Source organism: Zea mays, chromosome 1, assembly GCF_902167145.1.
Source record: "Zea mays cultivar B73 chromosome 1, Zm-B73-REFERENCE-NAM-5.0, whole genome shotgun sequence".
Lineage (NCBI taxonomy): Eukaryota > Viridiplantae > Streptophyta > Magnoliopsida > Poales > Poaceae > Zea > Zea mays.
The window spans coordinates 80,082,580-80,143,527 of NC_050096.1; the positions used below are offsets into that span (position 1 = coordinate 80,082,580).

Here is a 60,948-nt window from a genome sequence, read left to right on the forward strand (position 1 = left end):
ACATGATACTTCAATAGTCTTGTTTGGTGGCTACATATATTGATGACCATAAGAACTTCCTATGTTGTAAAACCTGGGGTAAGTCTGAGCCCTAGATTACATGTCAGCATATTGATTCTTTTATAGGTGGTTGCAATAATATCTGATAGTTGATGATGGTATAGATAATCAACTAGCACGGTTAGCTAGGGGTCTATCTTCCTCGATCTAGACATTCCAAGTACTCCAAGGTTTCAAGGGTGCAGCGAGTAGTGGGCACGATGTCCTCGAGTGGGGGTGCCATTGGTGCGAGGGGAGGCGACGTGGCAGTAGGCGATGAATGAGGTGGTCTTCGTGGTTGGCTCGTCTACGACCATTATGGTGGTGGTGGCTATGTTCGATCCATGCAAATGTACATCATAAGCCCTAACATGGCCTGTTATGGAATTTATGGTACTTTTTAGGGGCCATCATGGTTTAGGGTTTAGGGATTTTTGAGTTGCTGTAACTTGTAAGCTTATGCATGCGTAAAAGTGATAAGTGATAGATCGGCCTAGTCAAATTTGTGGCGTGTCTTGCCTTCTCTCTCTCTCTCTATGTCGGGTTATTCGAGGTTGGATGGACCTTTGGTCAGGTGGCGGTAAATCTGAACCCTAGGGGGAAATTTAGGGGGTTTTATTGGGGTAAGTCAAACCCGATAAAATTTATAAATCCTTTAGCAAAATACTGTTAAAGTTAAAAAAACATCATATCATTTAATAAAACTTCCTTAGTGACCCCAACAATGTCCTTGGTTGGACTCGTCACTGCCAAACCCTCTTGGGTCATTGGGTCAAGAGTCCTTACATGAGGTTGTCGCAAATTGCTATGCACTCGTCGATTTTGGGAAACGATTGTTGTCCCGTTCCACCGCCTCATTTGATGGCGCATCATTGGTTGGTGCAACGACTGGTGTAGTGTGAGGAAACATCTAAGGAGTTCTTAGTAATGATATTTGTGCCCTATATGGTGGCCATTATGTAGGCACAATGCATTCATGAGCCTTTCAAATTATCTGTGATCCACTGTAGCCAAGTCATCTGGTTACACTGGTCATAGGGACCACACCATTCTCCTATCACATGGTCAGGGGAGGTTGCGATGTTGACATCGTTTGTCCCCCGTGTTGCTAGGGTTGTGTGGCTCATCCCTATGATCTGGGTGGTTCCACACCTAGTCACTGAAGAGGACGCCAACCTCTTCTTCTCTGGAGGCATGATTGGTAGTAATCGCCATAAAGTTCGGTGATGGTTTTAGGACTGCTGCAGCCAAGTTTATGCACTAGCACCTTATTAGTGGTACCATAGATAAATGACCCAACGATATCAAAACTGCTGACACCGAACAAGTCGTTGCACCACTTAGAAAATAGTCTGATTTATTCTCCTAGGGTATCATCCAGCCATTGCATGCAACTTTTCAAGTCCTAAGGGTACCCAGGGCATCACATGTCCCCTGGATGTTACCAACAAAAATTCTGTCTAGGTTGGGCCACCCCTAGATGCATCCTTTCGAGAGGTACTTGAGACAAGTTCAAGCCAACTTTGCTAGGTGAATGGGAAAGTACTAGATGATTATCATGTTGTCACTTGCTCCTCCCATATGAAAAATGAGGCAATAATCCTTGAGCCAGATGGATGTGTTGGTGATCCCATCATATTTGGCAATGTTGGCTAGGGAAAGAAATGCTAGGGAAACTCTGCAGCCTAGATGGCATGTACAAATGCTCGAGGCCCTAAGCACTTTTTCAGGTTATTGTGGATGTTGTCTTTGCTATGGCTTGTGCCCTAGGTCATTCACTTGGGTGTCACGTGTTGACTGTGACACTCATGTCATGGACCTCTATCCATTGACTGACTCCCCTTGATGAGGAGATGACCTATCTAGAGGCATCATGGGTGTGCTGGGTGGCCACATGTTCGCTCAGCCCTAGAGCTTGAGGTATGTGGCTTTTGCCTGGGGACCCTTCGGTTCTAGGATTGCCCACAACATTACAACCATGACGGCAATGTTCTGGCTGGCCCACGAAAAATATTGCGGCCCATCACTCCTACCAACATCATTATCGTTGTAGGAAGGACTGCAGTGGGCGCCGACGCTATTAGCGTGATGCAAGTGATGTCATTCAGCCTCCTATTGGAGGTCGTTGAGTCAGGCTGCATTATTAGTGCTAGCTCTTCATGCTGCCCCTTTGCTCCGCCTCAGGTGTTGTTTAGCATGGGCTTGTAGGTACTCCACCTCTTGTACAAGAGAGTGCTACTCCTTGGTGAGGTATGCCCTCAACAGAGTTGATGCACCATCCCCCTTAATGACGTAGCATATGTAGAGGGATGGCTCGTTGGAGGTGTCCTTTGGCTCTAACGAGGAACCATCACTAGAAGTGTTCAGGCTGTTGTAGAAAGATGAGGGGTCTAGACTCATTACGTTGATGAGACCAGGCTCGTATGCCTGATGAGCTCTAGGTGGTGCAACATCGATGACCGCCCCACTTCGTGCAATGTCACGTGGGTTTGGGACCAGACTCATTTCGTCAGCCACTAATGGCCCTACTTGGGTTTGTGACCCTTTAGGTATTTGGAATTAGATAACCCCATGTTGTTTTCTTGCAGGCCACACACAGAGTGTCAGACTGTGGCATCAGCCTATGAACATAGGTCTCTTTTGGCCGACCCTCCCATGGCCCGACCATTGGATGAGCCTTTAGGGACACTTGGATCTACTATTGTCTGAGGGGTTGCGATAGTGAGCTTCAAGCTGCCATCCCTTATGGCGACGAAATCCAAGGTCCCAAAGGTGACCTTGGTTTCGAGGGCGAAGGCGCCACATGAAGTGATTAGAGCCATCAAAAGCAAATTGTGGTTCATGATTTCTCCTTACTTGGTGCGACAAATGTCATGGTAGTGCGCCCGCAACAAGTAAATTTGAAGGTTGGAAAGGGGCTTGTGATGTCATTGTCCAATGGCCTTGCTCTTCACGATCTTGAGAGAGAGAGGAGATTTAGACTAGTATGAAGAGAACTCCTATGTCCAAATGGTGCTAAAGTCTTTGTTACTGGTTTTAGTGTTACACGGTGGAGCATTGGGCTAAGTTCTTTTGCCCCTTACAATGGCCCCTCATCGCTTTATATAGTCAAGGGAATGGGTGGCCATCGTTACATGGAGATTTTGATAGGGTATGCCATTCTCTGCCTTCGGATACAATCTTCTTTGGTTCCTCCTTGAAGTTCCTGCCATGGCAAGCGTGCTTGCCATGTCATTCCTAAGCCGACCAAACCATGTGGTAATTGGGCCCTGTAGGTGCTTGGAGCCTTACCATGAGATACGTCTCTAGGGGCCGTACAAGTAGTTTTCCTCGTAGTTCCCTTCTTATACTCATGTCTTGTCCATGTCTTTTGAATTTCTTATATCTAAGGTGAGGGCCGTCGTAGTTCGTGGCTACTTGTTCATGCTTTTGAGGCTAGGTGGTTAGGTAAAGAGTTCTTGGAGTCCTTCGTACAGTACCCGTGCCCACTTGCCATGTAACTTATGTTAGAGGCATGTATTAAAAGGTCAATGAGTCTTAAATGTGTTAGCCTTATATGTTACTTTTGGGCCATAGTGTCTCATCGAAAATATATAGTCTACATTGGCCCTGACTAAGGTTGGGGTCGACTGATCGGGGAGACCTAGATCAGAGCTTGTCTGAGGTGATAGAGGTTGGGACCGACCTGTTGGAGGGTCTAGATCAGAGAATCTCTGGTCGGGACCAACCTCGAGGGTTCACGTTGGGAAAACTCTGGTCAGTTTTGTCAAGGTCGGGTCTAACTTGGTTGAGGTGAGGTGGGGTCTACCCTGCTCGAGGTCATCTCATGCCACATAAAGCTCTTATATCTTAGAGTGGTCTTTTACACTATTTTAAGGTACCTCACGTATGTGTGTGCGTCAACAGTGTTACAGCTATGGCACACCCGATGACCCCGAAGATCTCGACGGCCCTGATGCCATCGGACAACTTTGGAGGCCCTAACACCTCAAACAGCCCTAGAGGATCCTGTGAGCCATAGAGGCCTAGCGTCGGACAGCCCCAATGCCTCCGCATAACTTTGGATGGCCCTAAGCCCCAGAATAGCCTTGGGCACCCCAATGCCCTCGAATATATTTAATACTAGTCGGTTGCCCGTGTCTTACTACGCTTTCTGTATTCACAATATGTATCTTTTGTAGAACACAAACAAATATGTATTCTAGTGGTTAAAAGCTAAGCCTGAGAGAGATAGGATTAGAGTCAAACCCCAAGTTTTCACTTTTTTGTATGTTTCTGGTGGTGCATGTGGGAGGGAGACGCGGGAAGAAATTCACACTTAGGGCTTGTTCGGTTAGCTCTCAATCCATGTGGATTGAGTGAGATTGGGTGGGTTTCAATCCCAAGCAAGTCAAAATTCTTCTAAATTTTTTCCAATCCCATCCAATTCATATATAATGGGAATAACCAAACAAGGCCTTAGGGTCTGTTTGGTTCCCTCTAAATCTATATGGATTGGAGGGGATTGAGTGGGTTTAAATCCATATCAAGTCAAATTCTTCGTACCTTTTTTCAATCCCCTTCCCATCCATAAGGTATAGGAATAACCGAACAAGGCCTTTGGGTATATTCGATTGGATCTTGATTGAGGGGCTTAGTGGGGATTAAATCCTCTCCTATTCAAATTTAAATAGGAGGGGATTTAATCCACTCCAATCCTATTCAATTCACCCCTAACAGAACAAGCTCTTAGAGATGGTTTTGTAACCAGAAAAATGGAGTGGGTCTATGGGGAGGAATCTCCTTGCTATTCAATGATCCTCTATATTTCCTTGTCACCAAATTAACCCTTAGGACTTGTGCGGTTTGAGGTGAATTGAGAGGGATTAGAGGAGATTAAATCCCACCCTAACCGAACAGTTTGGCAACTCCATTTTTCCAAGGAATTTGAAAAATAAAAATTTCTTAGAAAAATGGAGTTGTCAAACTAGCCCTAAATATAATAGAGATATATCTAGTATTAATCTGATTTAATTAAATAAAATGTAAATCATACCTATATTAAATTTAACATATACATATGCATGATCAAAGGGTCAAGTGGTCGTGTCCCTACGCGTTGTCGTTGTTACTATCCAGATGTGCGCATCAATGATGTACGCGTGTGTGGATTAGCTTGCTTGGTTTTGTTTAAGATGCCCCGCAAGTAGAGACGAAATGGAAAGGGAGTTTTCTAGCTGCGGTCGTGCACACCTGGAGACCTGGGGCAGTATAGTTCCGTCGTTCTCCGTGCATGCTAAGCTTTGACGAATTTGACAGTGAATCTTTTGGATTTATATTTCAAAGAAGGAATCGCTTGTGTCCTTGACCCTTGACTTATATGTACTATGCCTGTGTCCCTTAGCTATTAAACTAGGGTTATCCATGGAGCGTCTTGTAATTCGAGACGGCAGATGTGGTTACACTGTATAGGCTAGCTAGCTATGGGGGCGCAATCATCCAATTTATTTTTTCACAACTCCTGATTGAAATATCAATTTCAAAACATCCAATTTTGCATTGCATGATTTTCTTATTTATATTATTACTAGGTAGGTGCCCGTGCGATGCCACGGAACATAAATCTCGATTTGTATATCAGCTATGCTTCCTGTGAAGCAAAGAAGCGAACACAAGCCAGCCTTTTGTATTAGTGCATTATGTTCAGTTCTTACTTGATCATCCCGTGTTCTCGTGTGTGCCATGGCCGAGTGGCAAGCTCAACGCTGGTATTGTTGTCTTGTCTCAAATGAAGTCCGCTTCCACAAGTTAATCGGAAATCTTCATGGGTGATAGCTGTGTCAGATTCTTCCGCGCATAGGGCAAGTAATGCAAGTGATAGCTGTGTCAGTTTACCCCATTTTCTTGGGCATCACTTGTCTCAAATGAAGTCTATTGAAGGTTCACAATTTATGTTTCGTGGCATCGCACGGGCACCTACCTAGTATGATTGAATAAAACATCGTTCTATAGAACTATCCATTTTGAAAATAAAAGTCGGCCTTGTCCTTCTACCAGGGAGAGGACCGTGGTGTGGTAGTTGTTGTAATACTCACAGGCTCTGGATTTTAATATAAGCATGCGCAGGAAAAAGGGTCCATCTCTTTTGGCTGAGCTTTGATGTACGCTGCTGTATCACGTACTCTCAATCTGAACATATCCTCCCTGTGGATTGCAAACGGAAGGCAAATTTGGGAAGAGTATCCATATATCTGTCAGCTGTCCAAGTGAAAGCATATCCTCCGGTAAGAAGCTTACCCATTCTCATTTTCATTTTCATATTCAAATTCCAGACACGGTGTAAAGCGAGCTAGACGGAGGCCAAGCCTTAACCGAGTCCCGGTTCCGTGTAAAGGTCCCTGCCCCTGGTCTCACCATGCAGTGTAGTATGAGTGTTTGGATGGTGACAAGGCTCCCGACACGCAAATGGCTCGCGCTCGCGCATGTGGGAGTGAGGCGGGTGCGGGTTGGAGGCTGGCTAACAAAAGCGAGCTAGACTCGCGTGCCAGGAAGTCAGACGCCTAGGTGTGAATTCCGGCTCCTTGCAATAAGCCAAAGCACTGCAAAACCGGGGATTAATCTCAACAGCATTGCTTGATCAATCTAAGCATGCATGCTCCGACTAAGCAGATAAAGAGCAACGGGCAGACCTTATTTATGTGCAGAGCAGGAAAAAAAACACTACGCGCGACAAGGTTGCTTATTCTATGAAAACCCAAACATCGTTGTTACCTAGCTTTACATTACATACATGCTTCTTTAGGCACACACGAGTACCTCGCTCGTTACCCGTTACATACTACATACAGTACTCTCTGCTCGCTTCAGGTTACTACATGTCGCTCTTACGGGCATGGGGTGTCCTGCTCCTCTGCCTTGGCCATCTTCTTCCCTTTCTTTGCCTCGTAATCCTTCACAGCGGCCTTGATCGCGTCCTCAGCGAGCATGCTGCAGTGGAGCTTCACTGGTGGAAGAGACAGGTGCTTCGCAATCTCGCTGCAAAAAAAGACAATGGAAAGGCGTGTAGATAGACGTATCAGTACAACAACCCCAAGAAATATGGAATGGGACGACCATATCCAGGCCGATTCGAAACTTACGTGTTCTTGATGGCTACTACTTCCTCCACTTGCTTGCCCTTGACCCATTCGGAAGCTGTAACAGCAGAAATGAATAAGGAACCGTGCATCGTTTTTTGTAATTAAGGAAAAAATGGTAGGAGGAAAAGGAATACTGTTATGAAAACATGCCAGTAACAACAAACTAAAGCGCCGTTTATATAGCTTCCCTAGCTGCCTAGGCAAAATCTAAGCAACATTAAGATATTCCCTTACCGTGTTACCTCAGAATTGATATAAAATGTTCTAGACATGTGGCACCAGCAAACTAATCAACCATACGGACAAGTCAACCGTATGAAAAGGTTTGGTTCAAAACGGATCCAAAGTTCTGAACACCTGGCACCCCTGCTGCACCAGTAATGAACTAATCAACTATGTGAACCAAGTTTTTTCACTCAAATTTCTACTGTTATTATTGTTGGCGTCAGACTGTATGAACAATGCGCCTTGCAGGCGCTCACAAGAGAATAACTGTAACAAAGCACTCAGTCGATACCATAATTAACAGAGCCTTGATTAGATTAACAGCTCATGTTTGATCTATTCACAGACCATGTTGTCACATGTGTTAGGTGTGGGTTAAAGTCATACAGAATAAATAATACAATGCCGCAAGGGTTTCATCAAACAATGTCACATAGTAACAAGTATGTCACCATATAAAACGAAGAACATGCAAAAACTCTATTCATGTAACCCACCACAATAGAGCCAGAGATAAATGTTCATGAGTTCGAAGGCATTGTAGTGAATGTATGAATGAGCCTAGAATTCTGATTGAGATACCTTGGTAGTAAAAATTATCTTTCTTCTCGCCACAAGGTAGGACACCGATTGGTTCCCATTCTAACGTGAAAACAACATCCTACACAAATCCATAACAATATTAACATTATATATAAATAAGAAAAATTGTTCACTTGAGCAGGTGAAGACAAGGGCTTACAGAGGGGTTCTGAGGATCTATGTCAAAAGAGTTGATAGCATATGCTTTAGCAAGCAATTCAAGGGGTCTCTCATCTGCTAATAGAAAAAGAAGCCACGATAAGCAAAGATGATAAACACTGAACACCGACAATCCGAATACTACATGTACATCTCACTTGCCTTGCTATTTCTCCCTCTTCAACATCAGCCACTGGTTCATCTGTGAAATCACCATCCTCATCATCCTCATCGTTTTTCACGTACAACCCGAGCTTTTCTAGTGTGTTGCTTCCCATTTGAAACCCAGGACTTGTTTCACCAACCAAGTTGGGTATCTGTTCACCTGTGACACTTCCGAGCATTTCAAGATCTTTCAAAAAATGGCTCCCTTCATTGATGTCAATAGTTTTCTCCATCTGCAAGCCAACATTACTTACACTACAAGTATGGCAATAGCAGAGCATATGATGTTGAATGTGGAGAGCATACAGTAGATATTACCTCTTGCAAAGCTTTGCGAGCTGCTTCTCTCTCAAGTTCTCTTTGTCGCTTAGCTTCAGCAGCAGCCTCATCAGCAGCTGCTGCTTTAGCCCTCTTGCGAACGTCCTCTGCAGCTTTAGCCTCAGCTTGCAACCGAGCTCTCTCTGTAACAGAAATTATGTCACATGACTGTTGTCAGCTAAAAATGATTCTATTGCATCTCACCTTCTCTTTGTACCCTCTCAAGTTCCTCCCTTTCGCGTCGAAGCTTCTCGGGGTCCTTCTGAGTCTAATATTAACAACCAGGTGAGCTTACAGTGAATTACACAAAACGCAGACAACAACACTCTCTAGGAATCATTTTCACAGACACACCTGATCAAGGGCCTTTTCACGAGCCTTAAGGATCGTATCAGCAAAGCGGCTTCTCAGAAGGGCAGCTCAGATTTGCTTGTCAGGGGAGACCTGCTTCTCAGATACATTTCCCCCTAAAATTTTCATTATATCGACCTATAAGGGAACCCATTTTCTCTACCACAGAAGATTGGGTATTCACTGGCCATCATGAAAATTCATGCTTACCCTCACCATCAGCAGAAACAGATATAGGGTTTGTACTTTGCTCTGGTAAATTTAATGTGCTCAGTGAATCTGCAAATTAAATCAAGACTGTGTAAGATATAAGTGGTTATATATTCCTGGGATGTAAAACCAGGAAATGTTATCCAAGGATAAACTGAGTAGCAGCTGCGCTGAAGAAGGGCTCCAGAGCTGCATCGCAAGTATGTAACATAAAAAAAGGGGGCAACAAGAACATCGAAATATAAATGGGAAGAAATGAAAAGAAAAGAGGCTATATATATTTTGCAGAGAGGCTACCAATACAAATATTATATAGAGGGCGTTGCAGTTGATTTTTCATAGCTTGACAGCAGTCACCATTTTTGGCTCAGCAGATGGTAATGCCTCGTCTCTAGCTGCTGCTGACGGGGTGATACTGGGATAGCCGTAGCTTTGCAGGAATCCTCCTTAGAATGTACAGGACAAGAGATGAAGGGAGAATCTCCACAAGCTGCAGAAACGATGGTAAGAACAGTGGAACATTAGAGTTATAGTAAGTATCAATTCGAAGTTGCCATACTGGAGCAGGAGACTTAATTTCGTGCTTTGCAAACTTCATACATACCAGGTAATAGAACAAATTCAGAACTGGATGGTCAAGAACATCGAGGTCAGCTTCCTCGTCAAATGCATTGAAGCACATCTGCAAGAAATGACATTGCAAATTTCGTGAACGAAATGTAAGAGCTAAACCTGCACAACTTCCAGTGGACAGAAACCCTTACCATTATGCATTGTGCCGAGAAACAACAGAAACATATGGTGGCAACTCTGCCGACTTCTCTCAGCTTTTGTTGCCTCCCTTTTGACTCAATAGGAAAATATTTTAGCATGATGAAAAGCTTGAACAAACAAGAAATGTAAGTGCATACTGCATATTTGGATGTAGTGCGGTAGCTAGATCAAACCCTGAACTTAATGCATATCACTAAGTACTAACGTAACACTTTTTAGATTTATACTTCTGCGGTACATGTTTTGCAGACAACCTAGTCAATGCAATTGGCTAACAAAAAGATAAAATAAACAATCCATGCATTGTTGTTCATGACTTTATTAAAGAAGCATTGAGTAGTATTCATGATCTTGCCTTCCTCCATAGATCAGAAAACCCAAGGCAGTGAAAAAAGAAAGACCAGTAATCATGAACTGCCAGATAGTAATAACTTATAAAATTGCTTACCTTAGAAAAACGACCACACCTGAATACCTACCTACCAGTTACAGGAAGGTGCGCTGCTGTTTACCTTTCAACGATAGACCACTGCGTCAGTCTTCTCAACAACTTCACAGCACAAGAGCTGCATACCTACCTACCAGTTACAGGAAGACCAGTAATCATGTGTTGGTAAACCAAACCGCTAATCAGCTGAAAGAATTTTATGCATTTGACGGTTTCTATCAGGGCAAAAAGAACTTACCCCTGATACTGTTTTCAACTGAGGGATGTTTCAAGACGACAACATCCAGCGTGATTTTGACTCCCTGCTTTTGCTTGTCAGGTGGATGATCTGGAAAGAAAGGAACACGAGCATGTTTGGCGGCTCAAGCACCACGCCTACAGAACTAAACACAGCTAATGGTTCTCTTATGAGTACACCTGACTGTTGCTCAGAAACCAAGTGAGGAATAAAGAGCTCATTCAGTTTTTGTAATATGTGACCGATTCTCATGCAGTATCAAGTGATGTAGGTGTTAGTAGACGTTCAAATACTTGGATCTGTTGATTCTAAACTGGAAAAAAAAGACAGGTCGGGCCAAATTAGATAATTTACCTCCACAGAAGATACTTTTTCAGGAAGCAAACGGTCATTACGGTCACCAAGACCTAAGTTTCCATATCGACCCCAACCCCATCCGTAGAGGTCACCGTCTTCAGTTACTGCAGCAGTATGTTCGGCACCGGCAGCAATCATTTTCACGCAAACACTCTACAAACGTAGAACCATTAGCACAGGACATTGAACAAACACTGACAGTTCTGTTCCAGAAGAAACAAGGTGGTATGGGTGACTGGCCAACGTTCACATCATCATTACTGAGGAACATAATGACAGCACATACATGGTATATCTCATGAGTATAGTAGTTTAGCTAATAGAGTGTTGTGAACCAAATCATAGTTATTAAGATGCGAATCAAAAACTTTGACTTGCTACTCATGATTTACAATTTTACATACATGTTTTATGCATAGCATGTTTGCCTAAGTGCAAAATGGTAGTTTTTTAAGCACAGTAAAGAAGTTAAGAAGTAATCACAAAATATTCTAGTTTTGCTCACCAACTAATCCAGCTTGGAATGACAAAGATAGTACCTTGACAGTTATCTTGAAGCCACTGTAATCAGTACAAAACAATTCAAAACGGGATTAATTAATAAGCATTGATCACCAGAAGAAGGGGTGGGGAGAGAGAAATGATGGATGCATTGGTTTAGTCTATGGGCTGAAGCAACCTGTTGCTTATTGCTGGTATACTTTCTGGCACCCTTTGGCCAAATATCAAAGACCTCTCATTCTCCCAATCAAATGCAGGCTCATATGCTGGCAGTGGTGACAGACTACAGTGCTGAGAAAAACACAGATGATAAAGATATTGTTAATGTTCAACACCAAGATGAGAATTGATAATGATTGCAATAACTTGGAGGAAACATTATCACATGAAAGCTTTAAAGAATAAAAACACATGGTATGTTATTTCAAAAGGCTTAAAATGATTTTACCAGTCTTCAAATTTGACTCACGAAGCTAGAAGGTGTTATGAGCCCTATCCCTCCATACCTGTAAGTCACAGTACAGTACAATAGTATGGTACTTCGTTTCCAATAAAAAGATGGAAACCCATAGGAGTCTTTTAAGCACAGTACTACAGTAGGATAAGCTGAAGCTTCTAAAACACCAATGCATCGTTGAAAGTACAGAAATCTGAACTGCCTTCATATTTGCAACATATAACTAAAATATATGTTGGCAAATGTTCCTAACGATACTACGAACCTAAAATGCAATAAAATTAATTAGGATAATAAGTTGAGCATCATTACAAATAAAATCATATCTATCTAATGTGCCTAATAATTTCTTATATTTCTTCTGGAATGTTGTCTTTGGATTCATTGTCCTTGTACTTCAATAATTCTACTAAGAATTTGGTCCTCAGGTCATTCCCATTCTGCACATTCATTATTACATATCATTGAACTCGATTAATAATCAATTATAGAAGAACAATATTGACAAAGTATTAGAACAAATAGGGTACTCACAGTGCAAATGCAGGGTAACCTTATACCATTCCAATCGTGCATAAAGTTGATAACAAGAAAGCCAGATAAATCCCTACAAATAAAAATAATACGTTGTTACATATATGTAGACAAAATTAATAAGTTGTTCGGGTTAAAAAAAATTACCAGTTTAATGTTCTTGGAACCCATGTTGGTACTAAACGACGCCACATATAAATATCGTCTTTCCATGTAGGATTGGCCAATTCCATGGCAGCATTCATATTGTTGGCAATATAATGTATATTATGGATATAATGCATGCTAGGATGATCACCCTTAAACCATGATGGTATAGGCATGGAGTCCATTATATAGATGCTTCTAGTGTCCATGTTAAGTACATATAAGGTGAAGTGACCCATGAAATAAAAGGGCAATAGAATCTGCAAGTTAAAAAAATAGTTCAAGTAAGAGAAAAAACAAGATTACAAAAATGATGAAGAGTATAGCTTACTTGTTTGCAATCTGAAACATCGTACTCCATGTCAGGCCATGTTGGGACTATGCTTCGTCGCCGAAGGTCTTTTAGGAAGAAGTAGTTTTCGGCTGAAGCTGTTCGTATGAGATGACCGAAGGTTCCTCTTCATGAAGCTTCGGAATTTACAAACCGACATAAAAGTAGAATGACCTTTTAGTCCATATATGTTTGAGTCACCGTTGTAATCCCTTATGAAGGGCATAATTGTAAATCCTCACAGGCTACGCCCTGTGCCTATAAATAGGTGAACAGTACCTCTGTACTGTTCACGCAATCTTGTAATCATTGGCACATTACGCTGGGATTATTGCTTTCTGCTAAAACGAAGGTACAAATATACCCAAATATTATGTTTCAATATTTAGGTTCATATAATAAAATATATATAAATATTGTTATTCATTTTCGGTATATCTTCCTATAATGTCTTGCGTTTTGTATTTTACTTCATATTGTTTTTCAAGTCTAACTACGAAGATATGACCTTCGTGATATTTCGTTTATGGCCTTCGTCCGGAGCTCATTAAATCCTTGGGGAAATAATGCTTCCGCGGACGAAGGACATTAATATTTAACATTTCATGTTGCCTTGTTCTTAATTTATAGCATTTGAGAACAAGTCCCCAACATTGGCGCCCACCGTGGGGCTCGAACCCACTTCCACTTTTTTGAGCTGATGGCTTCGTTCAACGATCGAGCTGGAGCTGCTTCGGCTCCGAAGCTGGTGCTCCCGATAACAGGTGGTTCGTGCTCAGAGCCGGCCAACAAAAAGCAAAAGAAAGAGGCGCAGAGAAGGGTACAACATGTTGGAGTGCAGGGACCCTTCATCAAGTCAAGGTGGTCCCACATACCAATCACCTTCTCCCAGGAGGACCTTCAGCTCAAGGATTTTCCTCATAACGATGCTATGGTTATTTCTTGCGTTATCAAAGGGTTTCTGGTCCACAATGTCTTGGTTGATACAGGCAGTGCAGCTGATATCATATTTGCTAAGGCCTTCAGGCAAATGCAAGAGCCAGAAGATAAGATTCATGATGCTACACACCCTCTCTGTGGCTTCGGAGGAAGACAGATTGTAGCACTAGGCAAGATTACCATGCCAGTGACCTTCGGATTCATCAACAACACCAGAACTGAGCAAGTTGTGTTTGACATTGTTGACATGGAATACCCTTACAATGCAATTATTGGTCGTGGCACCCTCAATGCATTCGAAGCAATTCTTCATCCTGCTTACCTCTGCATGAAGATACCTTCGGATCAAGGACCCATTGCTATTCATGGGAGTCAGGAAGCTGCCAGAAGGGCTGAGGGAAACTGGGCTGACTCAAAAGCAATCCATAACATAGATGGAGCTGAAGCTTGTGAACAGTACAAATTTAGAAGGGAGAAAGCAGCTTCAGCAGATCAGCCGAAGCCCATGCTCTTATGTGAGGACATAGCAGAGCAGAGGGTGCTGTTGGGCTCTCAATTATCCGAAGAACAGGAGAAAACCTTGATAAGGTTTTTGTTCAACAACAAAGATGTTTTTGCATGGTCAGCCAATGATCTTTGCGGGGTTAACAGGGATGTTATTGAACACTCGCTCAATGTTGACCCATCCTTCAGACCCAGAAAGCAGAGGCTTCGGAAAATGTCTGATGACAAGGCCGAAGGTGCTCGTAATGAAGTCAAAAGACTCCTCAGTGCAGGAGTTATCAGAGAAGTATAGTACCCAGAATGGCTAGCTAATACTGTTATGGTAAAAAAGGCCAATGGCAAATGGCGAATGTGTATCGATTTTACAGATCTCAACAAGGCCTGTCCGAAGGACGAATTCCCTTTACCAAGGATAGACTCTTTAGTTGATGCAGCAGCTTCGTCAGAGCTTATGAGTCTTCTCGATTGTTATTCAGGCTATCATCAAATTTGGATGAAGAAGGAGGATGAGCCAAAGACCAGTTTCATAACCCCTAGTGGAACGTATTGTTACCTTCGGATGCCTGAGGGGCTCAAGAACGCTGGAGGAAGTTTCAGCAGAATGACTGCGAAGGTTCTCCAGTCTCAGATAGGCAGAAATGTGCTAACTTATGTTGATGACATCATTGTAAAAAGCACAAAACAGGAAAATCACATTGCTGATTTGCAGGAGACATTCGCCAGTTTCAGACAAGCTGGCCTAAAGTTGAATCCAGAAAAATGTGTCTTCGGAGTAAAGAAGGGGAAATTTCTTGGATGCTTGGTTTCAACAAAGGGAATTGAAGCTAATCCAAGTAAAATTGAAGCTATACTTCGAATGGAGCCACCAACTACAAAAAAGGGGGCCCAAAGATTGACAGGGAGGTTGGCATCTCTTAATAGATTTATATCCAGATCAGCAGAAAGAAATTTACCATTCTTCGAAGTGCTGAAATCAGCCGAAGTCTTTCAATGGGGACCAAGCCAACAAAAAGCCTTCGAGGAACTGAAGCAATATCTGATAGATTTAACAACATTAACTCCACCAACGCCAGGGGCTCCTTTGTTGTTATATGTGGCAGCTTCGCACTCAGCGGTAAGTGCAGCGCTTGTTCAGGAGAAGCTTGATGGCCAAGTCAAGAAGCAGGTCCCAGTGTATTTTGTATCTGAAGTTCTTAGTATATCAAAGAAAAACTATACAGAATTGGAGAAGGTGTTATATGATGTTTTGATGGCATCCAGGAAGCTTCAGCATTACTTCCAAGCATACAATATTGTTGTTCCTTCTTCGCAGCCGTTGAAGGATATTATGAGAAATAGAGAAGCTACTGGGCGCATTGGAAAATGGGCCGCAGAGCTCAATGAATTTTGCATTGATTATTTACATAGATCTTTGATCCAGACTCAAGCGTTGGCAGATTTTATCGCTGATTGGACGCCAGGGGCTCAGGATGAAGAAACAAATAAAGATGCCGAAGTATGGACAGTGTTTTGCGATGGGTCTTGGGGAACCTTCGGAGCAGGAGCAGCCGCTGTGTTGGTTTCACCATCCAAAGTTAAAACTTGTTATGCGGCAAGACTCGATTTTAGTTGTACAAACAATATTACTGAGTACGAAGCCCTGCTTTTGGGTCTTCGGAAGTTAAAAGCAATGGGAGTCAGAAGGGCCATTCTTAAAACTGATTCCCAGGTTGTTTCGGGTCATATCGACAAGAGTTGCAAGGCTAAAGATCCGAAACTTGAAAAATATCTAGACACGGTCCGAAGAGTCGAAGCTTCCTTCGAAGGATTTTCTGTCAAAAATATCCCTCGAGGACAAAATGAGCATGCTGATTTGCTAGCTAAGTCAGCAGCACAGGGGCTGTCCTTACCTTCGGATGTGTTCTTCGAAACAATAAAAGCACCTTCAGTGGAACTTCTTGAAAGAGCAGTCCTCAATATATCTCCTGTTTATAGCGAAGATTGGAGAACTGAGATCATCTCTTACCTTCAGGGTAAATTCCTTTCAGATGATGAAACTTATAACAGGAGGATAGAGGCAAGAGCTCGTCCATATGTCATGATAGAAGGGGAGTTGTACAAGCATGGAGTTTGTGCTCCACTACTCAAGTGTTTATCTAGAACCGAAGGCATATAATTGATGAAAGAAATACATGCAGGCCTGTGCGGATCTCACATTGGATCTAGGCCGTTACTTGGAAAAGTTTTCCGTCAAGGGTTTTATTGGCCGAAGGTAGCTTCGGATGCAGCAGAATTAGTTCAAAAGTGCGAAGGTTGTCAGAAATGTGCAAGAGATCAAAAACAACCTTCGTCCTTAACCCAGCTCATACAACCCATCTGGCCATTGCAAAGGTGGGGCCTTGACTTGTTAGGTCCGTTACCACCGGCCCAAGGAAACTTAAGATATGTTGTAGTGGCTGTAGAATATTTTTCTAAATGGATTGAGGCAAAGCCTTTAGCTACAATAACTTCGGCCACCATTCAAAAGTTTTTCTGGCAGAATATTGTTTGTCGTTTCGGGGTACCAAAGGCCATCACTGTAGATAATGGAACACAGTTTGACTCCGAAGCTTTCAGAGATTTCTGTGATCAAATTGGTACGAAGATCCATTTTGCATCAGTCAGGCATCCGGAGTCAAACGGACTCGTTGAAAGAGCCAATGGCATTATAATGACAGGGATAATGAAGTTAATCTTCAATCAGCCTAGGGGAAAGTGGTCAGATCAATTAATCAAAGTGGTATGGAGCCACAACACAACAATATCAAGGTCAACGGGCTTTACTCCATTCAAACTATTGTTTGGTGACGAAGCAATAACTCCAGAGGAAGCCAAAACTGGATCAATAAGAGTAGTAGCTTCGGCAGAGTCAGATTCTGAAGCTGTTTATTCTGTGGAAAAAGATGCTATAGAAGGGATCAGGCTTCAAGCTGTGGAGAACATCAATAAGTATCAAGCCGAAACAATCAAATGGCGTGATAGAAAGGTTCGGCTAAAGAATATTGAGCCAGGACATTTGGTGCTTCGGCGAGTGGCTAAGCCAGATACAGTGGGCAAGTTGCAGTTGAAATGGGAGGGACCTTTTTTGGTAGCATCTTCGTCAAGACCCGGTTCATACAGATTGAAGGATATGGACGGCAACGACATTCCTAGATCTTGGAATGCGGATGAGCTTCGGCGATATTATGTGTAACTTGATGTAATTTTTATGTTTTTTCTTTTTCATGGCACCCTTTTCCTTTCTAGAGGGGGAGAAAGGTTTTTAATGGGGCCATCATATGTAATTTCCTTTTTTAGTTCTATAAGAGCAAAATCCCCCAAGGAATGTAAATGTAAAAGCTGAGAACGCACCATCGAGTGCCGAAAAGTAAAAAAGCGAAGAAGCTCCAAAGTCGTTCCTAAGGGAATGCAGAGCTTACAGCGAAAAGTCAACGCTGATTACGCCGAAAGTAAAAGGCGAAGAAGCTCCAAAGTCGTTCCTAAGGGAATGCAGAGCTTACAGCGAAAAGTCAACGCTGATTCCGCCGAAAGTAAAAGGCGAAGAAGCTCCAAAGTCGTTCCTAAGGGAATGCAGAGCTTACAGCGAAAAGTTAGCACTGATATGTGATTGTTTCTAAGGAAATAATGGCTGTGATTATGGCTTCGGATATGTGTTTGGACATTCATTTGCACATCACATTACATCATAGCATTTGCATTCATAAACATTCATCCAAGCATATGTAGGATAACCATCATCATAGCATAACTGTCTTCTTTACTTCTTCGTGTACGAAAAGAAGAGCTTTGGAAGAAAGAGAAATGTTGTTTTCTATGCTTCGCTGTGTACGAAAAGAAGGGAAGGTGTTTTTTTCGCCTTCGGCTCAAAAAGATAATTTCGTCCACATCAAAGCACCTCTCATACATTAATGGAAGGATAAGAGCATATTACAAGGTATGAACAGAATTCATTAAAGACAAGTTTAGTCACATTTACAAAAGTTATCTCAAAAGTTTCTTGAGTCTGTCTACAGGCTACTCCTATTTAATCTTCAAGGGACCTCAGCTTCGGCGTCATTCTCTTTAAGCATCAGCTTCGGCTTCGTCATTCTACATGAATTAAGTTGTTGTAAGTCAAAATCGAGCTTGAAGGAAGAGGTAGGCACAAGGTATGATTTCTTACTGGTTCAAGATGACTCCGAGCTTCGTCTCCAGCCTTTTCTCGCCCGCCTTTTGTCCATACCATCTTTACAAATCTATTGGAAATGCTTCGGGCGAGATCAGGAATGTCATCTAGAATTGATGGTGATAAAGTGAAATTGGGCCTATTGACAATCTTTCCATGATCGCAGCCAGCTTTTAGGAAAGCTGCAGCAATGCCCCGAGAAGCTACCCAGGCGCAGAAGTCACCATGCCCGGCTATAACTTCGTCAAGCTCATCAATTTCACCCTCAATATGTTCGAAGGTCTTTGGTAAATCTTCAGCTGACGGGGTGAATTTCTCACTGCTAGCTCCGACTGAGTGGAAAATTTTTCTCAGTCGTTGAATACATTTGTTGCTAAATTCCAAGCATTTGTCTTGAAGGCCCGCCAATAGTTTTTTCAAATCTGAATTTTGTTGGACTTCGGCTTCAAGTTTTGCATTAAGTTCTTGCTTTTCTTGTTCAAATTGTTCAGATTGGCAGAGAAGCTTCGTGTTCAGTTCTGTTATTTTAGCTTCGGCTTCCGCCAATAAGCCTTCAGTCGCTTGAAGCTCGAAGTTCTTCTTTTCAATAGTAGCTGATTGCTCTTTTATTTTGCCTTCTAAATTTTCAATTATAACTTCGTGTTTCTTGTCTTCCAGATCTTGCTGCATTTTCAAAGCTTTGCTCAACAGCATACTCTGCACGAAAACAACCTTCGTTAGACATGTCTTCATTATCCAACACAATAAAAGTCAGAGGAAAAGTAGTTCACCTTGAAATTGGAATAAAATAAACTACCAACGATATGTTGTCGTCGGTAGCGGCTAATGTCCGTTTCTAGCTTCGGAAAACCGATACTCTTTGACAGAGTACCGATAACCTTAGCTCCAGTTTGATTCCGGATACAGTCTAATTTTTCATCATCAATACCTCCGAAGAGGAGTGCTCCTGGTTTATATCCGCAAGATTTGGCATACTCTTTAAGCTCTTCTATTTCGGATTTTGACAATTTTTCTCCAACTAAATTTTGAAACATGAAGGCCTCGTCCTCTGAAGCTTCGTCAGCTTCGTCAGCAATTTCCTTTTCTTTCCTAGGCACTGCGGCCATGGCCTCTTCGGCGGCAGTAGTAGCTTCTTCTGTGGCCATGTCTAGCAGCATTTTGTCGATGTGTTCGATTGTGCTTTCCAAGTTCAAATCTTCAATTGAGGTAGCTTCGGCAGCCGCGACCTCCGAAGGTGTGATTTCAATATTTGTTATTTCTTCATCCGCTGGTATCTTCTGAGCTGAAGCTCTCGGTGGTGTCTTGTCAATGACTTCTGTCACTGCGATGATTCTTTGTCTCTTTGTTTTAGTCGTTTTCTTCGTTTTTTCCGGCTCCTTTTCCTTCTGAAAAAACTTTGTCAGTTGAGGCCCCAATGGACTTAGCTTCGCAGGCAGGAATTCAGTCATTACCTTCAAAATTTCTTCCACGTCAGTGGCAGAGTGTGATGCGGGAGTCTCCTCTTCGTCGGATACTTTTTGCTTCGGAGATGTTACTTTCCTCTTCTTCGGAATTTTCTTCTCTTTTGATGGTTCTTTCTCATCTTCATTTAAAGCTTCGGCTATCCTTTTCCTTTTCCGGCCTTCGACACCTTTATTCAAATTTTCGTAGTCAGGGTATTCAAAACTCAAGGCGTCCAGCACTCGATTCAATCTTCGCTTCGGACGGGTGCCGAAGGCCGCAGTCATCAACTGATCTTCTTTTTTGGAGTAATTGCCGAGTATTTCATTGCACATTACTTCAATTGTATCCAGCCACTCTTGGCAAGGTGTTTTAAAGTATTTCTTAAACTTGAAATAGTAAGGTAATCGCACAAGTTCTCCTTCTTTTTTCTCCCCCTCTAGCTTCGGCATTTCCCATTCTTTTAAACTAGGAAAACCCTGAAAGCCAAAAACTCCTGAACCAGGTCTCTTGTACTGATATGCTCTGAAATAATTCTGAATTCATTCAACGCTTGTTGGGTTGGACCTTCTGGTGTCATGTTGCAACGAGGTCGGGTTTCTCCGAAGATTAGTTCAAGTGGACTTTGCACAAGCTTCTCCTTGTCATCATCAACCTTGACATAGAACCACTCCGACTTCCAGCCTGCTGCCCATTTGCTTCGGTAGCTGATTACAGGAAACTTTGTGGTTTTCCGATAAGCAAAATTATAGCAACCAAAATTGTCATGCAATCCATCTTTTCTAGCCTTCGTCTGATAGTGCAGCTCGTGAACTCAGCAAAAGCTGTCCGCAAACGGTTCCACCGCTTGGCTTCGGAGGGCCCAGATATAAACACTAAGCCTAACGATAGCGTTAGGAGTCAACTGATGAAAGTAGATACCAAACCTCTTCAGTACCTCTGCAATAATCCCATGAAGGGGGAATCTTAATCCAGCCTTTAGAAAGCTCTTGAAAATGACTATTTCATCCTTCTCCGGCTTTGGGGTAGTTTCTTCCCCACCGAAGCGTAGTAGCTTCTTCTGACTTTCACTGAAAAAACCCGACTTTACCATCTTGGAGAGATCAGCCTTCGAAACAGTAGACTTTCCGAAGTCCAAGTGGCTGGGCTTACTTGGCATAGCAATACGATAATCATCTTCAGGATCAGTTTCCTCAATGTTTTCTTCTTCTACTTCGGCAGTTGCTTGTTCTGCATCGGCACTGGGGATTTTTTCCGAAGTTACCAGCCCGGATCGCTGCATTACTTTGGAGATGGGAATAGTCTCCGAACCTTCAGCTTCGCCTCCCTCACGCTCAACCCTAGCGGTAGAATGCACTCTGGCCATTTAATTCTGAATTTGTGGGAATTAAATACTTTTTCTTCCGAAGTTTTTTCTTCTGACGAAGCAGGCTTCAAGCTGAAGCTTCGTTCGATTCCGAGAGTCAAGCTTCGGCTATGGTTAAAAATTTTGGCAGCAAAACAGTGCAAATAGCAATGAATGCTGTGGTAACTTCACACCTGCTCGTCTGTTTATATAGTACTGCAGGTAAGAAGGCGAAGCGCCAGGATTTTTACACCAGGCGGACAGCCGCTTGCACTCGCTGCGCGGTGGACCGCAGAGACCAAACAGTAACTTTGCAAGGTGGGACCGCTATGCGCTGGGAAACTGAATCGTTCCTCGATAACGAGCTCAGGGAACGTGTTTTTTGGACCTTCAGCTTCCTGAAGCTTAGGAGACTTTTTTCACGGATCAAGCTCGTTACGAAAAACGATCTAGCACCGCGAAAGGGGCTACTGTTGGGACTATGCTTCGTCGCCGAAGGTCTTGTAGGAAGAAGTAGTTTTCGGCTGAAGCTGTTCGTATGAGATGACCGAAGGTTCCTCTTCATGAAGCTTCGGAATTTACAAACTGACATAAAAGTAGAATGACCTTTTAGTCCATATATGTTTGAGTCACCGTTGTAATCCCTTATGAAGGGCATAATTGTAAATCCTTACAGGCTACGCCCTGTGCCTATAAATAGGTGAACAGTACCTCTGTACTGTTCACGCAATCTTGTAATCATTGGCACATTACGCTGGGATTATTGCTTTCTGCTAAAACGAAGGTACAAATATACCTAAATATTATGTTTCAATATTTAGGTTCATATAATAAAATATATATAAATATTGTTATTCATTTTCGGTATATCTTCCTATAATGTCTTGTGTTTTGTATTTTACTTCATATTGTTTTTCAAGTCTAACTACGAAGATATGACCTTCGTGATATTTCGTTTATGGCCTTCGTCCGGAGCTCATTAAATCCTTGGGGAAATAATGCTTCCGCGGACGAAGGGCATTAATATTTAACATTTCATGTTGCCTTGTTCTTAATTTATAGCATTTGAGAACAAGTCCCCAACAGGCCAACATTCTAATAATTTTGCCAACATGTTGATATCTGGCTTTGCACGAAGGCGAGGGTCTCGACCAAATTTAGTTATGGACTACTTTTTGTTAGTAAAATAATAATATAATGAACACACTTATATGAATAAAGACTAATTACTTGAACTTACACAAAACTGTAGATCCATGTAGTGGTATTTGTCTTCCAACAAGAACAAGGCATCATTGCATGCGATCATCCGAACAGCCATGTTAAAACAATCGGTATCCATCGGCTTATTTACATCCAATATATCTTTAAGTTTTTGAAGACTTAACGAAATTGGATAAGGTTTAGTGCTCTGAATCCAATGTTTCCTATTCAATGAACATTTGTTTTTATAGTTAAAGCAAGAACATATGTGTTGAATATTTACCATGCATATACTATATTAAATGAGAATTAACTTACTTTAAATATTTGTCGTTGTCTATCCCCATGATATATGTGCATAATACAAACATCAGTTCTTGCGTGTTTGTTGATGTTACTTTAGCAGACAGAACATATGGAGATATATATGGTTCAATCTGATGTGATGTATTTGACGATTTAGATAACTCACATGGAGTATCAATTATTTGAACATCACTTGAACTCTCTCCATCTTCATCCACATTGTGGTCAAGATTTTGATGTCTTTTCTTTGTGTTTAATCTCGAGTCCCATAATATTGCAGGTAGCTTAAACCTAAACATTGTTATATCATCCTGCAAGTATATAAATTAGAACAAAAGAAACATTGTTCCTATAAATAAATATACGTCCTCTACCTGAGTTACGTTATCAGATAGGGAGGATCCTGTCCAGTATTCCATATAGTTTATCATCCATAGCCCGCAAGATACCCTAATATGAAATTTAACAGATCAGGTGAGTTTCTATGTATATATGAAAATAAATATAACCAATTTTGTAGAGTTGTGGTCACATGAATTTTACCCATCGGTTTGCATTTGTGTTGTGATCTTCTCTATAACTGGCCATGATGCAACATCAAGGTTCGACCACTTGCCTTGGTAAAGCTCTTTATGTTCTGCTGCAAGTTTAATCTGTCTTTCTATACCTTTTAACTATGTGTATATATAAAACATATCAAGATTTATAGATAACAAATAATGTAATGATGAAATAATCATAATATAAAAGAAATGATTACTCACTGTAGTATAAAGGTCTCGGCGATCCGTTATTTGTTGTCCCATAGAATCAAGTACATGTACCTCATTTTTTTTGCATTCAGAACTGCCAGGTACCAGTGAAAATTTTCTATATTCATTGGAATGAACACCTTCATAGAACATACATTAACATTAATTTGTAAGTATTGTGCACCAATAATTACATATTACATATATTAAAAATGAGATGAGTTTTAGGTCAACCATGTCAGACTGTAAATAGTTGTCCACCCTTTTTTCAATTGTGTCTTCCTTACAATTTAAGAGCACCTTAGGGTCGCCATCACGCTTAAGCAGACTGGAAATGAATGTGTTCTCCAAGAAGACCTTTCCACCTTCTCTATGAAGTAAATGCTCTTCATCCCTAATACAGTGTATATATGCACTGAGGGCCTGTACACCAAAAGAATACAATTAACAGATCAAATATACATGCTAGCTTTAAATATGTATACCATACTGTATAATATGATAATTATAAATATATATACTTTATATTACTGTATATAATATGGACATACAGATGTACTTACTTCGCCAGACACTTGGATGTCACCATGAAAAAGACATTCCATATCATTTCTATTTAACCATGCGCTGTCGATGTCCACCACAACTTGTTTCCCCGGTAATGTTTTAATGTATTCAATAAGCTGAACATCTTCTGGGGTGCACTTATAATCTATACAATGAAAAATATTATACTTAATAAGCAAATGATATATGCGAAAACCAATAAGATGCAATAAGGCAAGAACAAAAAATTACCTTCAGAGACAACTCGAGCTACATTCAATTTCTTTGGTTTCTTATGTTGTGATATTCTAATAAGTGTGTCCAAAGCATCTTGTTTGTTCTGCTCTACCATATCCGCATCAGAACTTATTTGACTTGATTCATTTGGAACATCCAAAGATGTCAGGTGTATCACATCTGTATGAGGAGTGAATGAAACATAAGTCTCTTGACAAAAGCATTTTTAGGAGTACTCATAAGACAATATTTACATTTAGGAGTGTAGATAAGAGAGCCTACCCGGTTGTGTCCCAAGATCGGCTTCAGTTGACACTTTTACATGATTGAAAATACAGTCAATGTCTACTCCCACAACATCGTGTGATTGTTTTGCAGCATTACCAACACTGACCTTACTATCCTCGCTCTCTATATCTATGGCGCACAAGAGAAAAATTAAGTGTCAAAAAAATATTTAATATGCAGACCTTAGTTTTTTGTAATTGATAATAGCACTTACCCAATTCATGTTCATTAGTGTCATTAGTTGACAATTGTGCTGAACAACCACTTCTAGACACAACCTCATACGATGGTTCAGCAGTATTGCCAACATCAGCATTTCCTTCCTCCGCCACTATATCCATTGTGATTTGGTCTGTACCCATCAGATTGAAAGTGTCAAACATAATTTTATTGACAAAAGTATTTTAAGTATATAAAGTACATCGTCAAATAGCACGAAACTAAATAAAACACGAACTTTAGCTTAAGTTCTTCATTCATATAGACGTGACAAGTGAACTTGTATAAACTTACGGAGGAAAGGGACACATGCCTGCCACCATCCTATTTTGATTAAGTATACCCGATGCCATTGATCTTATAGGATGTATATCATGGCATTATTGCAAAGATACAACATTGCTCCTTATAAAAATGCTAAAATAATATGAATAATATATTGTTGTATTATTATGACTGAATTTAGAGGTATCAGAATTTAGCAACAAACAAAGTCACTCTATCAATTTAAAGGTCTCAGAATTTAGCAGCAAACATGTAACTTGGAGTTTAGAAAAAAGATAGCAGCAAACATGTAACTTGGAGTTTAGAAAAAAGAGATAGCAGCAAACAAAGATCTTGTTTGCTTGTGCTAAATGGTAGATCCAAAAAAGATGTTGCTCATCAATATTATTGCATTGAAACAAACAAAATAACAAGAGGGAAAATAGGTTTATACTTTGTTTGATTTGCTGTACCACATAGATAACGATTCCATGTGTTTACTCATAGCACCGCACGAGCATAAACCTATGTATACATAATTATCGTGATATTATAGGTCCCCGTTGCAACGCACGCACAGTAATGGTGTGAAATAGGACATACAAAGACAAATTAACCCTTCGGTCGTAATTGTGATTCTGCCCCTCCTTTGAAAAAGCAGGGATAAAATCACAATTACGACTGAAGGGTAAGTTTGTCTTTGTATGTCCTATTTCACACCGTTACTGTCATCTAACTGAAGCAGGGACTGACTTGTTTTTTCGTTTTCAAAAAAAGAGGCCCGAAATAACAAAGTCGAATTTTGAGGGGCAAAATTACAGTTGCACTTCCATCTAGGGACAGAAAAACAATTGCCTATATTTGCTGATATGAGCCTCTGAGGTTCCTTTAGTCAAACAAATAACTAAAAACCATGTGAAAAATGTCTATAGCAGCCCACATGCAACAGCATCCCATGCTTCACGTGCATTTGGCCATTTCCTAATCACGCAGCCCCATTCTCTCTCAGCCTTTTCTGGCATGCATGTGCTAAGCTCATGTGTCCAAACCCTTATGTAGTCTGGTCTGTTGTCACTATATTCACCCGTTGGCATGTTAATAAACATTTGTGCATCATCTAATTATGGCATATGCATCCTCAGGACAGGTTGCGGTGCTGCCAATAACATAATTAGTAAGTTTTACCTTTTTTCTTCCTCTTACTTCAGAGATCTTCTAAAGATAGGAACTGGAGCATCATCTAATTATGGCATATGCATCCTCAGGACAGGTTGCGGTGCTGCCAATAACATAATTAGTAAGTTTTACCTTTTTTCTTCCTCTTACTTCAGAGATCTTCTAAAGATAGGAACTGGAGCAGCAAACCATGTAGACAGAAGAAAAGCTAAAGGACTACATGTTGAAGTAGTAATAGTTACTGCAGTACTGCACACACTGCATCTGATTTGACTTGTATGGTAAATTGCCCGTCCACGCAGGTTTGAACCACAAAGGTTTCAGCCATACATTTCATTTCCTGAATAGCTGTTTCTTCTAGATCCTAGCGCATGTCTGGGTACCAAATTCAGGCTGAAGGCGACACATTCCCCATGCCAAGACAATCTTTATTATGCCATGACAATGGAAATGATTTGTTCATTTGACTTATAACTTGCTTACTGACAATATTATGACTCATGAGATGCATTCTTTTCCGTGTCCAGTGATATTATAGTTAATCATGATTCAACTAAGCTGACAGTTTATGCCATTGTTGGTTGCAACAATTGTAGGTTCTATACTTTGAAGATTTTGTACCTTGTCAGATATCACAGTCCTCTTTTGATGTGTTGATGAGCACAGACCAGCAAAGCTATGGTTTCAAGTTAAAAAGAGGTTTGCTGGGTGATGAAGGAAATGCTTTTCTTGAGTGGGATAGTATGACATTTGCTCGTATTGGTATTGGCATATTGCTATTCACACTTACCATGAATGATATCCAGTTTCCACACTGTGCACTGCATACTCTTTTGGTCATTCACAGGCCTTTTTTCCAATGAAAGCTTCAATTTATATGTAGAAGGTGGATTTTCTGTCGATCCTTGATTTTCTCTAGCCACTGCTATGCAAGAACAGCAGGGATCTCAACAAGAAAGATACCTTGTGAGGAAGGCACTCAAGTCTGCTCTATCTCACTTGAAAGCAGACCATGCAGGAGATTTTCTTAGTTGCCATGGCCAGAGAGTATGTGCCTTCTACATATATTTTTTTAGTTTTTTTACTACTACCACTCCCTGTCCCAAATTATAGGCTGCTTTGGTTTTTCTAGTTATATATAGCTTTGTTGTGAACTCTGTCACTTTCATTCAAACTGTGAATCCCAGTTCTGTGCATTTTGGGCTGCTCGAGACTTGTATTATAGAGTTGCAGCTTCCTAGGCTCAAACCAATGTTTTCAGATTGGCTGATCGCTCCTGATCGCCAGAGGGGCGATCAGCTGACTAATCACGATTTGTCGGCGACCAGCCCGATTAACCGGGCTCTGATCGGTCAATCGGACATCCTGATCGTCCAGAGCTATAGGAACCGATCAACCTTCATATATATAATAACTACACACCCATGGACATGGCTTCAGGTTCAGGCTTTCAACAAAGCAAACAGCCATACGTGATACGCCAATGGACATGGGCAGCAACAGGCCAACAGCCATACTACAACATGAAGCAAATAATCACTCGAAGGTTTCAGGTTTTCAGCATCTAAGTAAAACTGAAAAAATGCCACATCATTCTTTCTCAGTGCAATGCACAAGCATTTCCACATGGATTCAAATAATGTTTTTTACCCCCTCTGCAGTGATCCAAAATGACAGACCAAAATAAAAATTGGAAAAGAAAAAAGACATAGCTGAGAAAAACAAAGGACAGAGATTCCCTTTCCTGCTCTATTATTAGGAACAGACAAAAAGTTCCCTGGGTTCATAGTACAATATTAGGAAACAGGAAAGCAAAGAAACAACACAAAAAATTACAAGGATTCTAGCCATTGGTTCTTGAGAGGGAGATAGCCATTGGTTCTTGAGAGGGAGATAACTACCCTTCGTTCTATGGACAGCCAAGGAAAATTCTTGCTTGAATTTAACTCTATTTTATGTCTTAGTCGGATCTATTGCATTGAAAGTCCAGTAATTTTGTACTCTCTACTCAAAATTTTGAACTACGAGATATTATTGTACCTTAGTATATTATATATCACGTTCTACGTTTCCTTCAGTTGATTGAAACATGATTATTTTAGTTAATTTTCACGTTGTCATGAATCTCATTTAAAAGTTTTACATCTTATACCAGGTTTTTGAAACATTTGTTGAATCTACACTATTGTACAACCAACATTTGTCCTTGACTACCCAGTTGAGATATCACCATTGGCAAAACCACATCGGAGGTAAACACTCCTATTTCATTTTGCATGGCACCCATATATTATGAGATTCAAATGCTGCAAGATTTTCTATTTCTTAATAAACAATCTATAGGTTTAGTGACATAATAATTAGTACTATTTCAGTTCACAATCTATAAAACTACATCATGTGGTACAGTAGTAGACCATTATGAATATTTTTCCCCTTCAAAACTTTCTTTGTTCCACTGATGGCATGTACTTGAAATAAAAACAAAGGCGGACCAAGGTGGTTGTTTAACTTCGAATAGTCTGTCCGTGATGTAGCATCATAGTACAGCTGTCACGTCCCTGAGGATGTAGCTGTGGGAGCTCGCTGGCCACCGGTTTCCTGCCCGTGGTGGATGGTGGCAAGGTAGATAGCAGGGAGATGAGATAACAGAGAAAGGAGGTGAAAATGGGATTGGCTGTAATTGTTGTTTATTGCTGAACCAGACCTTCCTGATTGATCCCAAATACCCCTCCTTTTGCCTAATTAGCCCCTGTTACGAGCGCCTATAAATGTTTCCGACCGTAACAATAGCTCAAGGTTACACCTGGAAACTGGGGAGAAAAGGAAGATGTAATTCAGTCTGAGTTTTATAATATGTTATTTAGGTGATCATTAAGATAGATGGAAATCACAACTTGCTTGTCAGATCATTTCAAATTCAAATGTGCATTTTCAAATTTGAATGTGTCTATTCAATAACATCTATTCAATGCTCATCTGCTTTCTTTGTTGTATCAACCAAATGACCACTAAACAATAGGAAGCTAAAAAGGAGCCAAAATAGAGAAATAAAAGGCAAAAATACATCTTCACCTAAAAACCAAAATAATTAAATGCATTACAAGTTGTTAATTGCCATTCATTCATCAATGTCAGTTACGACGTAAGGACCTCCTTATAAACGATATTCTTTGTGTATGTTGCGCCATTTATCGCTGAGTTCCTTTCAACCCCCTTCTTCTTCTTCTCATCGTGGACTGGAATGGCAAGTATCTTCACTTTCGATCGAGCGGTGGCCCTTGATAGAGCAACATAAAGTTGACCATGAGAGAACACTGGTTCCGGCAAGTACACACCAACATTAGGAATCGTCTGGCCCTGGGACTTGTTAACTGTCATGGCAAAACTTAGTCTTATCGGAAACTGCTTCCTTTTAAACTGGAAAGGGAACATGTCATCATCAGAGGGGCACAGGGGTATACGAGGCAAGAAAATTCACATTCCAGCATGTTGGCCAAGGACAATTTCAGCATCAATACTGTTTTTTTGGAAACCACGAACCACGAACCTCGTGCCATTTCAAAGTCCATTAGCAGGGTCTATATTCCTAAGCAACATGATTGGGCATCCAACTTTGAGCTTCAGAATGTGCGGGGGTAGTCCATTAGGAGTCAGCGTGTTTAGAAACTCTGATGGGTAATAGTTATTAGGATCATCCACCGTGGTGTCAAAACTATGGTACATCATCTGCTCCCCTTGGAAACGATCGATCATCCTCATATTTATCATATCCACCCAGTCATTCCGTGTAGACAATATTGCTCTTGAAGTGATGTAGCTTGTGTTAGACATGTTTTCATTTAGATTGGGGTAAATGTCATCTATCAGTCTATCAAGGTCGCGGTCATTACCAGTATATGGCACACATACCTCATCTGGAAGACGAACATCACCATCGTTGTTCGCTTCCTCAGTTCCACCACCGACGCGCAACAAATATTATGCAAACCATGGGTCGCTCTGTGCCCTCATGTTTTGAAAAAGCTTTAGGTGGCACATGGATTCCCAGAGGTAAGAACTCCGTAGAGAGGCAGCAACTATCTGAGCCCTTGACCCCTTGCGTACAACAGGAAGTACTTGTCTGAAATCACCCCCGAACACAACAGTCTTCCCACCAAAGGGCAACCTAGACCGTCCCATTATATCACGCATGCTATTGTCTAGCGCCTCAATTGCTTGTCTCTTAGTCATTGATGCCTCGTCCCAGATAATGAGCGATGCTTTTTGTAGCAACTTTGCTGTCCCGCTTTATTTCGTGAAGCTACATACAGCACCATCATCAATAGTAAGTGGTATCTTGAAGCGCGAATGGGCAGTCCTCCCCCCAGGCAATATAGAAGCCGCAACACCAGATGTAGCTGTTGCAACTGCAATCTTGTCCTGACTGCGTAGTGCTGCAAGCAATGCCTTATACAGATAGGTCTTTCCAGTCCCACCAGGCCCATCCACAAAGAACACTCCACCGTTATTGGTGTCAACGACAGATAGGATCTTATCATAAGCAGATCTCTGCTCCTCGTTTAGGGTTTCTTTCAGAGCAACGTCTTCTGTCGTCGGCACTATACTTTCCTCCTCATAAATCTCTCTATCAGTACCATGTAAATCGTCATATCTATCAATGATAGCAGGGAGAGGGAATGTCTTTATGTCTTTACCCATTGACTGCAAAATGTTTCTAATGTCAATCAAGACCATCTGCTGCACATGGATTTTGCTTTGAGTACTACAGTGATAGTCCTCTGACATTGAGTCAAGGTGTCTCTGCCATAATTCTGCCACATCGTTCGGCTCGCAGTATACCAATATTGTTGCAAACAACCTTCGTAGTGCTGACGGCATTTGGTAAATAGCGGCTTCGTTGAGACACTCATCTATTGTGTCGTCTGCTTCAAGCAGTCCCCTCCTTTGTGCTGCCTCACGAAAAGTTGGTAGTGTGTCACCATCTACTGTCCTTAGATCCGCATAGGAGGTAGCACCCGTCACATGGTTTAAGAGAAGTCGAAGATAAAAGCGCTCCCCCTCAGCTGGATGAGCAGAGACTATTCTACCAACCTGTCCACCCGTGTTTCGTTTCCTCCTTTGCCACACCTTGCCCTGCTGCAAAGTGTACCACTCAGGAAAATCACGGTAAAGGATGCCCCGAGCCTCTTTGTGTAGCCCATTTGCCTCAAAATATGCCGTAAGCATTGACCTATCGGCACCTGGACGTTGGACAACATGATTTACTTTAGCACGCTCGTGAAATGACACCATATGCATGTTTTCAAGATGGAGCTGCAGTTGCATCACTGGTGGAGAGTTTTGACTTAGATCAAAGCTGAATATCCTCCAAAGGGCTTCTAGAGGGGTCACCCACCTAGCATCTCTATACTGCTTGATCTCATCAACGTCACCATCAGCCTTGTTTGCGTCTGTCACAGCCACAGACGCACGATCGTGGCCTTTGTATATGTATTTGAACAAGTATTTGACAGCCTTGATGCTCCCACACGCCTCAACATTGATGTGACAGTTGAAGAGCCGGAGGAGGTAAGGGTTGTAAGGGACGACCCATCTGTTGTCCAATTCACAACCTCGAACCGTTTCCTTACGCCCATCATCACGACGCCTATAAATAGGATATGAATCCTTTCCTTGAGACGTTGCATTGCTAAAAGCTCTAGGATAATGGTTTTCGCATGAAGCACGACCCTTAGTGCATGGGCATTTAGGATTTAGCAACCCGCACGGTCCATGCATCATATGCTTGATAACCATCTTGTATAGTTCAGGGTACTTCTTCTTGTCAGGGATCTCAGCGGAGATAAGGTGATCATACTGATCAGGACAAGTTAGCTTGTACTTTCTCTGCATGATGAGTAGGAAATGGACATGAGGCAAACCTCGCTTCTGGAACTCCATGACATAGACATAAGCTCGGATTTTTCCAAGAATATGATGCTTAGTCAATCTCTTCTTCAGTTCCTCTAGTTTTGCATGGAATATGCGAACAACAAGGTCCGGACGATCCTATGGTGACTGCATAGGGAGAAGCTCTCTGGTTATTTCATCCCAATTGGGGTTGCACGTCATAGTGAAGAATATGTCTGGCTTCCCAAACTTCCGCACAAGGGCCATAGCATCCATATACCGACGTCTCATGTCACGAGGACCACCGATAAATGATGTAGACAGCACGGTTCGCTTTCCAATTTTGTCTGCTCTGTTCTCGCCTTCATGCAAGCTATCTACCAAACCCTTGTATAGATCCGCCCTTAATCTGTCTTGGTTTTTACATATGAAATCCAAACGAGAGCTCTCAATCTTGATGTAGGTGTCAACCGCGAACTGTTGGAAAAGCTGCTTCCCATGAAGTATTGGATTGAATATACTTGGACAAATTTGGAATCTGTAGCAGTAATAGTCAGGTACAGACACGCATAGATGGCTAGGTCGTTCTGCAACCGCAAGGTTTATTAATTAGTGTTGCTAAAAACATATTTAACAAAGGATTATATAAGAATCACAAAGAAAGAACTAACCTGTATCATCATTGTTTGCATCACTTCTCCTATGTTGATCGCGGTACGCGTCTACTTCGTCCATGGAAACATTGGACTTAGGAATATTGGCATGCCATCCAAGTTCACCTTTAGGGAAGAACAATGGATATGATAGTGCATCATAGCATCCATGATATGAACGGATGCCGTGGCTTGACCTATCCTTCCCATGTAGCATAACACTATTACTGAATTGACCTCGACGTTCACTCCCCTCAATCCAAATTGCAGCTACCTCCGAAGTAATGGGTGAATTATATAACTTCTGGTTCAGCGTTTGATCAAGGTTCAAGGCGATGTGGTAGTCTTCAATGTTATCAACGTGCCCCATACTCCTAAGGTGCTCAGAGTATGGATTTCCCTTAAGTATTTCAACCAATTGTTTAATAACTACCTTGTCTTTCTCAAATTGTTGTTGACGACATTTACGATATCTATGCTCGAGGCTGGGATCATCATCGTAGAAGTAGAGTTCAAGGTGTTTATGTTCCGCCCCAACTTCCCTACCGAACGACCTTACGTTGTGGTACATCATGCCATGTGCACGAAACGTATAGATACCACAATCCATGTTTGTAGTCATACTGTCAAGACAACAGTACATAGAAGTGAACGAGAAATGGCCGTTAAAAAATCGAATGTTATCACGAAAGTGCCTCGCATCAGCATCTGAAAACTCCCACAGCCTCCTAAGCTGGAGCGGTGTCTCGAATGCGGCTAAATTAATCTGTCCATTACGACAACAAAATCCAGGTGGTTCATACTGAAACTTCTTCGCTTTGCAGTAATCGCAGTCAGCAACAGTGCTCAGCAAATGTGTTTCTTTAGGTATGTTACTATACACCTTGTCGTACAAGTCAGGTACGTCAGGGTTGACAGTAAAGGCATCTTGGGTTTCATCAATCTCAATATCCTCACCAGATTCACCATCTAAATTTGTTTTGAAAGAACAAAGGATAAGACATACAACTTTAGAAACTTTTAAATCATATATCCTATATTAAAAACATTATGTAAGTACCTTGCCCAGCGAATAGGTATCCTTCTTCGTCATCATCATCTTTTTTAAAAAGTACAGTCTCATCAGCATCCTCTATAAAGAGCACACCTTAATCATATTAACCACTAAGAATAATTAGGGAACTAATGATGGAATGAGCTTGTAATTACCATTGGTGGTAATAGTCGAAGATGTCAAGTGCTGCTTCCCAACGTCTACTCCTTCGGTCATTTTGTCACTATTTGTGGCAGGGACTGTACACAGATGTCTTTGTCGTCTAGGAGACTTTGTCAGTTTCTTTGTCTCAACATCCTCAGTCACCGATGGAGTAGGAACAAATGGTGTTGGGATCAATTCAGGAATAGCCATGAGCTCGGAGCTAAATAGAGACCCAGTAGGTGCTTCAGCATCTGTTGAACTCCACACAAGCTCCGGGGTAAAAGTAGGGTTCTCAATGGCGATTGAGTCCTTACTTAGCATAACTTGTTGTCTTATTCTATAGTTTTCCCTTGCTCTCTTTTGAAATGGTTTCATATTACGCAACGTCCTTTGTTCCTTAGTTTGAGTTGCACATCGAGCTCTTTCTCGGATTCTCTTACGTTCCTTTGGATCTAACACTTTTGAATACTCATGGTGTACAACATTTTCTTTGTTGTGTGACGCACGACGTTTCTTCAATTCATTTTTTGTTTCATCACTCATCGCCGCGTATCGTGCTCTTTCCTTTTCCCGTTTACATTGCCTTGCATCCGCACATCCTACTAAACCATTATAGGTTTTATTTTTTAAAATCTTATTGAAATGTCAAATAAGGCATCTTATATTATTAGTAGATATACCTTCAACAGTGATGTTGGACAGTTCTTTTAATGGAGAACGAACATCATTAGTTTGGAGCGGATCCATCTACGTATTTCAGGCAGCCACAAAACCTATATGAGAGGATGAATCACCTTATCATACTTCACCAAAGGATAAGATACGCTCAATTTCTAATCTAATCAGATAACATTGAACCTTAGAGATAGGGAAAGTACTAACGAGCAAATTGGTACGTTCAGTTAAATGGTAGACAATCAATGAGAATCAAAGTCAACATATAAGACTAACTCCAACACGGACCTCTAAAGGGTCCTATTGAGAGCACCTAGAGGGGGGTGAATAGGTGATCCTGTAACACTTCAAAATCTTAAGCCACAAAACTTGGTTAATCGTTAGCACAATAATTGCCAAGTGGCTAGATCGGAATCCTCAACAAAACACAACAACCAACAAGGATCAATCACAGAGATGACACGGTGGTTATCCCGTGGTTCGGCCAAGACCAACGCTTGCCTACTCCACGTTGTGGCGTCCCAGCGGACGAGGGTTGCAATCAACCCCTCTCAAGCGGTCCAAAGACCCACTTGAATACCACGATGTTTTGCTTTGCTTATCTTTATCCCACTTGCGAGGAATCTCCACAAATTGGAGTCTCTCGCCCTTACACTTAAAGTTCACAAAGAAGCACGGAGTAAGGGAGGGAAGCAACACACACAAATCCACAGCAAAATGCGCACACACACGGCCAAGAATAGAGCTCAAAAGACTATCTCAAAGTTCTCACTAGAACGGAGCTCGAATCACTGAGAATGACAAACGAATGCGCAAAGACTGAGTGTGGATGATCAAGAATGCTCTAAGGTTGCTTCGTATCTTCCTCCATGCGCCTAGGGGTCCCTTTTATAGCCCCACGGCAGCTAGGAGCCGTTGAGAGCAAATCTGGAAGGCCATTCTTGCCTTCTGTCGTTTGACGCACCGGACAGTCCGGTGCACACCGGACACTGTCCGGTGCCCGATTTCCTTCCTTAAATAGCGAAGCCGACCGTTGGCGGCCTTGGAGCCGTTGGCGCACCGGACATGTCCGGTGCACACCGGACAGTCCGGTGCCCCCTTCTAGCCGTTGGCTCGGCCACGTGTCCCGCGCAGATCGCGCGGCCGACCGTTGGCCCGGCCGACCGTTGGCTCACCGGACAGTCCGGTGCACACCGGACAGTCCGGTGAATTATAGTCGTACATCGCCGGTAAATTCCCGAGAGCGACTAGTTCGCCCAAGTCAGTCTGGCGCACCGGACACTGTCCGGTGCACCACCGGACAGTCCGGTGCTCCCAGACTGGGCAGGTTCTTGGCTGCTCGAGCCAACTCATTTCCGATCCGATTTTTCCTATTTCCAGCACTTAGACACAATACATTAGTCCATAAAACAATGTACTAAGCCTGAGAAACATACCTTTAACCTTGATTTGTACTTTGTCCATCCATGGGCATAGATTCACATTTAAGCACTTGTGTTGGCACTCAATCACCAAAATACTTAGAAATGGCCCAAGGGCACATTTCCCTTTCAATCTCCCCCTTTTTGGTGATTTATGCCAACACAACATAAAGCAACTAGAACAAGTGCAATATCACTTCAAATAAAACTCAAATTTATTTTGATTCAATTTTGGCATATATGGATCATCCTTTGCCACCACTTGGTTTGTTTTTGCGAACCAACCTCAAATTTCTATCTCTAAGTCAAACACACATGTTAAGGCATAAAGAGAGTCATTCCAAGAGTATTTGATTCAAGATTTCAAAAACTCCCCCTTTTTCCCATAATCAACATTTCTCCCCACAAGAAGCCAACTTTTGACAAGAGAGACAATAAAAGAGTTTTGACAAAACAAAAAACTCTATTCTACTATTTTCAAAATCTCTCAAGTGGTAGCTGATCCATTTATCGCTTTGGCCTTTATTTTCTCCCCCTTTGGCATCAAGCACCAAAACGGGATCAATCTTGGCCCTTTAACCCCATTGCCTCACCAAAATCTTCAATTAAGAGCAAATAGGCAATAAGAGTTAAAAGATGAACTTGGAAAAGTTACTCTTTTCATCGGAGTGCAGTGGAAGTCTTGCATGGTCCAAGTCCACCTTTTCCCTTTCAATTCTCCTTCGAGACTAAATCAAGCAAACTCAAGCATATGGTTAGTCTCAAAGGGTCAAGTTGTAACACATCTCCCCCTAAAACTGTGCATCACTTTGCAACGGACTTGTGAGGTCCAGGGAGTGTTTGTACAACTTGAGCACCATACTAAGCAACAAAATGCAAAAAGGAACATGATCAATAGCATAAATACATGTGTGCTACAATTCAATCCAAGTTCCACGAATCTAAGACATTTAGCTCACTACGCAGCCTGCAAAAGGTCTTCTCATCTAGAGGCTTGGTAAAGATATCGGCTAGCTGGTTCTCGGTGCTAACATGAAACACTTCGATATCTCCCTTTTGCTGGTGGTCTCTCAAAAAGTGATGCCGGATGTCAATGTGCTTTGTGCGGCTGTGTTCAATAGGATTTTCCGCCATGCGGATAGCACTCTCATTGTCACATAGGAGTGGGACTTTGCTCAGATTGTAGCCAAAGTCCCGGAGGGTTTGCCTCATCCAAAGTAGTTGCGCGCAACACTGTCCTGCGGCAACATACTCGGCCTCAGCGGTGGATAGGGCAACGGAAGTTTGTTTCTTAGAGTTCCACGACACCAGGGACCTTCCTAAGAATTGGCACGTCCCCGATGTACTCTTCCTATCGACCTTACATCCAGCATAGTCGGAATCTGAGTATCCAATTAAGTCAAAGTTAGACCCCTTAGGATACCAGATCCCGAAGCAAGGCGTAGCGACTAAATATCTAAGAATTCGCTTCACCGCCACTAAGTGACACTCCTTAGGATCGGATTGAAATCTAGCACACATGCATACGCTAAGCATAATATCCGGTCTACTAGCACATAAATAAAGCAAAGAGCCTATCATGGACCGGTATGCTTTTTGATCAATGGACTTACCTCCTTTGTTGAGGTCGGTGTGTCCGTCGGTTCCCATCGGAGTCTTTGCGGGCTTGGCGTCCTTCATCCCAAACCGCTTTAGCAAGTCTTGCGTGTACTTTGTTTGGGAGATGAAGGTGCCGTCCTTGAGTTGCTTCACTTGGAACCCAAGGAAGTAGTTCAATTCGCCCATCATTGACATCTCGAATTTCTGCGTCATTACCCTGCTAAACTCTTCACAAGACTTTTGATTAGTAGAACCAAATATTATGTCATCGACATAAATTTGGCACACAAAAAGATCACCATCGCAAGTCTTAGTGAAAAGAGTTGGATCGGCTTTCCCAACCTTGAAGGCATTATCAATTAAAAAGTCTCTAAGGCATTCATACCATGCTCTTGGGGCTTGCTTGAGTCCATAGAGCACCTTAGAGAGCTTACACACGTGGTCGGGGTACCGTTCATCCTCGAAGCCAGGGGGTTGCTCCACGTACACCTCCTCCTTGATCGGCCCATTGAGGAAAGCGCTCTTCACATCCATTTGGTACAACCTGAAAGAATGGTGAGCGGCATATGCTAGCAAGATACGAATGGACTCTAGCCTAGCCACAGGAGCAAAAGTCTCCTCAAAGTCCAAACCTGCGACTTGGGCATAACCTTTTGCCACAAGTCGAGCCTTGTTCCTTGTCACCACTCCGTGCTCGTCTTGTTTGTTGCGAAACACCCACTTGGTTCCCACAACATTTTGCTTAGGACGAGGCACCAGTGTCCAAACTTCATTGCGCTTGAAGTTGTTGAGTTCCTCCTGCATGGCCAACACCCAGTCCGGATCTAGCAAGGCCTCTTCTACCCTGAAAGGCTCAATAGAAGAGACAAAAGAGTAATGCTCACAAAAATTAACTAATTTCGAGCGAGTAGTTACTCCCTTGCTAATATCACCCAATATCTGGTCGACGGGATGATCCCTTTGAATCGTCGCTCGAACTTGGGATGGAGGTGCCGGTTGCGCTTCTTCCTCCATCACGTGATCATCTTGTGCTCCCCCTTGATCACACGCCTCCTTTTGATGAACCTGTTCATCGTCTTGAGTTGGGGGATGCACCGTTGTTGAGGAAGAAGGTTGATCTTGCTCCAAATGTTCTTGAGGCCGTACATCTCCAATTGCCATGGTGCGTATCGCGGCCGTTGGAACGTCTTCTTCATCGGTTAGCAGCTCATACGACGTCTTCTTGAGGAGGCGGTGAAGGTAGACCCTGTTGATAGCGTGGCAAGCCGTGTTCACGGCTTCCGACCAAAAGCACTCGGGGGTCTTGAATTCTCCAAGCATAGTCCTCGCCATATCTATGAGCGTCCTGTTCTTCCTCTCTACCACACCATTTTGCTGAGGTGTGTAGGGAGCGGAGAACTCGTGCTTGATCCCCTCCTCCTCAAGAAATTCCTCCACTTGAAGGTTCTTGAACTCGGACCCGTTGTCGCTCCTTATCTTTTTCACTTTGAGCTCAAACTCATTTTGAGCTCTCCTTAGGAAGCGCTTGAGGGTCCCTTGGGTTTCAGACTTATCCTGCAAAAAGAACACCCAAATGAAGCGGGAAAAGTCATCAACAATAACTAGACCATACTTACTTCCTCCTATGCTCAGATAGGCGACGGGTCCGAAGAGGTCCATATGTAGCAGCTCCAGGGGTCTTGATGTTGTCATCACATTTTTGGTGTGATGAGAGCCTCCCACTTGTTTCCCTGCTTGACAAGCTGCACAAGGTCTATCTTTTTCGAAATGAACATTAGTTAGACCTATCACATGTTCTCCCTTTAGAAGCTTGTGGAGGTTCTTCATCCCCACATGTGCTAAGCGGCGATGCCACAGCCAGCCCATGCAAGTCTTAGCCATTAAGCATGCATCTAGACCGGCCTCTTCTTTTGCAAAATCAACTAGGTAAAGCTTGTCGTCTAGTACACCCTTAAAAGCTAGTGAACCATCACATCTTCTAAAGACAGACACATCTATATTTGTAAACAAACAGTTATATCCCATATTGCATAATTGACTAACAGATAGCAAATTATATCCAAGAGACTCTACTAAAAACACATTAGAGATAGAGTGCTCATTTGAGATTGCAATTTTACCTAACCCTTTTACCTTGCCTTGATTCCCATCACCGAATATTATTGAATCTTGGGAATCTTTGTTCTTGACGTAGGAGGTGAACATCTTCTTCTCCCCCGTCATATGGTTTGTGCATCCGCTGTCGATAATCCAGCTTGAACCCCCGGATGCATAAACCTGCAAGGCAAATTTAGGCTTGGGTCTTAGGTACCCAACTCATGTTGGGTCCTACAAGGTTAGTGCAAATATCCTTAGGGACCCAGATGCAAGTTTTGTCTCCCTTGCATCTTGCCCCTAACTTCCTAGCAACTATTTTCCTATCCTTTCTACAAATAGCAAAGGAAGCATTTAAAGCATGATAAATTGTAGAAGGTTCATTAACTTTCCTAGGAATATTAACAACATTTATCTTAGGCATATTATGAACAATATTTCTCCTACCAACATTTCTATCATGCACATAAGAAAAACTAGACGCAAACATGTCATGAGAATCAAAAGCATCATGTGCATTACAACTCCTATAAGCATTTCTAGATTGTCTCCTATCATGGTACATAAAGGCATGGTTCTTTTGCACACTACTAGCCATAGGGGCCTTCCCTTTCTCCTTGGCGGAGATGGGAGCCTTATGGCTTGTCAAGTTCTTGGCTTCCCTCTTGAAGCCAAGACCATCCTTAATTGAGGGATGTCTTCCAATTGTGTAGGCATCCCTTGCAAATTTTAACTTATCAAATTCAGTTTTGCTAGTCTTAAGTTGGGTATTAAGACTAACCAATTCATCATTAAGTTTGGAAATTGAGACTAAGTGTTCACTACACGCATCAATGTCAAAATCTTTACACCTAGTGCAAATCACAACATGTTCTACACAAGATGTTAATTTACTAGATTTTTCTAGCTTAGCATTTAAATCATCATTTATGCTTTTTAAACTAGAAATTGAATCATGACATGTAGACAACTCACAAGAAAGCATTTCATTTCTCTTAATCTCTAAAGCAAGTGATTTTTGTGCTTCTACAAACTTATCATGTTCTTCATATAAAAGGTCCTCTTGCTTTTCTAATAGCCTATTCTTATCATTCAAGGCATCAATGAGTTCATTTATCTTATCTATCTTAGTTCTATCTAAGCCCTTGAATAAGCAAGAATAGTCTATGTCATCATCATCACTGGACTCATCATCACTAGAAGAAGCATAAGTGGAGTCTTGAGTACTCACCTTCTTCTCCCTTGCCATAAGGCATGTGTGACGCTCGTTGGGGAAGAGGGATGACTTGTTGAAGGCGGTGGCGGCGAGTCCTTCATTGTCGGAGTCGGAAGAGGAGCAATCCGAGTCCCACTCCTTGCCTAGATGCGCCTCGCCCTTTGCCTTCTTATAGTTCTTCTTCTTCTCCCTCTTGTTCCCTTGATCCTGATCACTATCATTGTCGGGACAGTTAGCAATAAAATGACCAAGCTTACCACATTTGAAGCATGAGCGCTTCCCCTTTGTCTTGGTCTTGCTTGGCTGCCCCTTGCGGCCTTTTAGCGCCGTCTTAAATCTCTTGATGATGAGAGCCATCTCTTCATCATTAAGTCCGGCCGCCTCAATTTGTGCCACCTTGCTAGGTAGCATCTCCTTGCTTCTTGTTGCCTTGAGAGCAAGAGGTTGAGGCTCATTGATTGGACCGTTTAGAGCGTCGTCGACGTATCTCGCCTCCTTGATCATCATCCGCCCGCTTACGAATTTTCCGAGTACCTCCTCAGGCGTCATCGTCGTGTACCTGGGATTCTCACGAATATTGTTTACGAGATGAGGATCAAGAACGGTAAAGGACCTTAGCATTAGGCGGACGACGTCGTGGTCCGTCCATCGCGTGCTTCCGTAGCTCCTTATTTTGTTGATAAGGGTCTTGAGCCGGTTGTAAGTTTGGGTTGGCTCCTCTCCCCTTATCATTACAAATCGTCCAAGCTCGCCCTCCACCAACTCCATTTTAGTGAGCATGGTGATGTCGTTCCCCTCGTGAGAGATCTTGAGGGTGTCCCATATCTGCTTGGCATTGTCCAAGCCGCTCACCTTATTGTACTCTTCCCTGCACAAAGATGCTAATAGAACAGTAGTAGCTTGTGCATTTCTATGGATTTGTTCATTTATAAGCATAGGGCTATCCGAGCTATCAAATTTCATTACATTCTCTACAATCTCCCATATGCTTGGATGGAGAGAGAATAAGTGACTACGCATTTTGTGACTCCAAAATCCGTAGTCCTCCCCATCGAAGTGTGGAGGTTTACCAAGAGGAATGGAAAGCAAATGCGAATTCGAACTATGTGGAATACGAGAATAATCAAATGAAAAGTTCGAATTGACCGTCTTCCTGTAGTCGTTGTCGTCGTCCTTTTGGGAGGAAGTAGACTCATCGCTATCGTCGTAGTAGACGATCTCCTTGATGCGCCTTGTCTTCTTCTTCTTCCCATCTTTGCGCTTGTGGCCCGAGCCCGAGTCAGTAGGCTTGTCATCCTTCGGCTCGTTGACGAAGGACTCCTTCTCCTTGTCGTTGATCACGATTCCCTTCCCCTTAGGATCCATCTCTTCGGGCGATTAGTCCCTTCTTGAAGAGAACGGCTCCGATACCAATTGAGAGCACCTAGAGGGGGGGTGAATAGGTGATCCTGTAACACTTCAAAATCTTAAGCCACAAAACTTGGTTAATCGTTAGCACAATAATTGCCAAGTGGCTAGATCGGAATCCTCAACAAAACACAACAACCAACAAGGATCAATCACAGAGATGACACGGTGGTTATCCCGTGGTTCGGCCAAGACCAACGCTTGCCTACTCCACGTTGTGGCGTCCCAGCGGACGAGGGTTGTAATCAACCCCTCTCAAGCGGTCCAAAGACCCACTTGAATACCACGATGTTTTGCTTTGCTTATCTTTATCCCACTTGCGAGGAATCTCCACAAATTGGAGTCTCTCGCCCTTACACTTAAAGTTCACAAAGAAGCACGGAGTAAGGGAGGGAAGCAACACACACAAATCCACAGCAAAATGCGCACACACACGGCCAAGAATCGAGCTCAAAAGACTATCTCAAAGTTCTCACTAGAACGGAGCTCGAATCACTGAGAATGACAAACGAATGCGCAAAGACTGAGTGTGGATGATCAAGAATGCTCTAAGGTTGCTTCGTATCTTCCTCCATGCGCCTAGGGGTCCCTTTTATAGCCCCATGGCAGCTAGGAGCCGTTGAGAGCAAATCTGGAAGGCCATTCTTGCCTTCTGTCGTTTGGCGCACCGGACAGTCCGGTGCACACCGGACACTGTCCGGTGCCCGATTTCCTTCCTTAAATAGCGAAGCCGACCGTTGGCGGCCTTGGAGCCGTTGGCGCACCGGACATGTCCGGTGCACACCGGACAGTCCGGTGCCCCCTTCTAGCCGTTGGCTCGGCCACGTGTCCCGCGCAGATCGCGCGGCCGACCGTTGGCCCGGCCGACCGTTGGCTCACCGGACAGTCCGGTGCACACCGTACAGTCCGGTGAATTATAGCCGTACATCGCCGGTAAATTCCCGAGAGCGACTAGTTCGCCCAAGTCAGTCTGGCGCACCGGACACTGTCCGGTGCACCACCGGACAGTCCGGTGCTCCCAGACTGGGCAGGTTCTTGGCTGCTCGAGCCAACTCATTTCCGATCCGATTTTTCCTATTTCCAGCACTTAGACACAATACATTAGTCCATAAAACAATGTACTAAGCCTGAGAAACATACCTTTAACCTTGATTTGTACTTTGTCCATCCATGGGCATAGATTCACATTTAAGCACTTGTGTTGGCACTCAATCACCAAAATACTTAGAAATGGCCCAAGGGCACATTTCCCTTTCACCTATACCCTAAATTTAGAGGATGAGGTCATCCTCTACTCCCTCCGGCGCGTCCTTTAAACGGTCTACTAAATTTACAGGACAAATTAAAAATGTCTCTAATATAGGTATTTGTGTATAAAAGACATGATTTAGAGAATGTTGTTGAAGAGGAAAGAAATATAGAGAATGTAATCTTTTAGGATGTCTCCAACAAGGGAATGCTTAGGATGGTGGTACATGTTGTGTAGTTGCGTTATAATTACTTATTTCATTGTAAGGAATATGGATGTTTTACATCAACCCGAAATGTACTCCACATGCCATGGATATTCGTTTATGTACTGCTAAGGAAATCCTCCTCCATGAGGATTTTTTGTTCCTCCAGAAGGAACTTAAGTTTTCAGGAGTGCACTTATTCATGTATCAAGACTAAATTCTGTTTATGTTACAAGTTTTCAGTTGTCCTTTCTTCACATGCCAGCATGTTAAATCTGCTGATTTTGATTCATTAAGATATTAGGATGGATGGAGTCACACAAGCTGTTGAAAATCTTAAGAAAGAATGGGGCCAAGCAGTTTCACAGCTTGATGAGAACATTACTGCAATTGAATCATGTGGAAAAACAGGGAAAGGGACAGAGGAAGCAAATTATCTTCCAAGGTTGAATGGTTCTGCACAGGATGCTCTGCAGTTGCTGAAGTCACTGCAGTTCCAGCTTGATCTTCTAGCACAGCAGCTTCCCACTTTTGATGAGGTGCAGTCTGGTCAAGCAACCTTGAAGTCATGGGATGAACAATACAAGAAGTAAGATATTCTTGGAGACTTGGAGTTTGTTTATTTTTGTTATCCTTTTTAGCCTACTTTTTTATATAAACCTTGAACATTTTAGCAGGCTTCGTATTAGCCTGAGGAATGCTAACTTATAAGCAAAAGACAACATTAGACAAGCTGCTAAAGAGGAGGTACGTGATTATGCCTGGACTTTGATGATATTAATCCAAGTGATGAGTTGTCTGAGTGGTACATGCTTCTAGGGTTTATTTGGATGGCTCCTGGACGGAGCTGCCTGGCCTAGGAATCCATCCCAGGCGTCCGATTTTGGTCGCATGGGGCTAGGATGATTGCCTGGCCGGCGAGCTGCCTGGCAAGGTAGCAACCAAACAGGCCCCTAGAGTGTCACCAATCACCAATGCAATGTGAAAGATTAAGAATTCATGTTAAATTTTAAGGACATATTCTTTATATGCAGTATGTCTTCTCAGAGGTTTTTTATGTACTCATTTAAGTTCAAAAGCACCATTGAAACTAATGCTGCTTTAGATTTTTGCAATTTCCCTGGCAAAATTAGCAAGAAAATGACCTATAGGCACCCTACCACGTTTTTAGAGCATCGCAGGTGCCATTATAACTTGGCTATCGGTTTCTAATTGACTTTTCTCTAGAGGACACTTCTTCTAGGCAATGGTGAAGAGTCTACCATCCGTAGGCGTAATCTCCAGTAAGTTGATTTCAATTAGGTCTCTTTCCCTTAAGACAATATATATATATGGGATATTTAAGGAGCTTTTATAATTTAATCAGTTACATGTGTATCCCATCCATCTGGTTTGATCAAATTCAGGTTACCTGAAATTTAAAAAGCAGATAATGTGGGCTGTCATTTGTGAATTCTAGAACATAAAAAACTGATCAAGCCTCCTATTACATGATATTGTGTTAAACATAAAACACTGATGCTCTTTCTTTCACAACAAGCTGGCCAAGTTTATGGAGTTCCTCTTTATGGATCTCTACTGATCAAGCCTGGAGTTTACCCAGAGCAAAGACCATGTAATGAGGACACCCGCAGAAAATGGATTGAGGTCGAGCAGACTAACCTGTCATTTGTTGTTATAATAATATAATGTTTTGTTCAATAGAACCTCGGTAAATATTTCATGTTTGTTATCTAAGTTTGCAAATTTTTAAGCTTGCTTTCGCCTGATAGTTAGATGTTTGGCTTCCTTTTGAGTATTTGATTGATAGTGTACTGCTAGAATAACAACTAAGGACATATGACCATTCTTACTGTGAGGTTGCTTTTGGCATTTAAAATCTTGAACAACATTGTTACTTGGGACAGCGAGCATTAGCCTTTTTCACATGTTTCATCTGTGGAATTCAAAGTTATTCAGCTTGGAATATTCGATTTATGGTGTTGAATGATGTTTTTTACTTTGTTATGCTGGTGCTGCAGCAATGAGCTCAGTTTGCTTACATTCGTTAGTTTTCTTTCTTTACATCCATTATTGCCTTGCAGGCCCTTGCTCAGCCAAACAAGCGACTGTGTTCATTGTCTGAGCACGTTCCTCATGGTTACCGTAGGAAATCACTTTTTGAAGGTCTAATTCGATATAATGTTCTGTTGCTAAGAGCAACATGGTTTATTAAAGTCACATACCTAAACCAGGTTTGGAATCTCTTGTAACCTTCTCTTATTTACTATCAAATGCCACATTGCACCATTTTGATGATGTGTATTCAATTTTATATAGCTACAGACCCGACAGACACCTAACAGTATTTCAGTAGCGGGTTCTGATAACCAACGCTCTCAGTGGACAAAGGATGTTGTTGAATATTTACAACATATGTTGGACGAATTTTGTTCTAAAGAGGGTGCATTCGTGCATCCATCCTTTAGAGAGCAGTCATCACCAGGACCTACTGCTGGAACCAATCAGATAAAAATGAAAACTAAAGCATCTCCAGCTGCTGGAGACATTGAAGAACACTTGGTGCACTTCAAATGGTGGTATATGGTTCGTCTCATCCAATGGGATCTCACAGAAGAATTGCTTGTTCCCTCAGTACTTATCGAATGACTATCTAACCAACTCCAGGTACTTCTGTCGAGAATTCAATCGACGTGAAAGTTTATGTTTCAGTTCCTATTCATCTAAGGAATACCCACTTTTCTAGGAATATGTTTCGGTTTAACTTCAATCTATAGATTCTTTTGTCTAAAAGCATGCTGCTACAATGGATCCTAAACAGGTAAGAAAACACATGAAGGCAGTCCATTAGTCGTAGAACAAAAGAATTTACTGTTTGGTAACTTCTGTTTACTGTGGGTTCTTTTTTTTTGCTTCTAGGACAGCATCCATGTGATTGATCCTTTTTGAAACTGAATTTAATTAGATTACAGCCTAAATGCCTAATAGCATGTTGCTACAGTGGATACTAAACAAATTCTAAGGAATACTCACTTTTCTAGGAATATGTTTCAGTTTACCGTCAATCTGTAAGATTAAAGCCTAAAAGCATGCTGCTACAATGGATCCTAATTAGCTAAGAAAAAAATGAAGACATACCATTAGTCGTAGAACAAAAGAAAACATCATAAAATTTAGGGTATGAAATCCACACAAACAAGTGGTACGGGCGTGTTTTTCCCAAATATATTTTGGGTACTTCAAATGACATTGATCTTGGTAAAGCTGACAATATTCGTATCTTGAAATTACATTGCTTACTTAGCATGATGTATAAGTTTTAGTGCACAATTTAGGTACTTGAATTTTCAGAGATGCTCTGAATTTAATTACTCAAATTTTCTAATTGAGACACTGATGGGTTAGCATTGCAGGGGAGTCAATTTAATTTACCAAAATTGCATGCTCAGCGGGTTCCCTATTTTAGTAACATCTAGAGTCAATTTTGATTTACCAAAACTGCATGCTCAGTGGTTTTTTGTAACTGGAATTTACATTATTTTACAGAATTCCATAATTCTTTAGTGCTTATTTGTGTTTTATTTTCAGGTTGCAAAGTAGACATCCCCTATTTCTATAGTTCATGCTTCATGGATATGGTTCAATAAATTGAGGACCTGCGCAAACAACACTCAATAACAATATTGTTCTTCTATGCTCATTATTTGTTCTCATATCCTCCTTTTCTTGTTTTCTGCCCTTTTGACACCACTATACTCTGGTTTGACATGTGGAAGCGTGGATCATGCAATTCTTGTCATGTGCTGCAGATGATACTTTAATGTCGTGTCATGTTGTTACTGTTATCAAGATTCATGAACATGGCATTATCTGTCATTTGAAATTATATGTTATCTGAAATTTCTTTCTCCCCTTGTGCTTATGATATATGTCTCGTGTGTGGAATTTGGATATGGATTATGGAAGTATCATTAACAATGTAATTATAGAACGGCTTTTGTGCTTATGAAATATGACTCGTGGGTGGAATTTGGATATGGATTATGGGAGTACAATTAACAATGTAATTATAGAACGGTTTTTCTTACCAATATATTGCTGGTGGTATTGAGCACTTCATGAATTTTGTACTGTGAATATTATGTATTTTCAAGGACCTTAAGACGAACAACCATGATAACTATGAAATTAATTTTGAAGACATTGAGTACCTTTTTATGGCTTTAGCTTTAGAGCATTATATCATTATTGTTTGTGTGTTCGCGTATTTTAACACACAATAATGCTCAATTTTTATGATAAATATAACCAGAAAGTGGTGCTTATCAAGATGTGGGCTATGATGTTTGAATACATAAATGCTAATGGTTGGCTAAACCATGGTGCAGAGGTTATGCCTTTTCTCTTCTGCATGTTGTCAACATTGCCAAGTTGGAAAATAAATGCTTAGTGACTAATATATTGTCAAAGCTGAAGTCAAGTAAAACAGGGTTGAGGAGGGGCCAAGGCAGCAACCAAGAGTGTGAAGAGGAAAATGCCTTTCGTACTACTATCTAGAACTAGTTTATGGGGATGACAGACTGACTGAACAACAGAGCAAGAAGAAAGAAAAATAAAACGAAGAGGAAAACAATAAAACAATATATTTTTCCAGTAAGATTATGTTCTATGCCTACCAAGAATGTTATCTTACTCTGCATCTTCTTGCCAGTCCTTTTGTGATTATGTTCAATTGATGCTGCTAAGAATATTAGTGCAGTGGAGTGTGGTGTATACTTGAATCCCTTAATTGATGATTGCAGGAAGTTGTTTTCCATTTAAATGCTCGAATAGGTTGAGCAATCTCATATGTAGTAGATGTCCATAAATTCAACATGTAAAAGCCAGAATGCATATGTTATTATCTCTATTTATTTGGCGATGTAACATTAATATTATGCATTTTTTCACGTTAATTGTACTAATGTTGTCTCATGATATGTTCATATGAGGTCAGTTGTGTGTTAATAACCATGCTACAGCCTACAGCTCTTGTAATGGGTGATTTTTCATATTTTTAACTGGTTTGTGTATTGTTTACTGTCGTTTAAGTGTTATCTTGCTTCTGCCTCCCCCCTCGAAGAGGTGCTGGCGAGTTTCGTAAAAAAAGGGGAAGAGGTGATATTTGCTGGTTTATTTTTTGAAAGGTTTCATTTTTTTCCAAGAGTGTCGTATGATCTGAGTGCCTTCAGTTAAAGAAGGAAACACCCGTCTCAAGTGTTGCTTTGTTGCAAGGTTCAAGTTTTTGTTCCAAAACTGCTGCATCGTCTGGAGTGTTTTGAGATGAAGAATGAAGTGATCCTCTTCGGTGAGCAATTTTTTTGTTCTTTCAATTTGCAAAAATGCTATCATCATTATGTCGTTCCTACCGCATTTTCCACATATCTTTCGTAAGCGGATATTGTTTTCAATAGTTTTGTGATTACCAGGCCATGGATTACAGTGGACTAAATGCAAATGACATAGGCTTGTATAGATCAAGAACCATGCTAACAGTGATGAAGAAAGATGAATGAAGAATAATGATGGTGAACTTATTTATTAGCTCATAGAAAGGCCACATAGTTTTATACAAAGTGATCACCATTGAGACCGAACACACGACTAATACAAAATAGAGAACAAATCATTACTACTAAGTTTCATCTAAATCATAACTAACAAAGTATCTACTATAACAAGCTAGAATACGTCTCAATCAGATATCACAGTTGTGAGATGTGCCCGTCTGTTCTCAAGAAATTTGTCGACGATACGACGCCTTGGATTTTGAATCAACGAACGTCGAATAGCTGCAATTTAGAACATAATTTGTAAGAAGATGATTATATTATCATTTTAATTTTAGCTATAGTTTATAAATCTATTATAAGAACCACTCACTCTTCAAGTGGTATGTAGTGTGATGATCTGGGTTGAAATGAACGGTGTTGTAATCCGAGGTTTCCAAGCATCCTATTGTTAGGATAATAAATAAGCATAAGAATTGAGTTCAAGTTGAAAGAATTTAGGTACAAGAGAAATTACTGTGTTTATTGTTACGACGCAGCATAGTTCCAATAATTATGTTATTGTCAACTCTAGCTAACGACCATCGTAGAGCATTTCTTTGCAAGAGGTCAGTCCATACCCCCACGACGATTAGATCCCACCTATAAAAACATTAATGTTGTCTGAATAAGACCTAACAATTACTTAATACTTTCAAAAAATAATGTAGCTATAAATTAGTGTCACCTGGAATCCATTAGTACAGCCTCTCTATAAGGCCTTCCACCGATATGCTTTAATGGCTCTAAATGAAGAACTATGCCAATAATGTCTGAGCAATTCACATGTGATTAGTTATCTTTGAATAACTTATACATCAGCCATTAGTACTATATATATAAACCATATGGAAGGAATGATCATTACCTACGAACGACTTATGCGGTTGTTGATACACCTTATGGAATGGCATAAGATACTTTGGAAATGGAGGAAATTGGATTGGCTTAATGAATGGCTCCACAATAGTATGTGTTATCAGTCCGATCTCTAGCCCATGTCCAATATTCCGAAATTGAATCCCCTCCCTATTTAGACAGAATCCCACTCTATACAATGTATATGTGCATCCTTGTGTGAGTAAGGCATCGAAACGTGGAACATTATTGCGACTTGAAATTGCTTCCATTTTGGATCCCTAGATATATGGGAATACAGGTCGTATGAGTCAAAGAATTTTATTATAACAACATGACTATATTGACTCTATTTTAAAGCTTGAAGTAACTCACTGTGATATCCTGTAGGATGAAGTGTTGACTATCATGACGCCTAGGGAACTTAACAACTACCCTCGAAAAGATACTCTTTACGTGTGGTAAGTTATTGAAATCTTGAATATCATCAAATAACACGAAACTATATAAAACACAAACTGTAGCTTAAGTTCTTCATTCATATATAAATGTGACAAGTGAACTATATACTTACGGAGGAAAGGGATGAATGTCTGGAACTGTCCTATTTTGGTTTATTCTACCTGATCCCGCCATTGATCTTGTAGGACCAATCATGGCATTATTGCAAAGAAAACATCATTAAAAGGATTAAATGACGAAGTCCCTCTGTCAAACAAATAGATTTCTTTTACATCATAATGAAATTACAAGAAACTATTTTGTAGAAAGTGTAGACTCTATCTACGTCTTTGTTCTTTAAGAAACCTAGCATCAAATTGAAGATTTTTCATATAACAATATATAAAGTTAAATCATAAAATGTAACATAATATGTCTCATATGTTTATCTACATCTTGTGACAGTTGCTGGTGAATAATAGGACAGCAAGCGCCAGTGAAATAGTAAGTACACATTTTCGTCCACCGACAGTAATGAAATGGCATGTAGTCAAAGCTCACGCACCAATAATTTTTTAGGTTGCTTCAGCACTTCATGACAATTGCAAAGCTGTTCTTGTTGGCGAAAGGACTTTTGGCAAGGTTTGAACCACCCAAAAGAGGATATTGTGACGTTTTCTTTCCCTATGATCAACAGGATTATATTATGCCCTTTTTGTGTCTGGTAACTCATGTCTAGGGTGATGCAGGGCTTAATCCAATCTGTATTTGAACTTCATGATGGTTCTGGTATTATCGTCACAGTTGGCAAATACATGACACCAAACCACAAGGATATCAATGGGAATGGAATAGAACCGGATTACAATCGTCTTCCTGGTACTCTAAGAAAACGCCAGATTTCTTTTGTGGCAATTGAATTCTGCAATGTAATTCCCGTTTGCTGGTTTCCCTTTTGTGGCAGATTTCAATGAAGCCAGAGGTTACCTTTCACGATGTGGAATTAAAGAATTAAGCTGACAGACGTTTGCGGCAGATTTCAATGAAGCATTATATTCTGAAGGTTCTCTCACGGTAAGAAGCTTTTATTTACGGTTGCATAGTTGGGTCTTACTGCTCTGCATACATTGGACTATCCAAGTAACAACAAAGAAATAAAGAGCAAGGCAGAAATTTTGTATGGTTTTACCCCTGCTTCTGAGTCCTTACATGCCTTTTGGGTGGTTCAAACCTGTCTTTTGCATTTGCAGGGTCAGACGACCTAATATGATAGAATTGATATGGAACAAATAAAGCTGATGCTCTGCCTGACTACTACACGACCCTCAATGTCGCGCGCGCTGATACGATAAGCAGCGTATCGGCGAGCGTCGATACAGCCTCTACAGCACAGGGCGAGCATGTTGCTGGTGGCCTCTGTGGCATGGTGCAAGAAATAGAGTACACGTGGCGCTCATCTAAGACATCGCAAATGACTGATTCCTAATCGAACACAATATGTGAATAGCTTGTGGTCTGTTCAAGGCGCTTAGTCTAAATATACTTCTGACTAAATCCTTTTTAATTGTCAGTTTCACGTCCTGTCACTTCTCATGCATTCAACTTTAATCAAATATATATATAGGAGCTACCATTAAATATATTTTTATAAAGTTTATTGCAATTTAATGGAACATCGGTGCTAATAATAAATCAAAAGATACTTTGCTTGCAATTTATGGTCTTTTCTGACTATCAGTACACTCAAACTTTTATATGGTGCATTTTGTCACCAAGCATTGCCTTAAATTAGTTCAATGTTTTTCCTCACAAAGTAATGCACCATTTTCTATGGAATGGATCAGTGCTACCTAGATTTGGATTAGAAAAACGAAACAATGTATTGGTTAATATGATAATAATATAGATTAGATAAAAATAAATATCAATACCTTCACTTTCTACAATCAGTTTTCTACTTTTCTTTTTGTATGGCTGGAAAGCAACTGAAGATTTTTCAATTTATATTCCACAGTATCATTTACTGAACTTCATGCTGACGTGCATGTTCGTTATTTCCAGAACAAGGCCATCTCAGATAAAAGTAGATGTAGCTTTCATAGGACTTAGTTCCAGCAAAGCAAAGGTTGGCAGTGCACCAAACAATAGCGTTTATACTTCATTCTTATGGATTGGAGAAGCCTATGCAACATGTCAAACCAGATGACATGCAGATGAGAAGGTTCTGCATCAATAGAAACCAGAGAAAAACCTTTGCATCAAGAGAGCACCGATGAAAAGCTGATGAAGAGGCCAATTGACAAACTTATGGAGACCAGCTGACCAAATAATTGAAAATCTATTGAACTATGTATCAAGTTCATTAATTTATGTAATTCTGAACGAGACCTTTTATGCTACTGCAACGTCTGTGACCACAAATGACTGTTGCAACAAGACCATACTCTAGGAGTGGAGTTGTCTATATGAAGAGTGTAGGTAGAGGCAATTGGCTAATATTGTACAGGTCCAGTTTGCAGGATCGTAGCAACAGGGTTCAAAGACGTGTGTTTGAAAGGGCAGTTCCTGATGATCAGCATGATGAAAGGTGGGGAGTTCTATAGCTGGTTTAAGCTGGAGCTAGCTTCTGAAGTCCGGTCAGGTGTCTGTATGTGTTGCCCTTTTTTATTTCATTTCATGAGAAAGGATTGTTATTTGTTCCTTGAACTGTACTTGGTCGTACTTGTGAATAAATATTTTAGCATGGCTGTTCGACTTCTTATAATGTTTATTCGACATCAGTTCATGATATTAGTGTTACGTGATATTTTATCATATGAATTTTGCATATCATAGTGATGTTTATCGTTCCGTATCTATATTTTATACTAATCTTTAACTCTCGTGGCAACGCATGGGCACACACCTAGTCTCACTTAAGGGTGTTTCGCTTTGTATTGAACTGTAGACATAGAAAGAAGAATTAAGAGAAGCGAAGAAGAATGAAGTTGCGCAAGTGCAAGTGCACCATACGGAAAGCATACTACCAGCTAATCCTTTCAACTATCATTTAGCATCAACCTCTATATACCGGAAGCATGCTTGTATATAAACTTCATACCCCAATAAATACCCCTAATACACACAAGTTTGTCATGTCCATATATATTAGTTGGAATTTTAATTTAAATTTGTTCTCAATACAATTCATTTGCTTTTACAATTTGGTAATAGACATGACATAACAAAACATGTTCAAACTGTAATAGTAGAACAGGTCATTCAAATATTCAATATAAAAGAAATAGTATTAAGAACACAAAATGAAAGCATGAAAGCACTAACCAAAGTTTTGTTGGACAATACAGAGCTGCAAAGATGGGTACAGAAATTGAGGCGAACACAATTCCGAATTTCCCTGGATAGTCACAACGACCCATGATTATTATAGAAAACATAAGTATTCACATTCTGAGAAAAGAAACTGGTATTCTCTATCAGAATTTTCATAGCAACGCCAAACTAAGATGACAGAACTGCTATACAATGATGACAGAACTACTATACAATGTTAAATGTTGATGAGAAAACACAATGGTAAGTAGGTAACAACTATAGGAACATATTCAAAGATCCTTCTCAATTCGGATGCAGCGACACAACACACTACATGTTTTGAGAAACTAATCATTGCTATTTGCTAGCTCGATAATGAACAAAATATTTGAAATAAACACAAACTGACCAGGTGAGCAGAAAGGCAAGTCGAAGAGAACATCATATTAAGGTTACTGAATCAATGACAATCCCACTCGCTCCCATAATAATCTTAGATTAGGTTACATAATAAGATGTTTCATAGTTTTTCTCATCAATATTTAACATTCATCAAAGCTGATAATACTTGTTATTTTGCTAATGGACAAAGAAAACTACAGAAGCATTTTGTTTGTCCACCTAAATTTAGTAAACAGTACAAGGAAGATTGTGTGCCAAGCAAAGAACTACATATCCATAAATGGACCACCTAGATGTCTGGGATCAGCAATAAAGTATATTACTCTATAATTTTCCAAAATTCAAAGCTAGACATAATTCATGGAAAGACAGTATACTGGAAGCAACACGAGGTTGTAAAAGACAGATGCTCCATACTTGTGGGCACAAGAAGAAAAAGGCAACACTGATGCTTGAGAGTCTGCACTGCTTGGGATTAACTCTGAGAAAAACAAAATGGTAAGTAGAGAAGCAAAGATTAACTCTAAGAAAAAACACAATGGTAAGTAGGTGACAACTATATGAACATATTCAAAGATCATTCTCAATTCTGATGCAGCAACACAACACACTACATGTTTTGAGAAACTAATCATTGCTATTTGCTAGCTCAGTAATAAACAAATATTTGAAATAAACACAAACTGACCAAGTGAGCAAAAAGGCTAGTCGAAGAGAACGTCCTATTAAGGTTATTGAATCAATGACAATCCCACTCGCTTTCATAATAATGTTAGATTGTATTGATTTTTAATACCATGCCATCTTCCTAGAAATTTGTTGGACAACAACAGTTCGTTCTAAACCTACCTTAATTTAGTATTTTCAACGGTTCGTTCTAAATCGGCCTTAATTTTGTATAGATTTTCATTAGCTACTTACAGGCAACAATAATATTTCTACAAGAGGATGAGGCAAACGTACCACTTCCTGGGGACATAGAGGTCCACAGTCTTACCCTCCTCGTACTGCATGGTGACAGTTGGGGGAACTACCGCAAGAGCAACTGAAATACAATAGGACCAACTATCAGGCACATAAAAAGAGAACATCACTATGCAATTTGAGGGCTCATTCAGTACTGTAACAATTCAAACTTGATTGACAAGCAACACACGGGCTCCGATAAAATTCAAATTTTGACAGATGTTTTGCCGTCTCAATACGCTGTTTCAATTTGATGGGCAAAATCCACCAGAGTTTCAAGCACACTTGGGACCGAATCAGTGAACAGGTCACCTATCCCAGTCAGAGTCAGGGTACATGGATAAAAATGTTCAAACTTTCCAGTTTGGCAATAGATGAACAAAGTATTGTATATGTCTACTGACCCGACCGCAACCTTATCATTTGCATTTCAACCCTATCAGACTGGCAATACATGGTGTTTTGTTTTTTTAAGGTGAAGGTACAGAAACAATGCATAGCAAGTACACAAGCAGGCCTAGCAATATTGAAGGAACCACTAAGAAACAACGAAAATGATACTCCAAAGACTCTGCATTAGATTTTAGGACAATTGGTTGCTGGATCCAAAGACCATACACGAGATTTCCAGGAAAGCACGTAGTTTAAGTATGGCGTTGAAAGCAAATAAAACTGGATAACTTAAATTGTTCAATCATGATATATTGCATTGGTGCCTAGTTTTGAATGGTCAGCTTTACCAAAAAAAAGTCTGCTGATATGGAGTAGTGCAACAGTACAAGTAACCCTGACCGCGGTAAGCAGCCAAGTTACCACTAAGAAACAACGAAAATGATACTCCAAAGACCATGCATTAGATTTTAGGACAATTGGTTGCTGGATCCAAAGGCCATACACCAGATTTCCAGGAAAGCACGTAGTTTAAGTATGGCGTTGAAAGCAAATAAAACTGGATAACATAAATTGTTCAATCATGATATATTGCATTGGTGCCTAGTTTTGAATGGTCAGCTTTACCAAAAAAAAGTCTGCTGATATGGAGTAGTGCAATAGTACAAGTAACCCCGACGGCGGTAAGCAGCCAAGTTACCAAGCAAATGAAATATATGTTGTTACATTGAAGGCGTACTATAAGCTTGGGATTAGGGAGACCTTAAATCTGTACATAGCTTTAAAAGGATAAGTTAAACTGCTTCTCCCATGTGTTACCGGCCATGCAAAAAAGGATAAGAAGATGGCAAGTCTTGTCATACCCCAATGTCTCAAATACCACCAACCATAGTTACCATACTACTGCATTATTTCCTAAAATTGAATGGTCACTTTACAGAAGGCTAAGCTTGCTTGCATGAAGTAGTGTCATACAAGTAAATCCTGATCACGGAACACTAAATTTGCCAAGAAAATGAACAAATGCTCAGTTACATTGAGGGGGTAACTGTAAGCTTGAGGCTTGGAAGCCTTAAAATATGTACATTGCTGAAACGACATATTCCAACAGCATAAAAATTTAGGGGATTCAAGGAATCTGGATTCTAAAGTCTTGATTCTAAATAAAAAAACTACCTTACTCCTCAAGCGGGAGAGATCGGTCGTGGAGCAACTCGCCGTCGATCTTCACTACTCCCCTTGTAGCCTGCGCAGTCCCAGTTGTCGGCCGAGCAAGCCCCTCCTCGCCTCTGCTGAGCGCCCCCTCGGTCCACTGCAGGCGCGCTCGAACACTGTAGAGGCCCGGCGCGGCGGCGTGGTACAGGAACCCGACTCTGGTGAAAACGCGTGCTCGGACGAGATAGAGTCCACACATGCTCCCGGTTTATCTTCATCGAGCTCTATAAGGTGTCTGAGGAAGTGGAGGTCGTGGGGAGGAAGCATGCAGTAGTGGACGACGTGGGGACTGAAGAGGGGGGAGTCGGTTGCACGAACTGTGCGGGGGTAGGGACGGTAGAGGCCGCACAAATGGGGATGGCGCAGGGCTGGAGGCCGCCGGCGGGATAGAAGATGGAGCGGCGGTGGTGGAGCGGCGGTGGCGCTGGGCACTGGAGGCCGCGACCGCACCGAAGACGAACAAGAGGGCGGCGGCGCAAGGCGAGCATGCGGGCGGGGCGTAGCCGCGCAGGGCTGGAGGTCGCGAGCGGGGATAGGGTTTCACGGAGATGGGCCTCGCAGAACACAAATCGACAGATGGGCCTCGCAGAACACAAATCGGCAGATGGGCCTCACACGGTGTATATGGCTGTCTTAATTTTTTTGTAAGGTAAATTTAGTACCACATTGCCCACCAATTGGTGTTGAAACCTGCTTATATGTGTTCCTGTGCATGTAGCAGTACGATTATTATCACACGGTGCATGTATCTTCCTGTGCACGTGACATGTGCAGTAATTCTATTTTTTGTAAAAAAATGTGTTATGGAATAAACCGGGAGCATGCACGCAGGAGCAAGCGGGCCCTACCTGTCAGAGACTACCCGGCAGAACACAAAAAGGCAGGCTACTATTGCTGACTTAATAAGTAGTAGAGATAATTGTTCGTCAAATGAAACATGAAACAATTAAATACGAAAGTTGCAGTATTATTTGTTTTTACTCGAAGATTTAAATGGGAGGTAGATATATATCTCCCGTCTCAATGCTTGTTCTATGGTATTGTAGACGTTAATTTTAAATTTTGCTACCGTACCCGTTGTGGCTAAAACTTGTTAATATGCATTTTAGTCACTTGAAACATAGTAACTCAGTTTTTTGTCTATTTTGATGAATCCATAAAATAGTTCTATCGGTTAAGAGAACTACATGAATTCATGGTCCTAGTACTAGTTTTTCTCATATTTTTTATCTATAATATATCTCCACTTTTAGCTACGTTAATTTAATGAAATCGTCATCTTCAGTTGCCGTTTTCAATTTTAACCAAATATTCTCCTCCGCATTTTCGGTAAGTTTGTCAAGAAACTATTATGTATTTTATGGGCAACCATCTCTCAATTTTTTTGCTACGTTATCTCCAACAACTTACTAATCCTCACCTTCTATTTCAATCTCTACTCTATAAAGAGTATAGTCTATAGTGCAAAATAGTATTTTGCACGGACACAATATATTGGGGACCAGATTAAATCTATGTATCTCTATCTTATGTTCCTTACTACTTCTTCCTCGATGTACACTCGACCCAGATCATGATTATCCCGCTCTGCCCTGCCTCCTCGCTCGTTCTTCGTCGCAGCCTAATGCTAAAAATCATCTAATGTATGTGTCATTTTGTCATCATCTTATTCATATCCAACTAAACACCACCACCACTGCTTCCCAGCTGGCTCCAGTGATGGTCTGTGCCTCCACTATCGTCGTACTAGACCAACTTTTTTGAGCTATCACCATGACCCCCCACCCCAATTTTGCCCCACCCAATCTATTTTCCCACTGTTTGGTCGGTGGCACCATCGTTGGGCAAACAACCTCCCCTAGTGATCTTTCTAAGCCCAACGAACATTGAGAGCACCTAGAGGGGGGTGAATAGGTGATCCTGTAAAATCAAACACTAATAGCCACAAAAACTTAATTTAAAGTGTTAGTACGGCTAAGTGGTTGAGAGACAAGTTCTTGTGGACAAAACAATCACAGAGAAAGCAATCACAAGAGACACGCGATTTTTATCCCGTGGTTCGGCCAAGTAACACTTGCCTACTTCCACGTTGTGGCGTCCCAATGGACGAGGGTTGCACTCAACCCCTTTCAAGTGATCCAATGATCAACTTGAATACCACGACTTTCTTCATTATAGTCTTTTCCCGTTTGCGAGGAATCTCCACAAGTTGGAGCCTCTCGCCCTTACAATATTGATCACAAAGAACGCACAAGAGTAAGGTTGGGAAGAGCAACACACACAAGACTCAAATATGCAGAACAACCATGCACACAAGTCACGACTTGAGCTCGAAACACAAAGCATGGAGTTCACAACTCAATTGGAGCTCAAATCTCTATCACAAAGAATCGAATGCGTGAAGTTGGAGTCTTGGAGTCTTAGGATGCTTAGTGAATGCTTGGGTGACTCCTCCATGCGCCTAGGGGTCCCTTTTATAGCCCCAAGGCAGCTAGGAGCCGTTGAAGACAATCTTGGAAGGTTAATCTTGCCTTCTGTCGTGTGGTGCATCGGACAGTCCGGTGCACCACCGGACAATCACTGTAGCTGTCCGGTGCGCGATTGCCTTCCAAAACAGGCACAGTCGACTGTTGCAGCTTCGGGTCCGTTGGCGCATCGGACAGTCTGGTGCCCCCTACCGACCGTTGGAGCGGGCCACGCGTCGCCCGCGGATTGCGCGGCCGACCATTGCACTGGCAACCGTTGGCTCACCAGACAGTCCGGTGCACCACCAGACAGTCCGGTGAATTATAGCCACATCACCTTTTTCGTTTCCCGAGAACGACGAGTTCATCGCGGACGACTCACCGAACAGTCCGGTGAATTATAGCCGTACGCCGTCGTCGAGTCCCGAGAGCGGCCTTTTCACGCGGACCAGCTTGGCGCACCGAACACTGTCCGATGCACCACCGGACAGTCTGGTGTGCCAAGTCGAGCTGGAGTTGGCTGCACAGAGCCAAGTCTTTTTCCAATTCTTTTCTCCCTGTTTCTAGCACTTAGACAAAATACATTAGTACTCAAAACAATGTACTAAGTCTAGAAACGTACCTCATGCCTTGATTTGCACTTTTCATCCTTTGGCACATTAGAACTTAATTTAAACATGTTGGGCACTTAATCACCAAAACATTATAGAAATTGCCCAAGGGCACATTTCCCTTTCAATCTCCTCATTTTTGGTGATTTATGCCAACACATACAAAAGCAACCAAAAGAAGTGCAACATCAATGCAATTGAGGACCAAATTGTTTTTGCACAAGATTTGACATATTTGGATCATTCTTTGCCACCACTTGGTTTGTTTTTGTAAATAAAATCCTTTTTCCTATCTCTAAGTCAAACACACTTGTTTGGGCAAATCAAGAGATATTCCAATGGAAAAATTGATCAAGTACCAAAAACTCCCCCTTTCCCATAATAAAAAATTCTCCTCCACAAGAGACCAAATTTTGCAATAAGAGTATTTTGGACAAATCAAAAGTTCTAACTCTATTGTTTTCAAAATTCACAAGTGGTAGCTGATCCATTTGCTTTGGACTTAATTTCTCCCCCTTTGGCATTAAGCACCAAAACGGGATCATTCTTGGCCCTTGAACCTCATTGCCTCACCAAAAATGGCAATTAAGAGCAAAAAGTCAATGAGAGCATAAGTATGAACTTGCAGGTGAGTACACTAATACCGGAGTGCAGTGGAAGTCTTTGCATGATCCAAGTTCACCTTTTCCTTTCAATGCACCTTTGAGACTACATCAAGTATACTCAAACACA

General features: G+C 41.4%; 5 protein-coding genes, 2 long non-coding RNA genes and 1 other non-coding gene across 9 annotated transcripts; 3 read left to right on the top strand and 5 right to left on the bottom strand.

Annotated features, from left to right (window-relative positions):
* Positions 1-6,692: 6,692 nt before the first annotated feature.
* Positions 6,693-8,677, bottom strand: LOC103636987 (uncharacterized). The gene is made up of 6 exons (XM_020541886.3): positions 8,607-8,677; positions 8,338-8,543; positions 8,125-8,264; positions 7,965-8,043; positions 7,158-7,212; positions 6,693-7,053 (listed from the first exon to the last, which is right to left on the bottom strand). Exons 1-6 carry the CDS (start codon positions 8,675-8,677, stop codon positions 6,903-6,905), a joined length of 702 nt encoding a protein of 233 aa, XP_020397475.1. The 3' UTR covers positions 6,693-6,902.
* A 769-nt stretch (positions 8,678-9,446) lies between these two features.
* On the bottom strand, positions 9,447-10,233 carry LOC103636993 (tobamovirus multiplication protein 3-like). The gene is made up of 3 exons (XM_020547146.3): positions 9,932-10,233; positions 9,772-9,849; positions 9,447-9,657 (listed from the first exon to the last, which is right to left on the bottom strand). Exons 1-3 carry the CDS (start codon positions 10,037-10,039, stop codon positions 9,559-9,561), a joined length of 285 nt encoding a protein of 94 aa, XP_020402735.1. The 5' UTR covers positions 10,040-10,233; the 3' UTR covers positions 9,447-9,558.
* Positions 10,234-11,943: 1,710 nt separating this feature from the next.
* On the bottom strand, positions 11,944-12,877 carry LOC118476020 (uncharacterized). The gene is made up of 3 exons (XM_035964037.1): positions 12,624-12,877; positions 12,477-12,549; positions 11,944-12,382 (listed from the first exon to the last, which is right to left on the bottom strand). Exons 1-3 carry the CDS (start codon positions 12,860-12,862, stop codon positions 12,293-12,295), a joined length of 402 nt encoding a protein of 133 aa, XP_035819930.1. The 5' UTR covers positions 12,863-12,877; the 3' UTR covers positions 11,944-12,292.
* A 9,710-nt stretch (positions 12,878-22,587) lies between these two features.
* On the bottom strand, positions 22,588-23,532 carry LOC118473060 (uncharacterized). Its single transcript, XM_035961477.1, has 4 exons — positions 23,418-23,532; positions 23,249-23,324; positions 22,887-23,185; positions 22,588-22,792 (listed from the first exon to the last, which is right to left on the bottom strand). The coding sequence occupies exons 1-4, from the start codon at positions 23,429-23,431 to the stop codon at positions 22,588-22,590; spliced, it is 594 nt and encodes a 197-aa protein (XP_035817370.1). The 5' UTR covers positions 23,432-23,532.
* Positions 23,533-28,107: 4,575 nt separating this feature from the next.
* Positions 28,108-29,246, top strand: LOC109943651 (uncharacterized). The gene is made up of 2 exons (XR_002266700.1): positions 28,108-28,608; positions 28,894-29,246. It is a non-coding gene; the product is annotated as an uncharacterized lncRNA (long non-coding RNA).
* A 14,983-nt stretch (positions 29,247-44,229) lies between these two features.
* LOC103637038 (uncharacterized) lies at positions 44,230-48,466 on the top strand. The gene is made up of 3 exons (XR_004855274.1): positions 44,230-44,554; positions 44,643-45,612; positions 46,050-48,466. It is a non-coding gene; the product is annotated as an uncharacterized protein (transcript).
* A 1,061-nt stretch (positions 48,467-49,527) lies between these two features.
* Positions 49,528-57,617, bottom strand: LOC103637014 (uncharacterized). Of its 2 annotated transcripts, XR_002266145.3 has the most exons (10): positions 57,102-57,617; positions 55,533-55,614; positions 54,987-55,050; positions 54,177-54,249; positions 50,787-51,051; positions 50,422-50,692; positions 50,242-50,326; positions 50,032-50,156; positions 49,888-49,959; positions 49,528-49,796 (listed from the first exon to the last, which is right to left on the bottom strand). XR_002266145.3 is itself a non-coding variant. In XM_020546412.2 (6 exons), the coding sequence occupies exons 2-6, from the start codon at positions 50,681-50,683 to the stop codon at positions 49,699-49,701; spliced, it is 642 nt and encodes a 213-aa protein (XP_020402001.1). In that variant the 5' UTR covers positions 50,684-50,692; positions 50,787-51,194; the 3' UTR covers positions 49,528-49,698. The 2 variants fall into 2 exon arrangements, 1 of the variants encoding a protein (XP_020402001.1); XM_020546412.2 differs by lacking the exons at positions 54,177-54,249; positions 54,987-55,050; positions 55,533-55,614; positions 57,102-57,617 and having other exon boundaries at positions 50,787-51,194.
* On the top strand, positions 51,286-51,679 carry LOC103637004 (uncharacterized). Its single transcript, XR_558132.3, has 3 exons — positions 51,286-51,356; positions 51,432-51,494; positions 51,602-51,679. It is a non-coding gene; the product is annotated as an uncharacterized lncRNA (long non-coding RNA).
* Positions 57,618-60,948: the final 3,331 nt, after the last annotated feature.

Bases quoted from the DNA above. Each gene is read 5' to 3' on its own strand.
- LOC103636987 (XM_020541886.3), bottom strand. From the start codon at position 8,677: ATGAGGCTGCTGCTGAAGCTAAGCGACAAAGAGAACTTGAGAGAGAAG. The intron at 7,213-7,964 runs GTATCTCAATCA...CTGCTGTTACAG, and splicing joins AGATAATTTTTACTACCAAG to CTTCCGAATGGGTCAAGGGC. The intron at 7,054-7,157 runs GTAAGTTTCGAA...CTTTTTTTGCAG, and splicing joins GTAGTAGCCATCAAGAACAC to CGAGATTGCGAAGCACCTGT.
- LOC103636993 (XM_020547146.3), bottom strand. From the start codon at position 10,039: ATGCTAAAATATTTTCCTATTGAGTCAAAAGGGAGGCAACAAAAGCTG. The intron at 9,850-9,931 runs GTAAGGGTTTCT...CATTTCTTGCAG, and splicing joins TCTCGGCACAATGCATAATG to ATGTGCTTCAATGCATTTGA. The intron at 9,658-9,771 runs GTATGTATGAAG...TCGTTTCTGCAG, and splicing joins TGAATTTGTTCTATTACCTG to CTTGTGGAGATTCTCCCTTC.
- LOC118476020 (XM_035964037.1), bottom strand. From the start codon at position 12,862: ATGGGTCACTTCACCTTATATGTACTTAACATGGACACTAGAAGCATC. The intron at 12,550-12,623 runs GTAATTTTTTTT...TTTTATTTGTAG, and splicing joins GTTCCAAGAACATTAAACTG to GGATTTATCTGGCTTTCTTG. The intron at 12,383-12,476 runs GTGAGTACCCTA...ATGAATGTGCAG, and splicing joins GGTTACCCTGCATTTGCACT to AATGGGAATGACCTGAGGAC.
- LOC118473060 (XM_035961477.1), bottom strand. The intron at 23,186-23,248 runs GTAGAGGACGTA...ATATACTTGCAG, and splicing joins TATCTGATAACGTAACTCAG to GATGATATAACAATGTTTAG. The intron at 22,793-22,886 runs GTAAGTTAATTC...TTCATTGAATAG, and splicing joins GACAACGACAAATATTTAAA to GAAACATTGGATTCAGAGCA.
- LOC103637014 (XM_020546412.2), bottom strand. From the start codon at position 50,683: ATGGAAGCAATTTCAAGTCGCAATAATGTTCCACGTTTCGATGCCTTA. The intron at 49,960-50,031 runs GTAATTTCTCTT...TCCTAACAATAG, and splicing joins GCGTCGTAACAATAAACACA to GATGCTTGGAAACCTCGGAT. The intron at 49,797-49,887 runs GTGAGTGGTTCT...TCTAAATTGCAG, and splicing joins CACTACATACCACTTGAAGA to CTATTCGACGTTCGTTGATT.